The sequence below is a fragment of the Hydra vulgaris genome, chromosome 15, assembly GCF_038396675.1.
Source record: "Hydra vulgaris chromosome 15, alternate assembly HydraT2T_AEP".
Classification (NCBI taxonomy): Eukaryota; Metazoa; Cnidaria; class Hydrozoa; order Anthoathecata; family Hydridae; genus Hydra; species Hydra vulgaris.
Genome location: NC_088934.1, coordinates 51,216,421 through 51,288,509, shown reverse-complemented (window position 1 = coordinate 51,288,509; position 72,089 = coordinate 51,216,421). Strand labels below are relative to the sequence as shown.

Genomic DNA, 72,089 nt, shown 5'->3' with positions numbered 1-72,089 from the left:
CATTCAGATTTTAATGGAGAACATGCATTAGCTGTAACAAATACACAGATGAATAAAATTTCAAAAGCATATGAAGATGGTAAAGGAGTAGTGCTAAAATTAAGCAAAAAACAACTCGTGTACAATCCTAAAATAAAGAAGGGAGGATTTCTAGGAGCACTTTTACCTTTCTTAGGATCAGCTGGAAGTTTTTTAGCATCAAAAGTAATACCGTCTCTAGCAACAGGACTTCTTACAGGTGTAGGAGCTGCAACTGGGAACAATCTGATTAATAAAATTGCTGGAAATGGTATTGGTAAAAAAAGATTTTATAAAGTTAGAAATGGAGAAGGAATTAAGTTCACTAAAATGGGAGGTGGATTATTTATGAGTCCATGGAAAAGTGGAGGATCATTAGGAGATGGACTATACATAAGTGCTGGAAATGGTTATGTGAGAACTGGAGCAGGTCTATTATTAGGGCCTAATTCACCATTTGCTAATATACCTTTTTGAATTTGATTTTGTAAAAAAAAGAATTTAAAAAATCAAAGACTTTTCATGAATCTAAAAAAAATCTTGATATATAAAAATGGTATATCATCCTCCGATGCATAAATTTATAAATAAAAGACAAAGAGCTTTTTGGTATGAGAGGCCACTTCCAAGTTGTATTATTAATACACCTAATTATGGATTAGTAGAAACTAGTTCGCCTTGTACTATAAAAGACCCAAAATCTTGCTTTATTAATGACACTTTTGATAATAAGCAGGAATTAATAGTCGATGGGTCTAAATATAAAATATTTGCACAGGAAGATATTAAACTAGCATTTATGTCACATAAAGTTATATCTTTGCAAATAGGTGTAAAAATTGATGATCCTAGTTTTGTATTAATTTCTTTAGAAAATAGTCTAAAATTAAAAATGCTAAGTTTAGATAACAATATTGTATCAGAATCAGTTGATGATACTGTTGTGATTATTAAAAGCAATAATTCAATTGAAGATATAACAATTAAAAAAGGTAATGTATTATGCTATGTTAATTTAGTACAAAATAAATAATTTTATTTTGCTTTATAAAATGGAGTATTTAAATAATTCAAATATGAATAAATTATATCCGACTTTACCAAATGAATATACTGAAATACAGCAGATAGATCCTATTGCTTACCGTCTGAATAAGATTAGTGAAATTCAAAAAGAAATAGAAATTGAGAGAAATAAGATTAACATTAAGTAAAAAGTATCATCAGGCAATAAAAGTAATTTCTGCAGTTGATCTAGCGTTAATTGGAAGTACAATGGCACTAGGAACTGTTGGAATTGGTTTTTTAGCCACAATAGTAGCAACTCCAATAGCTATTATTGAATACTTACGCTATCCTGTTTATTATAATAGTGAAAGAGTTCAATTTGGAAATACTTCATATTGCGGCCACTTGTGTCTTTACTTTTTAAATGTCTCAAGCTAATAACACATTTATTAGAAGAGATGGACTAAATAATATGACTGATAAACTTGATATGAGTGGTAATATAATAGAAAATGTGCCAGCTCCTATACATCTAAATGATGTTGCTACAAAAGATTATGTTGACCATATAGTACCTACTTCTCACATTTTAAAAATAGTACCAGATTCAAGTTTAACATATCTTCGATGAAAAATCAATCTCTTCCACCAAGTACAGGTGATAAGGGAACTGATGCATATATTATATCATTTAATAACAACAACAGTGGTATCCTAAGAAAACTATGGCTAGCATTATATAAATCTTTTACTACTGGACCACCTGTAGCAGGTAACGTATTTCTTAAAATATATGCAGATGGCAACTTCACATAGGAAATTTAGCTTATACTACAACTAATACTGGAACAAATGGTCTAGCCTGTGATTTTTTGTGTTCTCCACTTGGTGGCCCATTTTATGCTAACTCTTTGCAAGGATGTAATATGCATACTCCTACTCAATTTGGAGGATACTTTACATTTGATATGCCATTTAAAAATACTTTAAAAATTGAACTTTATAACGCTACTGTAGTTTTTCTTAACTATTGGATACAACCTTTTGTTGCTAGAAATCCATCATTACCACCTTACATCGCAGATCTTATTTTACGATCTGATGTATTTCTAGATATACTAACACATCTTATTGTAATGAATATATATTGATAGATACTGCAGGAAAGGGTATTGGGGTTTATTTAAAATATATTAAATGTATATTATTGGTATATCTGGAAATTGGTGGGAATCAAGAGTACGAATGTACGATGGTAGCGCTCCTCCTAAACATGCTAACAATTCTATAACACCTTGGCTCCATACAACTATGCTAATTATTCATTATCTAGTGGATATGTAGATGCAAATAATCAGTCTAGTAATAGTACATGTATTTTCATGTCATCTGGATTAGAAGATTTTTATCTTACATCGTGGAATAGTACTAATCTTACTTCATTTAATAATGAAGAATCAGGATTATTAGCTCAAATAAACTCTAATGGTAATACAGCACCATCAATTGATTCAGCAGCTACTATCTCATTTTACAGAAATTTTAAAGATTCTATGCCTAGTGTTGGTCCAGGAAGAAGGTTTGTAGTAACATTAAACTCTGGTGATGAACAAGTTGGACAATCTGGAAGTTTTTATGTCATTGGTGTAGCTTACTATTACAGTTAAAATCGATCATAAAAGTTGTGGTCAATTGGACATCTTAAAATATATATAAAAATGTGGCTGGGATAAATGGTCAAAAATAAAAATGAGCCAGAATCGGCCTTTTCCTACTACTAATCAGTTTCCATTTTATTCTTGAGTACAATTTATATTTATGTAAGCACGATATATTAATTCTACTTTGCTTGTAAAATGCTTCTGATGATGTAATCATTGTGTTCTTAAAATATGTCAGCAGATGTTTCCCAAGCACCTTTACTAGCGTTAAACAGCATCGCAGATGTTCTAATAGTACTAAACCTCACCAATTATGATATTAGTCTCCTAACACGAAAATATTGTTAAATAGCCAGATTATTGTGGTAGAATTTTAAAATGTTGCCAAAAAGTTAGCTCATAAACTCTCTGTACATAAAACATTCAAAAAACACACATCCATTCATTAAGTCCTGATTTGTCTTCAGCTGAAAGACACGTGACGCTTGTAATTAGTGGTTACTAGGGTATCCGCAATGGAGAATTTAGTCAGGATCCGCAGTGCTCTCATTTCTTATTTCCATTCAAAAAAGTAGTGCATTCATTTCTCATTTCCACGCCAACTAGTTAGCTCAACCGCAAACACCTAACTGCCTACCAACAATCTGTAACACTTTGAGGCTTGTTCTATGCAACAAAATCGAGATCTTTTATCAAGTTCTTTAAAAACACTAGCACTGACATTTCTTGTATAACTGAATGATGGCTGAACCCAATTAATAAGCAATGTATAATTTCTCAAACCACTAGTAATTAAACTTACATAAACACTGAACGTCAGGATCACATAGGTATTTGTACTAATGCAGCTATAATAATAATTAAACATCTAAATATATACATAAACGAAAAACATTCAAATAAAACTTAACAAATAAAACTCACAATCAACTCCTTGCCAAAATAAGTACCCTAACAAGTGATCAAATAAATGTTGCTCTTGTATACCCAAAATACCTACGCTAAAGATACTCCTTCTGTTTAATAACATGCGTTTACACCGCGGTTTGGTTGAAAAAAAGAATTGCGACGCATCATATCGACTTGCACAGTTCATTAATCTAATAATTACTAGCTTTGCGATGTACCAATGAAACAAAGAAACATTAGTTGACTGACCGTATGAAATGCAAGCCACCTACAACAACCTTTTATTATTCCACAACTTCTGCTCAAAACACTAATGCCAACAACTTCTGCTCAAAACACTAATGCCAACGCTAAGGAAAAGGAAAACAAAGCTTTTCAACCCCAAACTTTTGATAAAGCCATATCTTCAAATCTTTAATTAAGAACGTCAGCAACTAATTTTATTTGGCCTTTGTATTGAGTAGAAAGTACTTGTAAATTGTAAACTAATCACCAAAGAATAGGTATTGGTAACAAATACTTCCACTCTGGAAAAACAAATTTTCAGCCAGAAATCTAATAAAAGACAAGTTACTGCTTCTATCTTTTAGAAACCAATCAATTAAACAATTATTTGCAAAATATCTGTTGCGATAAGAACCAAACTAAACTTTCATTTTTCATTGATCGTCAAGCAGACGTGCCTACTACATCCTATGTTAAATAGCAACTAAGTTGCATCTTCTACCAACTCAGCAAACTTCGTAAAAAAAAACACAATTTGTCTATTATAAATAAATTTTGGTTTATAGATAACATATACATAAAATAATATTTCATTAACAAATAAAACCTAAAAAAAACATGTTTAAACATATATTTTAAAGTAATATATTCATTATTTTCTTTTTTGCATAGGAATGGAAGTTTCCATTTTTTTAATTCTTCAAAAAGACTCTTTAAAAGAAATAATTTGTTTAAAACAGTTTAAAACAACAACTCATTTTATGACTCTTTTTTTATAATTATCACAGAGATTTTTTAAGTGAAACTTAGACAAGTTTTAGCTTTATATTCAGGCTTTTTACGAATAATTAAGGCATTATTCGATTCATTTTTATGCATTAACGGAACTGAGAGAGCCCATTTGATCAAACTTTCCTGCAAATTTTATTTGCCGTCTAACGGAGAATCAGGTCAAATGAATCCTAAATCATTATGGATTTTTTTGGCCTTATTTACGGTAAACAAAACAAAACAACTCTAAAAACGTTTGATTAAAAGAGTTCTCTCAATTTTGTTTGTTTCAAAAAATGAATCCTGAAGTTCATTTCAAAGTGGTTTTTGTTCATTCAAAGTGGTTCAAAGTTCATTTCAAAGTGGTTATAGCGGAGAAAAGCTTTTTTATTTACTTATTTTGCTTAAATTCCTCATAAAACCTAATCCTTAAACATTTTTCTGATACATATCTATAAATATATTTCGTATGGTGGGGCATAAGACATTAAAGTCAATAAAAAAATATACTATAATATTTTGTTGTGGTTTCTTTTGGTATATCGGGACCAACCTTAGGTACTCCTATGGTTGGTCCCAGCCATAGGAGTACATATTTCATAGGAGTAAATATTTCAAAAATACCATAAGGGTTGTTTTTGTAGCCTGATATATCCGATTTTAGATTCGGTTATGTTTTTTATATAAAGACTACGGTAGTAGTTAGTCCTACCCACACGAATACATGCTGTGTATATTTAGGAGGTAAGTGGGCACAATATTTATTTCCAACGTATTTAAGTTAAAAAAACAATTTTTACAATTGAATTTTATTTTTTTTTTAAAGAAAGGGTACATTAAAGTTTGTAGCCAAGACTTTTTATCTCTTGTCTGAAATTTTAGACAATAATCAACAACAGCCAGTTATTTAGCTTGGGTATGTTTTTCGTTTCTGAAAGTTTCAATGAGGTATTGACCAAGTTTATTAGCACGTTCTGCACAGTCATTTACGACGAGAAAACCAGTGATGTAATTTTTAATCCTAGTATAACCAGGAAATAAGTCCCAGTTTGATGAACTGATTTCCAGCCATTCTGACTCATGTAATGTCATTTTTATTAAATCAAAGAAAAATCAGCTTTCAAGACCAGTATAATCTTTAAATATTTTATTATTTTATTTTCATTGTCAATAAAAATTTCAGCACTGAGTTTTTCAATGTAAAAACTGGCAGGCTTAGCTATTTGAGATAATTTAATAGCTATTTATATAACTGATCTACAGAAAAACATTTATCAGCAAGACACATTACCAAAATTTTCTTGTTTAAACACCAACTGTGTTTTTTAAGTGACTTCAAAACAGCTTCTGCTGGTTAAAGACAGAATTTAGAATATGGTATCATTTCATTAATAGTTTTAAGATCATAGAAGGATATAAATAAATATATATATATATATATATATATATATATATATATATATATATATATATATATATATATATATATATATATATATTTATTTATTTATTTATTTATATATTTATGTAAATATATATATATATATATATATTTATATATATTGTAACAGCTAAATAATTATTCAGATATATTTCAATTATATAACAGAAGTTTAACGCTTCCTGGGGGATGATTACCGATGATTACTTAAAATATCTAAACATTGATTACATTAAATTAATTAAATATATATGAATATATATATATATATAAATATATATATATATATATATATATATATATATATATATTTATATATATATATATATATATATATATATATATATAAATATATATATATATATATGTAGATATACATATATATATACATATATATATATATACATATATATACATATATATATATATATATATATATATATACATATATATATATATATATATATATATATATATATATATATATATATATATATGTAGATATACATATATATATACATATATATATATATATATATATATATATATATATATATATATATACATACTATATATATATATATATATATATATATATATATATATATATATATATATATATATATGTAGATATACATAAATAAATACATATATATATATATATATATATATATATATATATATATATATATATATATATATACATATATATATATATATATATATAAATATATATATATATATATATATATATATATATATATATATATATATATATATATATATATATATATTAAGTCTTCAAAAGTTATTGATGCAACAAATATCAGTTTTTCCTTTAAGCATGACTATACTGGATTTGGACAAGAAAACACCAACTTTACTAAGCTAGACAAAGCAGTATTTGCAGCATTCCAATATATGCAATTGGCAAAAAAATTATTATATGAGAAAGTAATTGATCAAGAAATTACAATAAATGAACTGAAGATTCAAGTAGAAAAAAACCAGAACAAATTGGAATCTAAAACGTTCAGTGATGCACTCATCGATAAGTCTACTTAAAGCAAGCAACAACGTCAGTAGATATGTTCACTAATTTTAACTGTAAATAAACACGCCCAATCAAGAGAATTAAATGACATTGTTATTGGAATCTTAGAAAATAACACAGTTGAGGATAGTAAACAAGTGATGGATTTTTTTGGCGCTGTTGGATTAGAAAATGTTAAAATTAAGCATATTCGCAGACTAAAATCAAGCAAGCTAAAAGCAACATCAAATAATTCTAACTCTAACATTATCCAAGTATCTCTCTCAAATAAAATAGAGAAAGAGTTAGTTCTAAACACCTGCAGACATCATACCATTAAGCAATATGAGAAAGCTTTTTTTCACAAAGATAGAACTCCTGCTGAGCAGGGTTATTTTAATGCCAAGCGATCACAAATAGTCAAACGAAATGAAGAACTTAAAGATGCAGGGCTGCTAGATCAGCCATTTCGGAATGTCATCCATCGTCGCACCGGTAAAATTGTCTGCATCGACGTAATTGAATCAACCAGAAATAAACAGTATGTTTTTAAATCAACAACACTCGCGATCAATAGTAAACGAAGTAACATCAATAGTAGCGATAATGAAGGAGACAGAACATCAGCTACCAGCTCAATTTCATCTATCACACCTAAAAATTTCGAAACCTGAGATACACCAGAAAAGTAATAATAAACGAATTCGCCCATCAAGATTGAAATTAAAGTCAAAACCCAACCTCTCACAGTTATCTTCACAATCATCAACTTCATCTTCATTAATATCAGAACAATTATGTTTCTGGGCAAACAATCCATGTTCATTAAACAATTCAAAAAAAGGAGAGCTTATAGCTAGAATTACATCTAAGCCAATCAGAGAGAGCAAAGGAGGAGGCGTTGCAATATACACAAGAAGTGATATAATTACAACAGAAGTTAGAAATAAGCAACTCAATTCTAAAGCTATTGAGAAAGTATGGTGTATAATCAAATTTGATGGCGAATCATTGTTACTAGGTTGTATATATAGACCTCATGACATTAATGACATTGTCCTTACTCAAACAATTGAATCAATTACAGCGGCCAAACAGGCCATGTTAACTTATAACTGCTTCTCAATGTTATTATATGGTGATTTTAATTTAGGCCACACATGGTATGAGTCTATTGAAATAAATGGTAAAGTCGCAACCGTCGGACATGTGATCGATTAATGCCCCAGAGATTTGAGATTCCAATCTTGTTTAGAAGATAATAACTTAACAGAGCTAATAAAATTTCCAACTTACCGTCGTTCGAATCTTGTTGAACCGTCATCAACACTTGACCTAATTATTAGTGATGATCCAGATAGCTTCATAAAAGTCTTAGAAGATGACCCACTTGGATTTACAAAAACATGTCAATCACACTGTGTTACTGTTGGTATATTGGCTGTTCATTTAAAAGAAACAGCACCAAAACTCTCACGTCCTCATCTTATCTAGAGTCGAGCAGACTATGATGCAATATCAACCAAATTAGCTTCAAACAACTGGCATACCATGTTCAAAGGTCATACAGCTAACGATAATTTTACCTTGCTTGTTAATATCTACAAGAAATACATTAAAGAACACATACCATCAACTTTAGTTCCACCTAAAATAAAAAATGCACTGTGGGTTACACCAGAGGTAAAAGCAGCAGTAAAAGGAAAACATACGTTATGGCTCAAGAAGACTTAGTTTATGCATCTAAGTCTAATCCAAAATGCCTACACTTACATATTCGCAGCAAACAACGAGTTCCTGAACAAAATCGCAGGCTACAAACAACGAACAACTCAAACACTACAAAAAAAGACGAAGTTTGCACATTACTAAACAATTATTTCAAGTGTTTGCAGTTGAACAAGATAGTTCTATGCCCCATTTTGATCTACGCACACAAATCATATGTCAGTTTGATGAAAACAGTATTCATTAGCATGAAGTAGATAAAAGGATTATCTGAAAATAAAGCCATGGGTTACGACGAAATTCATCCACGCGTTCTTAAAAGTGTGCAACATCTTTTGCAATCCCAATCACAATGATCTATAAGAAATCTATATCCATAGGTGAAGTTCCAGATTTGTGGAAAAAATCTAATGTTACACCTGATTTTAAAAAAGGAAGGAAACTTCAGCGATCAAATTACAGACCAATATCAGTAACATTCATAGTCTGCAAAGTCATGGAAAGTCTCATACATGATTGTGTAATGAAGTTTTGCACAAAACATAATCTTTAATCCAAAGCTCAACATGGTTTTGTTCCTAAGCGAGGGTGTGTCACAAATCCTCTTGAATCACATGATATACTTACACAAAGCATGCACCTATGGTTTCCTGCCGATGTAATTTATACAGACTTTGCTAAAGCATTTGACAAAGTTCCACACAGGCATCTGTTACACCTGTTATGGCATTAGTAACACCCTGGTTAAATGGGTTAAGAACTGGTTAACTGGTAGGCAACAGATAGTAGTATTAGACGGAATAACATCTGAGTGGGTCCCTATGACTAACGGTGTGCCACAGGGCTCAGTCCTTGGTCCACTATTATTTGTTTTATTCATTAATGATTTGCCGGATACTATTGTTCACCACACAAAACTTTATGCCGATGATGGTAAAATTATCGGAATCATCAAATCTCTGCAAGATGCCAACCTTCTTCAAGCTGACATAGATAAAATGGTCGCACAAGTGGTTAATGCCTTTTAACATCGATAAACGCAGAGTTGTGCATGTTGGACGCAATAACAAGTCAACATGCTCCTACACAATGGCGCAGGTAGATGGAACTCGTTGTACACTGGAAGAAATAATAGTTGAACGAGACCTTGGGATTATCGTTTGACTTAAAGGTCAAAACTCAAGTTGAAACAGCCGTCTCAATTGCGAATCAAATGTTCAATCGTCTCCGAAAAGCTTTTCGTAGCTGCTGACTAGTTTTATGGAAAACACTGTACCTTGCATATATTCGTCCACATCTAGATTTTGCAGTACAGGTCTGGTCTTCTCACCTAAAAAATGATATTGTGATGATGGAGAAAGTGCAAAGGCGTGTAACAAAAATATTATCTGAGATAAAACATTAACCATATGAGGAAAGACTACAAAAGCTGAAACTAACATCGCTTGAGGATCGGAGGGAACGAGGCGACTTAACCCAGCAGTTTAAACTTACTCAACAGATTGACGAAGTTAACTTTCATTTCCCTCAAATTCTACTAAATTTAAAAACAAATTATAATCTTCGTGGACACAATCAGCAATTAATACCTCAACTAGTCAAAGGTTGCATTGAACGAGAAAACTTTTTTACAAATAGAGTAACAAAACACTGAAACGCTCTTTCACAGCAAGTAGTTGATTCACCATCTGTACATTTATTTAAAGAATTTTTATTGTAACTTTCTTGACCAGCTGCTTTCTGCAGCTTAACTGGGTCAACATAGAGGAGCCTGATGTAGCTCCTCTTCATTGGTTTAAATTACATTTACACTACATAGAATTGTTTTTGTATTCTTCAATATAAACTTGATAGGGCATGGGTTACTTTAATGCACACTTGTATTTACACGGACTTACACTAATTTTATAATAAATAAATAAATATATTGTAAGTACTAAATAATTATTCAGATATATTTTAATTATATAACTAGGAGTTTAACGCTTCCTGGGGGATGATTACCGATGATAACTTGAAATATCTATATAATGATTACATTAAAATAACTAAATACATATATATATATATATATATATAAATATTTTATGATTCATATAAATATTTTATGATATATATATATATATATATATATATATATATATATATATATATATATATATATATATATATCATGATATAGGCTGTCATCTAAATTGAAATCTTTAAGATCACGAGGACATGTTATATAACATAAATATGCTAAAGCTTCCTTAACTTTTTATAAGATTTTTTATCTTATATTGTTCTTGGTAAAATACCTTTAAAAGTCCAAAGAAACAAAGCAATACAGTAGTTATTCAAAGTAAAACTGTTCAAAAGTTTGAAAAAATTACAAATTTAAATATTAGATCCGGTAGACTGATCCGTTCAGATTCAACACCACTAATCGTTCTACTTATAGCTATTTTCGTTTTGAAAAAATGACAGGAGATTTTGACAAACTTTGTTGTCTGAAGTTAAACTTTTTCAATTTAACAAAATTAAAAGCGTGTTTCTCGATGTGCGCTATACCTGAACACCGTTTGCTCTTTTAGTTTGAACTCAAAACGTAGAAATTAAGTTAGAAAAATAGAATTGTAAACATTCTATATATTGTTTTTGTAAAATTAGTTATATGTCAAATAAATATCTTTAACATGCATTGTTTAGTTAAGTTAGTAAATATAATTTATTTTCAAAACCTTAATTAAATCGGCTTTCTGAAACTTGCTTTAGCTTTGTTTAAAGCGGTCTTATTTTGAAACGTTTGATACTTCTTTTATTGTGGACTTATTTACGTTTAAAACGTCACTTATAATGGACTTACTTAAATTGTTTGAAACGTCAGTTAAAGTGAACTTATTTAAAACATTTAAAACTTCGCTCAAAGTGACTTATTTACGACTTATTCAAAGTGACTTATTTACGACATATTTCGCCTAAAGTGACTTATTAACGACTTATTTAAGACTTATTTACGTAAGAAACTTTGGAACGTTTGTAACTTCTCTTGAAGTGGATTTATATATTGCATGTTTGAAAGTTTGCTTAACGTGGATTTATTTAAAATTTGTTTGAAATTTCGCGTAAAGTGGATTTATACAAAACATGTTGAAAAATTTGCTTAAGATGGACTTTAAAATAAGTGTGAAAAAAAATCGTGTAAGGGTTGCTTGAAAATTAAGTATACAAATTATATTATTATTTTCTTACAGAAAAACAACTTTAGCTTTAACTTGGTAAATAATTTCTTTTGATTTAAAACTTATAATAATTTTTTTTTTTTCAATAAAAGTCTATGCATTAGCGACCTCATTAATTGCATTTTTTATGTTATATCATTAGAAAGAAAGATTTAACATTTGATTGAAGTTTTATTAGTATCAGATGTATAATGTCTTATGAAACAAAAAAACTCGATTTAATTTTGTAAAGATTTATACACAAAATCTAGTCTCAAAATGTAGATCCACTTTAAGTGTAGTTTTGTACGGTGATGAAATATACATGATCAAAATAACAAATACTTAAACTCAAAATTATTCTTTTAAACCAAAACTCACTTTCAACCAACCTTTACAGAAGCAACAGTCTGATTAGAAAAACTGGCTATTAACTTCTTAACAGCTATTGCTTAGTCTAAAAACTAATCGAAAACGTCAAGTGGACTCAAAAAAGTCCACTTTAAAGTAAAAGTCCACTTTAAGCCAAGTTTTTACCTATGAAAAAGCCACTTTAAGTTGATCTAACAAAATATACATATGTATATATATATATATATATATATATATATATATATATATATATATATATATATATATATATATATATATATATATATATATATATATATATATATATATATATATATATATATATATATATATATATATATATATATGTATGTATATATATATATATATATATATATATATATATATATATATATATATATATATATATATATATATATATATATATATATATATATATATATATATATATATACACACATTTGTATACTATAAGTCTACTTTATTTTTTCAAGTTAACAATAGAATTGGTTATATTATTAAAATATCAAGGGTGAATCCTTGACATGGCTGGATACCTCCTAGATGCACCTTTAATTTTTCAACTTTTCGGAGAATGTTTGTTACTTTGAAACCACTCTTAACCTTTGTTTAATTGTTCATTAACGCGTTTAAAATGTATTTTAATATCTTTGTGTGAATAAATAAGATTGGAATCATCTGTAAATAGATATTAAATTTATGAGATTTGATGATAAATATATATTATTTCTTTACAGTAGAAAGAATAATGTCACTAAACTAGACCCCTGAGAAACCTTACAAGCTATGGAATCTTTTCCTCTTACTTTCGAATCATAGCATATGTATTGTTTTTTTTTTGTTAAGCAGTCTTTAAACTAAAGTAAATTTTTGTTTCTAACTCCATAGTTTTTAAGTTAAATTAGAAGTATATTATGGTTAACGTTATTAAAGGTTTTGGACAGATCAATGTAAGCTCTTGATGAAAAATAATTGTCGTTTAGAGCGTCAGATATTTCGTTGACTAGCTAGACTAAGGCGTGATCAGTTTTGTAGGGATTTTTTTTGAAACTGAACTGTTTTCTATACAGCATGTCTTTATTTGTTAGATCATTGTAGACTCTACGACGTAGATTCCGTTGTACATTATATGCTTATGTACTTTTGAGAAAGTAGGCAAAAAAAAAATTGGTCTATAGTTTGAAATAGTGGTGTTATCTCCTCCTTCAAAAATGGGTATAATTTCGGCAATTTTTAAATTATTGGGAACAATACCTGATTTTAAAGAAAATTCAAATATATGAAATAACGATGGTTTAATGATATCAAACACAGATTTTACAAAATTGAGGCAAATTTTATCAAAACCTGCCCTTTTTTTTTTTTATCTGTTATAAGCATCTTACAATTCGCAAAGTTTCAGATTAGTTTCGTCCATTTTAATATTCAACATTGTTAAATTAGAATTAAAACCTGATGAGCTCAGTGGATTTGTTTTAGCTCAGTTTGCCCCAATATTAACAAAGAATGCTGAAAAGTTTCTCAGCAATAGTAGATTTTTCATAGACCAATTTTCTATTTATCAGAAGTTTTTTTGATGGAATATTTTTTATATTTTTGTTTTTTTCAATTTTTTAATTAATAAAATGCTTTTTTTTTTAAACTTTTTTTTTTTTTTTTTTTTTTTTTTTCTTCTAATAATTTTGCGTTACAAATTTTTTTGGAGTATTTTTTTTGTTTTTTCAAAAAGATTTTTGTGATTTTTGTATATTTTCTTATTTTTATAAGTTTTCTTTTTTAGAAAAAATTTAATACAACTTTTATTTTGTTTTCGAGTATTTAATTAGATCTACGGACATCCACGGAGTTAGAAGAGACTTGGTTTTGATGACAAACTTTTTGTTCAGGAAATGCTCTTTCGTCTAATTTGAAGAACTGTTTAAGAAATAAATCGTATGCATTATTAACCTATTGCGACTCTAGAATAAGATCCCAATTGATTTTAATTTTGAAAATATTTTTAAATTTTTGTATGGATTTGTATTGATCAACCTATAAATTGTCGTTTTAGACGGATATCCGTAAAGTGTTATGCTATTAGAAATTAAGAAAAGAGGAAAATGATCAGAGAGGTTACTCTTGATTATACCAGTACAAAGTTGGTCATCACAATAACTGTTCGCTATTATTTTAACAAGAAGTTGAACAGCCGTGGCGCAATGGTAGCGCACTTGCCTCAGAAACAAATGAATCCGTGGTTCAAACCCCACCTCTGGGCAAGTTTTGCGACATCGGTTAGGAAGGAGGCGTGAACTTCCTACTAAATGCTCATCGGCGGTGATCTGTAATAAAACTTCTATATTTTTTTCTACTGAAAATTCGTTTTGTTTAAATCTCCTTAATAAATTGTTCTCAATGGCATAACAAACTGTTCTGAATTGCATACAATTAGGACTTTTTTGTATTTACTTGGACTTGACAGGACCAGTCTTTGCACAGCCTATTGTAAACTTTTTAGTAATTACTGAATTGCGTTCACTTTTTTTTTCGAACTTTTTTCTTCAGCAGTAATTGCTTTATACTCTAAAGCTTGTTCGATATTAAACAAAAAAATATTAAATATCGAACAATTCAATTGTCAAAAAATGACACTAAGGCATCTGTTTATTAGGGGCCCCCATGTTTAAAATCCGGCTGAGGTCAGCTGGATTTTAAACAAAGGGGCCCTCGATGCAAGTCAGTTTGAAAGTGTATATTGGGTTCTTTATTTTGCTAATCTAAATAAACAAACTAGAATCTGGAAGTTTATTAATTTTAATTTAAAAAAATTTTAAAAATAATTTATAGCATAAACAATTGTTATATATATAAAATTGGTTTATATTTATGACTTAGATTTACTTTAACGAAATTTAATGAAAGATTTCTTTCTGTTATTCTTTTAAGCAAACACACAACTATGATTTAAAAGATACGCAGCCATACATTCTATTTTTTTTTTGAGAAGACAGTCTTTTTAGACGATATATGATAAAAATATTATAATTTTTTCATTAACATAGTTAAGTATGCCTATAAGTTTGCGTGTAACATTAGCCATTACATTATCATGTATAACATAAGCAAGAATAAGAGTCTGGTAAATATGCGGTAGTCCCTTGCAAAATTGATTACCTGGGACTGGAACACTAAAATAAGCAACTCAAAAAAACTACATCCTAAATATAATTTATAATTATAATTTCAGGTTATTTTCTTTTTTTTCTTGACTATTAATTTTTTTATTTTATCATATTTAAACAAAATGGAGGGGAATTTCGTCCAAGTAAATAGAAGGAAGTCTTATTTGTATGCCATTCAGAACAGTTTATTTGGGAGATTTGAACAGAATGAATTATCAGCTGAAAAAAAGTATAGAAGTTTTAATTTAATCAGTAAGCAAGCAAGACTCCATAAGGTTTTTTTTTTAAGCATTTTTAAATGATGTTGACATCTTGAAACAGAAAAATAAGTTGAAAGGCCAACTAACAATTTTTAAACTGTACAATACAATTGTACCAATTAAAATAGAGAGAGTTTCCATAGTAACAACAAGTGTAAATATTTTCAATGTCATTCCAGTTTCCAAAGTTGTCAATAATAATGGACCTCTACTCCACCATGTTTCTATTGACATCATCGTGTGAAAGAAGTTTTGTGTATTGAAAGTAAAAACATTTGTTAGGTCCAAAAACTAGAGGCAATCACCTGAACATGTTTGCCTAATAACACAAAAAGCAAGTGGACAAAACTAACACTAAAAAAACTGCCAAACAGTTCGTTGAAACGATTGACAATAGACTGAACAAAAACACTTGAAATTTTTCTAGTACCTTGTAATGCTAAGGATTGGTATAGGATGAAATGTACTATTGCCATCTCAAATATAGCTTAGAAACAGTTAATTTATTTGGTACAGACTATTTAATAGCATGTTATAAACTTTAGTAACAATAGTAATATTATTAATATAATTATATTAATAATTTTATTATTATTATTTTTATTATTATAATTATTATTATTAATATTGTCTAATATAAATAAACCCTTTAATTAACCCTACAGTTCTCTAAGAAATACAACTTCAATTAATCTACTACTTTTTTCAAATCACGTGAAAAGTGCGATTAATACTAAAGTTTATAACAAGAAAGGATTTATTAGAAGGTCATGAAAATCTTTAATGATAGTATACAAAATTTAGAATGCGAACTGATTATTACAAAAGATGAAAACAAATAATTAAAACGTGAACTTAATGAGACAAATAAAACTATCTTAGTTTGTTAGTAAGCAATACGAAACAATAAAAAAAAACATTAAACAATACTAAGAAAAACACAGAGTCAACTAAATCAAAAATATTTAAACGAAGAAAATGAAGCACTAAAGAAAAAAATTGCTGAGTTAGAAGACCGATGTAGGAAAAATAACTTGCGATTTGATATTGTATTATATGAGGGTATTGAGAAAAGCGAAGGCGAAACATGGGAGAAAAGCGAAGAATTGTTTAAGAACCTACTGAGAGAAAAACTGGATATTAAAGAAGGTATACAAATTGAAAGAGCGCATCGTGCTGGAAGAAGAAAACACGAAGAAGGTAAGCGTGGAAAGCAAGCTATTGTTGTCAAGTTTCTCAATTTTAAAGATTGTGAAAACATTCTCGAAAAATTCGGAAGGAAAACATGTATATAAACGGAGATTTCAGCGAGCGAACAACTAGTACTCGCAAACAACTTTTTCGACAAGCAAAAGATCAACGCGTATCAGGTAAATTCGCTTAATTCTTAAAGTAATTCCTATTTTTAAGACAGGAGACCCGACCAATATAACAAATTACAGACCTGTTTCTGTTCTTTCAATTTTTTCAAAAATATTAGAAAGAATAATGTATAACAGAGCGTGCACATACTTAATTACCAATAAACTCCTTTATGAAAATCAGTTCGGTTTTTAAAAAAACAACTCATAGTAGGTAAAACTCTAAGTTGGTTCAAAAGTTGTCTCACCAACCGAAAGCAATTTGTTTTTAGCAAAGATTCCCAACCTCAAACATTAACGAACACAACACATGGTGTCCCACAAGAATCCATACTTGGACCACTTCTTTTTATTATATATAAAAATAATCAAAATAAAGCATCCAGTTTAAAGACTATAGTTTTCGCAGACGACACAAACTTATTTTAGTCACATGAAAATATAAAAATACTTTTTAATAATATATAACAAAGAACTTAAATAAAAGTTTCATTTTTGTTAAAAAAAAAAAAGACTATTTTTAAGTATTAAAAAAATAAAATGGATACATTTCCATCCAAACTATAAAAAATCGATACAGCCTGTAAATATGCCTGATCTTTCTATAGACAATGTCATCCTAAAAAGAGAAAAAGTGACAAAATTTTTAGGAGTTTTTATTGAAGAAAATCTGTCTTGGAAATCACACATTAATAATATTTCTAATATTGTTGCAAAAAACATTGGAATTCTATACAAATCAAGAGGTATTTTAAACAAAAAGCAATTAACACAATTATATTACTCTTTTATTTACTATCATATCAGTTAAGCAAATATTATATGGGGAAGTGCACATAAAACTAAACTTAAACCTCGGCATCAGAAACACGCAGCTCGCAAAATAAATTTTAAAAATCGTTTTTCAATCTCTGAACCGCTTTTTAAAGCAATCGACGCCTTTATGTTTATCAACTAAATGTATTTAATGTTTTGTATTTTATGTGCAAATGTAAAGAACTTATGTCCCCCGATGTTTTTGTAAACCTTTATAAAATTAAACCCCAAAACAAATATAACCTACTCAATAATAGCATTATAAAAAATTTTTTTGCAATAGTAAATAAGCTCAATTTTGTATATCTAATCGTGGACCTTTTTTCTGGAATGAAATAACACGGCCTAATTTTGTTTTTTCATTTAATTTGACCTATTCCTTATTCAAACAATCTATTAAAAGAATTATTTTTTCAACAAAAATATTCTTGATTTTTTTTGATTTTTTAAAAGATATTTTCAGTTGCTTTACTGCACATTGATTTGTTGTGTTTTATTTTGAGTTTTATTTCTGAAGTATGTAGAGTATTAAATTTATTATATATTTAGTGATTACATATTCTCGATATATATTTATTTTTTATAAAATTATTATATAGGCATTTTTATTGTAGAAGAAAATAGAGTTTTGTTAAGGGCTTCGTGAGATTCACGATCTTCTTGAAGTCCTGCCCGTATAATATTATAAATCTTAGTGTAAATAATATTTTTATACGGTAAATAAAAAAAGAAAATAAAATAAAAAATTTAATGACGAAATATGATTTTTGTAAAATTATTAATTTATTTTATCTAAATATGTTACTAATCATTATAACTGACAAAAAGAATAACTATAAAACATTAGTAAATATTTGCTTTTCAATTTAATACATTTAATGGTATCATTAAGCTTTCAAATAAATAGCTTGGCGGTTCGGAAAAGAGTAAATAAGCTTTCTTAAATATAGAGGAAACATAAATCGAATCTATAACTAGATTTAACTTCAATTAATTATCTCTCATAGATCATTAGAAAAAAAAAAAAAAGGTTTGAGGTTAGGTGAATTACCAGGCTTGGGAAAAATGAGCTCAATCCTATTTTTACGTAACCAACTGCTTCAAGCTTGGTCCGGTGACATTATACTCCATCATGCTGAAATTTGAGGGTAACTGTGATATTTAAGAATATTTCAGTTTTTTATTGAAGTATTCCAAGGTAAACGCGGCAATTTGTAGTGTTAGAATGCAAATTCCATAAGCCAGCATTCTAATTGGCGGTAATGGAGTCTCATATCTTGATTTTGGAGCAATATTTAACAGTCAAAATCAAATATTGGGGGCTCTAATGTTGTCAAGGCGGATGTCTAATGCTTGTAGAAAGACAACCAATAAGTTCAATATTTAATTCGTCGCTAAATATTTCAGTCTCCCAATCTTCTGTTGACCAGTCCTTGTATTTCTGACAAAAGGCCATACAGTCTCTAGTATTTTTTTAAAGAAAGGCGAGGTTTTTTTTGCTGGAACACGTCTCTTTAAATGAAATTGTTTGCAGAAACCTCTTCTAATTGTCACAACACTTAGTGAAAGCCAGCGGTTGTACTTAGAGATAAAATTTTAAAAGCACTAGGAAACGGTACGTTTTTGTATTAAAATGGATGCGGTTATATGCCCTTTGAGTGGTTTTAAATTATTTTATTTATTATTTATATATATTATTAATTTTTAATAATCTTTGTTCGTCCAGTTTTGTTTTTGCTTTTTAAATCACCAGTTTCATACTATTGCTTCAATGTTATTAGGATGCAGCTATGTAACATTTAATATGCAGCAATAGCAGTCAGTGTCAATATTTTTTTCATGCGAAATACCAATCTGGGGGTTGTTAATTCAATAGTTTTTCCTATAAATGATAACTTAATTTTTCGCTGAAATAACGACAAATTATGACTAAAACTAATTAAGTGGTTTAAAAAATAAATTATCTACCCATATAATTTTAATAATCAATATTTTGAATGTAAAAATTAAATTTTTAAACAAATCTTTAAAACTTTTCGCAAATTTTTGATATGTTGCAAACGTTTGATACAGGTAGATGGGCTCCAAAAACCACATGATTTTTTCTTATGCTGTATCTTTTGTAGAAAACAAATATTCTAACTTTATTTTGCTTTTTTATATGCTTTTATAAGGTAAAAGTTCTTCCCAGGGGTTAAGAAGTATTTTGGTATTTTTATTTTACTTTTTTTTTCAGTAAAGTTTCGCTATATTTTAGTAGGGGACCTCAAAAATCGCATGGCTTAAATTGTTTATAACTTTTTTGAAATTAGTTCCAACTTTCCAATTTTTTGGAATAGCTTGTTATATTAAAATCCCCTTCATATAGTAGTTTGATTGCAAATTTATATTTTAGGGAAGTCCCTAAAGCGCTACAAAAACCACATGCCTGGGACCCCAAAAACCACTTAGTTATTTTATTTGTAACAAAAATATAAGTGACATTACAAAAATTCATGAATTAAAGTAGATTTGTAGTAGTTGTAACTATCTTTTTGATGATAATGAATTTATATAGAGATTTTGTTTTACGCTCCTGCTTAGAGGATAGTTTTAGTTCAGTTTGCAGTATGTGAATTTGCGATATTATTTTATTTGTAAGCAAATAAATAAACATGATTAACAGCAACAAAAAATTCAAAACTCGCTTGCAAATGAAGTCACTAAATCCAAGTTCTAATGCTGAAGCACTTATTAAAAGAAAAGCTATATTAGAAAAAAACAAACAACTTGAAGCTGCTGTTCAATGATGCAAAGAAAATAATGTAAAAGGACATTCTGCAATTAAAACAAGACAATTTCCACTTTATAAAGATCGTGAAACAATAAACCGTAGACTTGATGGGAAAATAGCCAATGGTCTTAAAAGACGGTACTGTGCAATTTTGGAGTTGATGGTACTCCTGTCCGTCTTGTTTTTGCTGCAAAACATGTTGTAAAATGATCAGAGAGAACCGTGAATGCGTCACCATACATTCTCTAGTATCATTTTCAGGTGGTTATTGCCTTATCTTTTTTTTGATAAATATTTATAATATAGATTGAATAGATGATATGTATCATCTTTCTTTGTAGTTGTAGGAGACCTTTGTGTCTGTCAAGTACACTTTGGTACCGTTGGAATAGCTAATCAAATGGCTTCAAAGGAAGCTGTGGTAAATATTCCGCATCTCCTGATAACAACTTCCTATCATGGTGTATCTGATCACAATTCGTTAGTAGATATGTACAAAGAGTTTGATGAATATCTTACTGAAAAAAAAGTGGCACGACCAGTAGTTTTGCTTTCTGATTGTTCACGCTTTAATTTTGATGTCTTAAAGTTTTTACATTCAAAAAACATACGTATGTTCTTAACTCCACCAGATACTACTGGTGTGACACAGCTTTTAGACCAACTCAACAAAAACCTTCATCATGAGTATTGTTGTACGAAAGAGAACATTTTAACTGATTTCAATTCACTAAATAAAGAAGCTTTTATGATGATTTTAGGACGTATTTGGAACAACTGGGCCCCAATACAATCTATAATCAAAGCTGCGAGACGTGTAGGAGTAACTTCCACATCATTAAACGTCAATGACATGCAACATGACAAGTTTGCACGAGCTGCTTTATGGATTGATTTTCCAAAAAGTGTAACACCCAGTAAAATAACTCCTGAAAGATATACTATTAAATCTCCTGATATAAAAAAAGTTCAGCTCAGTATTGGAAAAAAAATTTTGAGCGTTCCCAAGAGCTTATTCAAGAGCTGAGTGAAAAAAGCATTCAACTTGAAGAAATTCCTGGCTTACTGACAGTACAGAATGTTAAGCCGAAATTTTCCAAACTTACTACGAGGGTTACGCAGGTTCACAGATCAATGAAAGGAAAAAATGTGTTGGACTTAGTGAAGGTAATTCAAGATAATAAAAATCAAAAAATAAAAGATAAGCAAGAAAAAGTTTGAACAAAGAAAAACAAAGAGAAGCGTTTTTAAAAATGAATGCAACTGTGGAGAAGGTGTGTGACATGCCATAAAGCTACAGCAATGCTCTTCTTGCCACAATGCACAAAAATCTGTCAGTGGAAATTTATCTTGTAAAGTGGATGGAAAAAAAACCAATAATGTTTTTAGCTGCTGCAGTAACCAACAACTCACTCAAACATAAGGTTATTGAGCATGAAAGTGATGAAGTTACTAGCAGTTAGAAGGATACGCCAAGAAAGTGACCTTACAGTGATAAGGAGATAATTCCATTACTCTTAGTCAATTAGTTGATCAACTTATTAAAGAGTCAATAGTTTCAAAGATATATAAAAACACTTTTAATTTTTCTTAAAAACTAATAGAGCAACATTTCAATTTTTCAGCATTTCAATTTTTCAACATTTCAATTTTTCAACATTTCAATTTTTCAACATTTCAATTTTTTTTATACAAATAACTAGTAAAAAAGTAATTTTATTTGATTGTTAATAGAAAAATAATTGTTAATAGAAAAAAGCAAAACTCCATTTTAATATTGAGTTTTTGATCCATGTATATATATTTTTTAGTAAGGGACCCCGAAGACCACACAGAAACACTACTTTGGTTTAGATAAAATATTTTAGCAACTGTCTTTTTTATTTATTTTCTTTTGATTTTTTTGTAGAAGTATGACTTAAATCTTTACAAAAAACACTACTTTGCAAACTTAAATGAAAATTTTAAGTATTTATGGACTATAATGTCAAAATGTTATAAAATTGACAAAAAAAAAATTCTATTGTTTTTATTATATTTTTCAAAATTTTATGCTAATTTGGTTATTTTTAACAGTTTCTTTTCAAAAAACTATCTTGTCAAATAAAAAAATCTATTTTGCTGCTTGATAAGGCTTTATCTATGAGTTACAGGTACTAATGTGAGCGTGTGGCTTTTGGGGTCCATAAGTTTTTGGGGCCCGTCTACCTGTAGTGACTATATTTTCGCAATTATATTAAATTTATTTTACTTAATGAACTTTGCGTAAATAAAGCAGATTGTGAGTCGTTGTGCGTTGAATTGATTGGCAAAACAAAAAAATAGCATATTTATTACTAACAAATATATAAAGCGACTGATAATTTGTAAAAATTAAAAAATCATTTTGAAACATTTTAAACCAAAATGAATAAAATACGAAACCATGTTTACATTGCGATAGACCAAAACATTAATTTATTAAATCATACATAAAACAATGTTAGGGTAAACTGACCTATTTCTGGCCACGTCTTAATTCTAGGCAAATTTCAAGAGCTCTTTTATAAAATAAAATTTTAATATTGAGCTTAGTAATTTTTAAAATGTTAAATTTAAAATAAACAAAGATATCCAACGCTTTGAAAATATATTTGAATTATTTGATAATTTTTTGCCTTCGTAAACTCAATGTTTTGCATTTTCAAAGTTTTTATGACTACATTCAAATTCTAAAACGTTTATAAATCGCTCGAAATGCAAGTAATATTGGATAATTATATTGTTAAAACTGTATATGCATTTATATGTATTTTGTAAGTTGATTAATAATTCTTTCAGTTTATAATTTCTTTATACAATCAGAATTAAGTTCAAACGGCAAGAAATAGTTCCTTTAGCTAGCATCTAAAAAGTTGATCCTTAAATACATATTAACATTAATTTTGTTAAAAACTTTGTACAATTAAATTCATCGTTAAAAACCTTAAACCAAATTTTAAACGCATTTGCCTTGCGTTATATAAACAAGAAAATTTTTAAGTTATAAATGCAAAGTGGTCAGAAATAGGTAAGTTTACCCTAGACATTTCTAGGTTAAACTTACCTATTTCGGAGTATAGACTTGTCTATACTCCAAAATAACTAAAAGGTAATTTTGGAGTATAGACAAGTCTATACTCCAAAATAACCATTTTCTAACAGTAAACATGCCAACAAAAGTAACTAAAAACTCCAATACGCTTCTTTTTGTTTATATAATTTTTATTTAGGTGCCCCAAAAAGTCCTTACGGTCTTTATTAAAGATCAACGCCGATTAGCATTTAGCATCGGTTAGGAAGGTGGACTTCCTTTGTAAGAAGTTCACGCCTCCTTCCTAACCGATGTCGCAAAACTTGCCCAGAGGTGGGGTTTGAACCACGGATTCATTTGTTTCTGAGGCAAGTGCGCTTCCATTGCGCCACGGCTGTTCAACTTCTTGTTAAAATAATAGCGAACAGTTATTGTGATGACCAACTTTGTACTGGTATAATCAAGAGTAACCTCTCTGATCATTTTCCTCTTTTCTTAATTTCTAATAGCATAACACTTTACGGATATCCGTCTAAAACGACAATTTATAGGTTGATCAATACAAATCCATACAAAAATTTAAAAATATTTTCAAAATTAAAATCAATTGGGATCTTATTCTAGAGTCGCAATAGGTTAATAATGCATACGATTTATTTCTTAAACAGTTCTTCAAATTAGACGAAAGAGCATTTCCTGAACAAAAAGTTTGTCATCAAAACCAAGTCTCTTCTAACTCCGTGGATGTCCGTAGATCTAATTAAATACTCGAAAACAAAATAAAAGTTGTATTAAATTTTTTCTAAAAAAGAAAACTTATAAAAATAAGAAAATATACAAAAATCACAAAAATCTTTTTGAAAAAACAAAAAAAATACTCCAAAAAAATTTTTAACGAAAAATTATTATAATAAAAAAAAAAAAAAAAAAAAAAAAAACGTTTAAAAAACATCGCATGTTATTAATTAAATAATTGAAAAAAACAATAATATAAAAAATATTCCATCAAAAAAACTTCTGATAAATAGAAAATTGGTCTATGAAAAATCTACTATTGCTGAGAAACTTTTCAGCATTCTTTGTTAATATTGGGGCAAACTGAGCTAAAACAAATCCACTGAGCTCATCAGGTTTTAATTCTAATTTAACAATGTTGAATATTAAAATGGACGAAACTAATCTGAAACTTTGCGAATTGTAAGATGCTTATAACAGATAAAAAAAAAAAAGGGCAGGTTTTGATAAAATTTGCCTCAATTTTGTAAAATCTGTGTTTGATATCATTAAACCATCGTTATTTCATATATTTGAATTTTCTTTAAAATCAGGTATTGTTCCCAATAATTTAAAAATTGCCGAAATTATACCCATTTTTGAAGGAGGAGATAACACCACTATTTCAAACTATAGACCAATTTTTTTTTTGCCTACTTTCTCAAAAGTACATAAGCATATAATGTACAACGGAATCTACGTCGTAGAGTCTACAATGATCTAACAAATAAAGACATGCTGTATAGAAAACAGTTCAGTTTCAAAAAAAATCCCTACAAAACTGATCACGCCTTAGTCTAGCTAGTCAACGAAATATCTGACGCTCTAAACGACAATTATTTTTCATCAAGAGCTTACATTGATCTGTCCAAAACCTTTAATAACGTTAACCATAATATACTTCTAATTTAACTTAAAAACTATGGAGTTAGAAACAAAAATTTACTTTAGTTTAAAGACTGCTTAACAAAAAAAAAACAATACATATGCTATGATTCGAAAGTAAGAGGAAAAGATTCCATAGCTTGTAAGGTTTCTCAGGGGTCTAGTTTAGTGACATTATTCTTTCTACTGTAAAGAAATAATATATATTTATCATCAAATCTCATAAATTTAATATCTATTTACAGATGATTCCAATCTTATTTATTCACACAAAGATATTAAAATACATTTTAAACGCGTTAATGAACAATTAAACAAAGGTTAAGAGTGGTTTCAAAGTAACAAACATTCTCCGAAAAGTTGAAAAATTAAAGGTGCATCTAGGAGGTATCCAGCCATGTCAAGGATTCACCCTTGATATTTTAATAATATAACCAATTCTATTGTTAACTTGAAAAAATAAAGTAGACTTATAGTATACAAATGTGTGTATATATATATATATATATATATATATATATATATATATATATATATATATATATATATATATATATATATATATATATATATATATATATATATATATATACATACATATATATATATATATATATATATATATATATATATATATATATATATATATATATATATATATATATATATATATATATATATATATATATATATATATATATATATATATATATATATATATATATATATATATACATATGTATATTTTGTTAGATCAACTTAAAGTGGCTTTTTCATAGGTAAAAACTTGGCTTAAAGTGGACTTTTACTTTAAAGTGGACTTTTTTGAGTCCACTTGACGTTTTCGATTAGTTTTTAGACTAAGCAATAGCTGTTAAGAAGTTAATAGCCAGTTTTTCTAATCAGACTGTTGCTTCTGTAAAGGTTGGTTGAAAGTGAGTTTTGGTTTAAAAGAATAATTTTGAGTTTAAGTATTTGTTATTTTGATCATGTATATTTCATCACCGTACAAAACTACACTTAAAGTGGATCTACATTTTGAGACTAGATTTTGTGTATAAATCTTTACAAAATTAAATCGAGTTTTTTTGTTTCATAAGACATTATACATCTGATACTAATAAAACTTCAATCAAATGTTAAATCTTTCTTTCTAATGATATAACATAAAAAATGCAATTAATGAGGTCGCTAATGCATAGACTTTTATTGAAAAAAAAAAAATTATTATAAGTTTTAAATCAAAAGAAATTATTTACCAAGTTAAAGCTAAAGTTGTTTTTCTGTAAGAAAATAATAATATAATTTGTATACTTAATTTTCAAGCAACCCTTACACGATTTTTTTTCACACTTATTTTAAAGTCCATCTTAAGCAAATTTTTCAACATGTTTTGTATAAATCCACTTTACGCGAAATTTCAAACAAATTTTAAATAAATCCACGTTAAGCAAACTTTCAAACATGCAATATATAAATCCACTTCAAGAGAAGTTACAAACGTTCCAAAGTTTCTTACGTAAATAAGTCTTAAATAAGTCGTTAATAAGTCACTTTAGGCGAAATATGTCGTAAATAAGTCACTTTGAATAAGTCGTAAATAAGTCACTTTGAGCGAAGTTTTAAATGTTTTAAATAAGTTCACTTTAACTGACGTTTCAAACAATTTAAGTAAGTCCATTATAAGTGACGTTTTAAACGTAAATAAGTCCACAATAAAAGAAGTATCAAACGTTTCAAAATAAGACCGCTTTAAACAAAGCTAAAGCAAGTTTCAGAAAGCCGATTTAATTAAGGTTTTGAAAATAAATTATATTTACTAACTTAACTAAACAATGCATGTTAAAGATATTTATTTGACATATAACTAATTTTACAAAAACAATATATAGAATGTTTACAATTCTATTTTTCTAACTTAATTTCTACGTTTTGAGTTCAAACTAAAAGAGCAAACGGTGTTCAGGTATAGCGCACATCGAGAAACACGCTTTTAATTTTGTTAAATTGAAAAAGTTTAACTTCAGACAACAAAGTTTGTCAAAATCTCCTGTCATTTTTTCAAAACGAAAATAGCTATAAGTAGAACGATTAGTGGTGTTGAATCTGAACGGATCAGTCTACCGGATCTAATATTTAAATTTGTAATTTTTTCAAACTTTTGAACAGTTTTACTTTGAATAACTACTGTATTGCTTTGTTTCTTTGGACTTTTAAAGGTATTTTACCAAGAACAATATAAGATAAAAAATCTTATAAAAAGTTAAGGAAGCTTTAGCATATTTATGTTATATAACATGTCCTCGTGATCTTAAAGATTTCAATTTAGATGACAGCCTATATCATGATATATATATATATATATATATATATATATATATATATATATATATATATATATATATATATATATATATCATAAAATATTTATATGAATCATAAAATATTTATATATATATATATATATATATGTATTTAGTTATTTTAATGTAATCATTATATAGATATTTCAAGTTATCATCGGTAATCATCCCCCAGGAAGCGTTAAACTCCTAGTTATATAATTAAAATATATCTGAATAATTATTTAGTACTTACAATATATTTATTTATTTATTATAAAATTAGTGTAAGTCCGTGTAAATACAAGTGTGCATTAAAGTAACCCATGCCCTATCAAGTTTATATTGAAGAATACAAAAACAATTCTATGTAGTGTAAATGTAATTTAAACCAATGAAGAGGAGCTACATCAGGCTCCTCTATGTTGACCCAGTTAAGCTGCAGAAAGCAGCTGGTCAAGAAAGTTACAATAAAAATTCTTTAAATAAATGTACAGATGGTGAATCAACTACTTGCTGTGAAAGAGCGTTTCAGTGTTTTGTTACTCTATTTGTAAAAAAGTTTTCTCGTTCAATGCAACCTTTGACTAGTTGAGGTATTAATTGCTGATTGTGTCCACGAAGATTATAATTTGTTTTTAAATTTAGTAGAATTTGAGGGAAATGAAAGTTAACTTCGTCAATCTGTTGAGTAAGTTTAAACTGCTGGGTTAAGTCGCCTCGTTCCCTCCGATCCTCAAGCGATGTTAGTTTCAGCTTTTGTAGTCTTTCCTCATATGGTTAATGTTTTATCTCAGATAATATTTTTGTTACACGCCTTTGCACTTTCTCCATCATCACAATATCATTTTTTAGGTGAGAAGACCAGACCTGTACTGCAAAATCTAGATGTGGACGAATATATGCAAGGTACAGTGTTTTCCATAAAACTAGTCAGCAGCTACGAAAAGCTTTTCGGAGACGATTGAACATTTGATTCGCAATTGAGACGGCTGTTTCAACTTGAGTTTTGACCTTTAAGTCAAACGATAATCCCAAGGTCTCGTTCAACTATTATTTCTTCCAGTGTACAACGAGTTCCATCTACCTGCGCCATTGTGTAGGAGCATGTTGACTTGTTATTGCGTCCAACATGCACAACTCTGCGTTTATCGATGTTAAAAGGCATTAACCACTTGTGCGACCATTTTATCTATGTCAGCTTGAAGAAGGTTGGCATCTTGCAGAGATTTGATGATTCCGATAATTTTACCATCATCGGCATAAAGTTTTGTGTGGTGAACAATAGTATCCGGCAAATCATTAATGAATAAAACAAATAATAGTGGACCAAGGACTGAGCCCTGTGGCACACCGTTAGTCATAGGGACCCACTCAGATGTTATTCCGTCTAATACTACTATCTGTTGCCTACCAGTTAACCAGTTCTTAACCCATTTAACCAGGGTGTTACTAATGCCATAACAGGTGTAACAGATGCCTGTGTGGAACTTTGTCAAATGCTTTAGCAAAGTCTGTATAAATTACATCGGCAGGAAACCATAGGTGCATGCTTTGTGTAAGTATATCATGTGATTCAAGAGGATTTGTGACACACCCTCGCTTAGGAACAAAACCATGTTGAGCTTTGGATTAAAGATTATGTTTTGTGCAAAACTTCATTACACAATCATGTATGAGACTTTCCATGACTTTGCAGACTATGAATGTTACTGATATTGGTCTGTAATTTGATCGCTGAAGTTTCCTTCCTTTTTTAAAATCAGGTGTAACATTAGATTTTTTCCACAAATCTGGAACTTCACCTATGGATATAGATTTCTTATAGATCATTGTGATTGGGATTGCAAAAGATGTTGCACACTTTTAAGAACGCGTGGATGAATTTCGTCGTAACCCATGGCTTTATTTTCAGATAATCCTTTTATCTACTTCATGCTAATGAATACTGTTTTCATCAAACTGACATATGATTTGTGTGCGTAGATCAAAATGGGGCATAGAACTATCTTGTTCAACTGCAAACACTTGAAATAATTGTTTAGTAATGTGCAAACTTCGTCTTTTTTTGTAGTGTTTGAGTTGTTCGTTGTTTGTAGCCTGCGATTTTGTTCAGGAACTCGTTGTTTGCTGCGAATATGTAAGTGTAGGCATTTTGGATTAGACTTAGATGCATAAACTAAGTCTTCTTGAGCCATAACGTATGTTTTCCTTTTACTGCTGCTTTTACCTCTGGTGTAACCCACAGTGCATTTTTTATTTTAGGTGGAACTAAAGTTGATGGTATGTGTTCTTTAATGTATTTCTTGTAGATATTAACAAGCAAGGTAAAATTATCGTTAGCTGTATGACCTTTGAACATGGTATGCCAGTTGTTTGAAGCTAATTTGGTTGATATTGCATCATAGTCTGCTCGACTCTAGATAAGATGAGGACGTGAGAGTTTTGGTGCTGTTTCTTTTAAATGAACAGCCAATATACCAACAGTAACACAGTGTGATTGACATGTTTTTGTAAATCCAAGTGGGTCATCTTCTAAGACTTTTATGAAGCTATCTGGATCATCACTAATAATTAGGTCAAGTGTTGATGACGGTTCAACAAGATTCGAACGACGGTAAGTTGGAAATTTTATTAGCTCTGTTAAGTTATTATCTTCTAAACAAGATTGGAATCTCAAATCTCTGGGGCATTAATCGATCACATGTCCGACGGTTGCGACTTTACCATTTATTTCAATAGACTCATACCATGTGTGGCCTAAATTAAAATCACCATATAATAACATTGAGAAGCAGTTATAAGTTAACATGGCCTGTTTGGCCGCTGTAATTGATTCAATTGTTTGAGTAAGGACAATGTCATTAATGTCATGAGGTCTATATATACAACCTAGTAACAATGATTCGCCATCAAATTTGATTATACACCATACTTTCTCAATAGCTTTAGAATTGAGTTGCTTATTTCTAACTTCTGTTGTAATTATATCACTTCTTGTGTATATTGCAACGCCTCCTCCTTTGCTCTCTCTGATTGGCTTAGATGTAATTCTAGCTATAAGCTCTCCTTTTTTTGAATTGTTTAATGAACATGGATTGTTTGCCCAGAAACATAATTGTTCTGATATTAATGAAGATGAAGTTGATGATTGTGAAGATAACTGTGAGAGGTTGGGTTTTGACTTTAATTTCAATCTTGATGGGCGAATTCGTTTATTATTACTTTTCTGGTGTATCTCAGGTTTCGAAATTTTTAGGTGTGATAGATGAAATTGAGCTGGTAGCTGATGTTCTGTCTCCTTCATTATCGCTACTATTGATGTTACTTCGTTTACTATTGATCGCGAGTGTTGTTGATTTAAAAACATACTGTTTATTTCTGGTTGATTCAATTACGTCGATGCAGACAATTTTACCGGTGCGACGATGGATGACATTCCGAAATGGCTGATCTAGCAGCCCTGCATCTTTAAGTTCTTCATTTCGTTTGACTATTTGTGATCGCTTGGCATTAAAATAACCCTGCTCAGCAGGAGTTCTATCTTTGTGAAAAAAAGCTTTCTCATATTGCTTAATGGTATGATGTCTGCAGGTGTTTAGAACTAACTCTTTCTCTATTTTATTTGAGAGAGATACTTGGATAATGTTAGAGTTAGAATTATTTGATGTTGCTTTTAGCTTGCTTGATTTTAGTCTGCGAATATGCTTAATTTTAACATTTTCTAATCCAACAGCGCCAAAAAAATCCATCACTTGTTTACTATCCTCAACTGTGTTATTTTCTAAGATTCCAATAACAATGTCATTTAATTCTCTTGATTGGGCGTGTTTATTTACAGTTAAAATTAGTGAACATATCTACTGACGTTGTTGCTTGCTTTAAGTAGACTTATCGATGAGTGCATCACTGAACGTTTTAGATTCCAATTTGTTCTGGTTTTTTTCTACTTGAATCTTCAGTTCATTTATTGTAATTTCTTGATCAATTACTTTCTCATATAATAATTTTTTTGCCAATTGCATATATTGGAATGCTGCAAATACTGCTTTGTCTAGCTTAGTAAAGTTGGTGTTTTCTTGTCCAAATCCAGTATAGTCATGCTTAAAGGAAAAACTGATATTTGTTGCATCAATAACTTTTGAAGACTTAATATATATATATATATATATATATATATATATATATATATATATATATATATATATATATATATATTTATATATATATATATATATATATGTATATATATATATATATATATATATATATATATATATATATATATATATATATATATGTATTTATTTATGTATATCTACATATATATATATATATATATATATATATATATATATATATATATATATATATATATATATGTATATATATATATATATATATATATATATATATATATATATATATATATGTATATATATATGTATATCTACATATATATATATATATATATATATATATATATATATATATATATATGTATATATATATATATATATATATATATATATGTATATATATGTATATATATATATATGTATATATATATGTATATCTACATATATATATATATATATTTATATATATATATATATATATATATATATATATATAAATATATATATATATATATATATATATATATATATATATTTATATATATATATATATTCATATATATTTAATTAATTTAATGTAATCAATGTTTAGATATTTTAAGTAATCATCGGTAATCATCCCCCAGGAAGCGTTAAACTTCTGTTATATAATTGAAATATATCTGAATAATTATTTAGCTGTTACAATATATATAAATATATATATATATATATATATTTACATAAATATATAAATAAATAAATAAATAAATATATATATATATATATATATATATATATATATATATATATATATATATATATATATATATATATATATATATATTTATTTATATCCTTCTATGATCTTAAAACTATTAATGAAATGATACCATATTCTAAATTCTGTCTTTAACCAGCAGAAGCTGTTTTGAAGTCACTTAAAAAACACAGTTGGTGTTTAAACAAGAAAATTTTGGTAATGTGTCTTGCTGATAAATGTTTTTCTGTAGATCAGTTATATAAATAGCTATTAAATTATCTCAAATAGCTAAGCCTGCCAGTTTTTACATTGAAAAACTCAGTGCTGAAATTTTTATTGACAATGAAAATAAAATAATAAAATATTTAAAGATTATACTGGTCTTGAAAGCTGATTTTTCTTTGATTTAATAAAAATGACATTACATGAGTCAGAATGGCTGGAAATCAGTTCATCAAACTGGGACTTATTTCCTGGTTATACTAGGATTAAAAATTACATCACTGGTTTTCTCGTCGTAAATGACTGTGCAGAACGTGCTAATAAACTTGGTCAATACCTCATTGAAACTTTCAGAAACGAAAAACATACCCAAGCTAAATTACTGGCTGTTGTTGATTATTGTCTAAAATTTCAGACAATAGATAAAAAGTCTTGGCTAAAAACTTTAATGTAACCTTTCTTTAAAAAAAAAATAAAATTCAATTGTAAAAATTGTTTTTTTAACTTAAATACGTTGGAAATAAATATTGTGCCCACTTACCTCCTAAATATACACAGCATGTATTCGTGTGGGTAGGACTAACTACTACCGTAGTCTTTATATAAAAAACATAACCGAATCTAAAATCGGATATATCAGGCTACAAAAACAACCCTTATGGTATTTTTGAAATATTTACTCCTATGAAATATGTACTCCTATGGCTGGGACCAACCATAGGAGTACCTAAGGTTGGTCCCGATATACCAAAAGAAACCACAACAAAATATTATAGTATATTTTTTTATTGACTTTAATGTCTTATGCCCCACCATACGAAATATATTTATAGATATGTATCAGAAAAATGTTTAAGGATTAGGTTTTATGAGGAATTTAAGCAAAATAAGTAAATAAAAAAGCTTTTCTCCGCTATAACCACTTTGAAATGAACTTTGAACCACTTTGAATGAACAAAAACCACTTTGAAATGAACTTCAGGATTCATTTTTTGAAACAAACAAAATTGAGAGAACTCTTTTAATCAAACGTTTTTAGAGTTGTTTTGTTTTGTTTACCGTAAATAAGGCCAAAAAAATCCATAATGATTTAGGATTCATTTGACCTGATTCTCCGTTAGACGGCAAATAAAATTTGCAGGAAAGTTTGATCAAATGGGCTCTCTCAGTTCCGTTAATGCATAAAAATGAATCGAATAATGCCTTAATTATTCGTAAAAAGCCTGAATATAAAGCTAAAACTTGTCTAAGTTTCACTTAAAAAATCTCTGTGATAATTATAAAAAAAGAGTCATAAAATGAGTTGTTGTTTTAAACTGTTTTAAACAAATTATTTCTTTTAAAGAGTCTTTTTGAAGAATTAAAAAAATGGAAACTTCCATTCCTATGCAAAAAAGAAAATAATGAATATATTACTTTAAAATATATGTTTAAACATGTTTTTTTTAGGTTTTATTTGTTAATGAAATATTATTTTATGTATATGTTATCTATAAACCAAAATTTATTTATAATAGACAAATTGTGTTTTTTTTTACGAAGTTTGCTGAGTTGGTAGAAGATGCAACTTAGTTGCTATTTAACATAGGATGTAGTAGGCACGTCTGCTTGACGATCAATGAAAAATGAAAGTTTAGTTTGGTTCTTATCGCAACAGATATTTTGCAAATAATTGTTTAATTGATTGGTTTCTAAAAGATAGAAGCAGTAACTTGTCTTTTATTAGATTTCTGGCTGAAAATTTGTTTTTCCAGAGTGGAAGTATTTGTTACCAATACCTATTCTTTGGTGATTAGTTTACAATTTACAAGTACTTTCTACTCAATACAAAGGCCAAATAAAATTAGTTGCTGACGTTCTTAATTAAAGATTTGAAGATATGGCTTTATCAAAAGTTTGGGGTTGAAAAGCTTTGTTTTCCTTTTCCTTAGCGTTGGCATTAGTGTTTTGAGCAGAAGTTGTTGGCATTAGTGTTTTGAGCAGAAGTTGTGGAATAATAAAAGGTTGTTGTAGGTGGCTTGCATTTCATACGGTCAGTCAACTAATGTTTCTTTGTTTCATTGGTACATCGCAAAGCTAGTAATTATTAGATTAATGAACTGTGCAAGTCGATATGATGCGTCGCAATTCTTTTTTTCAACCAAACCGCGGTGTAAACGCATGTTATTAAACAGAAGGAGTATCTTTAGCGTAGGTATTTTGGGTATACAAGAGCAACATTTATTTGATCACTTGTTAGGGTACTTATTTTGGCAAGGAGTTGATTGTGAGTTTTATTTGTTAAGTTTTATTTGAATGTTTTTCGTTTATGTATATATTTAGATGTTTAATTATTATTATAGCTGCATTAGTACAAATACCTATGTGATCCTGACGTTCAGTGTTTATGTAAGTTTAATTACTAGTGGTTTGAGAAATTATACATTGCTTATTAATTGGGTTCAGCCATCATTCAGTTATACAAGAAATGTCAGTGCTAGTGTTTTTAAAGAACTTGATAAAAGATCTCGATTTTGTTGCATAGAACAAGCCTCAAAGTGTTACAGATTGTTGGTAGGCAGTTAGGTGTTTGCGGTTGAGCTAACTAGTTGGCGTGGAAATGAGAAATGAATGCACTACTTTTTTGAATGGAAATAAGAAATGAGAGCACTGCGGATCCTGACTAAATTCTCCATTGCGGATACCCTAGTAACCACTAATTACAAGCGTCACGTGTCTTTCAGCTGAAGACAAATCAGGACTTAATGAATGGATGTGTGTTTTTTGAATGTTTTATGTACAGAGAGTTTATGAGCTAACTTTTTGGCAACATTTTAAAATTCTACCACAATAATCTGGCTATTTAACAATATTTTCGTGTTAGGAGACTAATATCATAATTGGTGAGGTTTAGTACTATTAGAACATCTGCGATGCTGTTTAACGCTAGTAAAGGTGCTTGGGAAACATCTGCTGACATATTTTGCTTACATTTGACATAATATACGTATTACATGTTTATAAAATACAAACAAGGCTTCTAAAAGAAGAACACAATGATTACATCATCAGAAGCATTTTACAAGCAAAGTAGAATTAATATATCGTGCTTACATAAATATAAATTGTACTCAAGTATAAAATGGAAACTGATTAGTAGTAGGAAAAGGCCGATTCTGGCTCATTTTTATTTTCGACCATTTATCCAGCCACATTTTTATATATATTTTAAGATGTCCAATTGACCACAACTTTTATGATCGATTTTAACTGTAATAGTAAGCTACACCAATGACATAAAAACTTCCAGATTGTCCAACTTGTTCATCACCAGAGTTTAATGTTACTACAAACCTTCTTCCTGGACCAACACTAGGCATAGAATCTTTAAAATTTCTGTAAAATGAGATAGTAGCTGCTGAATCAATTGATGGTGCTGTATTACCATTAGAGTTTATTTGAGCTAATAATCCTGATTCTTCATTATTAAATGAAGTAAGATTAGTACTATTCCACGATGTAAGATAAAAATCTTCTAATCCAGATGACATGAAAATACATGTACTATTACTAGACTGATTATTTGCATCTACATATCCACTAGATAATGAATAATTAGCATAGTTGTATGGAGTCCAAGGTGTTATAGAATTGTTAGCATGTTTAGGAGGAGCGCTACCATCGTACATTCGTACTCTTGATTCCCACCAATTTCCAGATATACCAATAATATACATTCTAATATATTTTAAATAAACCCCAATACCCTTTCCTGCAGTATCTATCAATATATATTCATTACAATAAGATGTGTTAGTATATCTAAATACATCAGATCGTAAAGTAAGATCTGCGATGTAAGGTGGTAATGATGGATTTCTAGCAACAAAAGGTTGTATCCAATGACAGGTTCAATTATTTTATTGTTAAATAAATCATAACTATTATAACTATAAAAATATTATTCGCAACTAGTTATAAATTATTACCGGTTAGTCTTCTTAATATGAATTTAATGAGCTGAATATTAAATTTTTGCGAAATATTTCAAATTCTTCAGCTTAAATTTAATTTGGCACGAAATTTTTGAAATTATGTGATCCGTTTTTTTCATAAAATCTTTTAATTCAATTTTTCAAAATAAAATCTTTTTCAAGATCAACTATTAATTAAAAATAACTGAAACAGTGTTTTTTTTTATTATTATTTTATTCAAAAAAATAATTTTAAGTTTATTCATACTAATAAAAACCACTTTCAGTAATAACAACTCAGCTTAAGATGGCTTTTACATTCTTATAATGGAAATTGGCAATATTATTCAATACTAATCCATAGGGATGGCACTTTTACTTCCATTTTTTTTACTTACTCGAGTACGTTAATTTTAATCAAAAAGTAAATTACATAAGTAATTTAAAACGTTTTATGTAAGTTTACATTTCCGTAAAAGTAATTTATATTTTTGAAACGACTTTACTTTTTAAAGTAAGTTTTTTTACTTTCAAAAAAAAGTTATGTTAAAGAAAATTACATCAAAAAGTAATTTACTTTTACATGTAAAAGTAAGTCACGTAAAAAAGCTATTTTACTTTTACATTTAAAAGTTAATTACTTTTGAAAATTACATTACATAATATGTTCCTCAAAATTACATTACATAATATGTTCCTCAAATTTACCTATAAGGGTAACTAATTAAAAAAAAACTATATTATAAAGTAACTTGCATATGAAAGTAAATTACATAAAAGTAATATGCTACCAAATGTAAATTAAATTTACAAATAAAATAATATTTTTTAAGTATGAATTTTTTATTTTAAAAGTAATAACAAATCTTTATTAAAAATAAATTACATCAGAACCAGCTTTTTTTGGTCTTTGAGATAGCTAACTTCCAGACATGGAGCAAAATCCAAACATTTATATGTTTATAGTTATGTCAAATAAGGATGCTATGCAAAAATTGCGATGATTGGAGGCTGGGAACAAAAAAGCCCAAGATTTTGTCCCCCCCCTCCTGCCCCAAACGTGAGAGCAACAAAAAAATATTTTTTGTACTGTTCTCAACTAGACTAATATTCAACGATAAATTTTAAATTTCATAGTAAAATATTTTAGCTTTCAAAAATTATGACCATATAAAGTTTAAACCCCCCTCAATTTAAGGAGGTTATAAATTTTATATGGTCATTATTTTTGAACGCTGAAAGATAATACTATTAAACTAAAATTTTTTCGCTGAATATAAGTCTATTTTAGAACAGTACAAAAAATATTTAATCAACTTGTTGCTCTCACGTTTGGGGCAGGAGAGGGGCACAAAATTAAAGATCCAGTTGAATTAAAATTAAAGATCCTGTTGAAGTAACTTTAATAGATTTGGTAATAAAAGAATACGCCGCATTTTCAAATTATGAAACTTTTTTACATCGTTTTTAATGTGGCATAATACCACGCAATACTTGTATATATATATATATATATATATATATATATATATATATATATATATATATATATATATATATATATATATATATATATATATATATATATATATATATATATATATTATATATATATATATATATATATATATATATATATATATATATATATATATATATATATATATATATATATATATATATATATATATATATATATATATATATATATATATATATATATATATATATATATATATATATATATATATATTTAAATATATATAAAATATATAAATATAAACATGTATATATATATATATATATATATATATATATATATATATATATATATATATATATATATATATATACATGTTTATATTTATATATTTTATATATATTTAAATATATATATATATATATATATATATATATATATATATATATATATATATATATATATTTATATATTGCTACTATCAATATATTATATAATAATAGTAGAAATATAATTTTTATCCATATCAATAACTAATTAACAGATTTAAAAACAACAAATTTGGAAAACATCAAGCTAAAGCACTTTTTTTGTAATTCGTATAAGTTGTTCCAAGGGAGTTAAAATATTACGGGGAGTTAATTTGTTTCGCCGATAGGGGTTAATTTATTTTAAGGGGAGTTAATCTATTTCGAAATAGATTAACTCCCCGGGTATCTTTTTACGCAACGGGAGTTAATTTAATTTGGGGGTTAATTTATTTCATGACACCGCACAGTGGGCCAGTAGGTGGACAAAATGGGAAAAATTTTAGTGGTCTAATCTTGAAAACCTATTTAATTTTAGTATCTACATATATTAGGAGAAATCTATTGATAATTTATTTATATTAAATCCCTCAGTTACCAGGACTCTAAGCATTTGAATATTGAGATAAAATAAATAAAATAAAAATTATAAATAAATAATTAACGGTGACATCAACGTTGTGTTATATTTCAATTACATCTACGTTTTTGAAACAAAAAATTAGTACATGTTATTCTAGAGTATTTAGAGATAGGAAAAACCAATGTGTGAAATAAATTTGTCATAGCATGTTATCTCAGTTATACTTTGAAAATCACAGATTAAAAAAAAAAATTTCTTAAGAAACTTATTTTTTGCCGCACAATAACTAATAATTACCACAATTTGCCATGTGTTGTCTTATATCTATTTGAGCTATATGATGCTTCAATCGAGTTTCAATTGATTGCTCGTCCCCTTAAATCCCCGTTCAGATTTTATGTATGTTTTAACTTGGTTGCTATGGTACTAAATTTTGCATAGCAACAGCTCATTTTTACATTAACGTTGTTTTAACAGTATTTTACTTGCGCTAAATACACAATATTGAGGGTATGTATTAAAATGAGATTCAGAATTCTTATGAGGTTAACTTTTTTTGGTTACTATGGATACCTTACTTTGCATAACATAGCAACAACATATTTTCGGTTGTTGTTAGTAATTTAATTACTAGCACTGACAGTAATTTAATTACTTTTAATTTTAATTACTAACACTTGTAGTAACTTAATTACTAACAAGTATTAGTAGTCCAGGCGGCATATATATTATAACATTTTACTTTTAAATACAAAATACTTGTTACAATAATTATTTAGATATGGTTTTGTTAAACTTAGACATTCATAATTTTCTCCAAAAAAACAATCTTAGTATTTCAAAACAAAATATTACTGAAGATATATTAAAATTTATTTAGCCAAAATTTGCTGATTTTAAAGACGTTGATTTTAGACATGCTGTTCAACGATTTGTTTACTTGTATAAAAAAAAGTGGAAATCTGCAAACTATACTGTGAAAAATTTTGAAAAGAAGTTTGTGAACTGGTATAATGAATATTTAATTGTCAGAAAAAAAGACAATGAACCAACTGCAAGTAGACGTGGTCGAAAACCAGTTGCATTTGATAATAGTTCTAATAAAACTAAAAAACGGCGTGTATCTTGTTTAATTGAATCTTATTCATCCAATGAATTATTTTTTGCTGCTAATAAAAAATTTAGAGATGAATCCGTTGTTATTGCTGCCAAGAATGTTTTAAATATATTAAATACAGATAAAGCAACTAAATATTCAGCAGACGAAGCACTGGCTGTAATAATTGATGCAAGTCTGACAAAAGCTTCCTATCAATTGATTAGAAGCGGAGCCTTGGAGAAAGAATATAACATCTACCCCGCTTACAATGATGTCAGAGATGCAAAATTGAAATGTTATCCTGCAAACATAACAGTGGAGGACTATTCAGCTTCAGTTCCTTTAAAAGATTTAATGACTCATACTTTGCAAAGAATCTGTGCAGTTCAGGAACCTGTGCTGAGGCACTTGATATTGAACGACAAAGCAATAAAAACAATGACACTAACGTGTAAGGCTGGTTTTGATGGTGCTACTGGCCAAAGCATTTATAAACAAGTTTTATCAGAACCCGACGTTAACAGAGATTTAAAGCGTGAAGAATCATTATTTATTACTTTTCTTGTCCCATTGGATTTGACTGGATTTAACAACAGCAACGAAAAGGTGCCTATTTGGAGAAATCAAAAGTTGTCCTCCACAGCCTATTGTAGACCCATAAGGTTTGCATACAAAATGGAATCCAACGAATCTGTGATTGAAGAAGATCAGTACATTAAATGTGAGATAGAAAGCTTGGGTATGATTTTATTTGAGGTTTGCGGATCTTTTATTGAAGTGAATTGTATTATTGAACTTACAATGATTGATGGGAAGGTTCAAACAATATTATCTGAAAAAAATAACTCATACCAATGCTGTTCAGTGTGTGGCGTCTCTCCAAAAAATATGAATAGTCTTGATATCCTTAATATAGATTATACTAACAGAGAGTTCAAATATGGTCTTTCCAGTCTTCATGCATGGATTCGATTTTTTGAGATGTTATTGCACATTGCATATAAAAAAGAAACAAGAAAGTGGCTAGCAAGATCTAAAGAACACAAAGAAAAGGCATCTGTAGCTAAAAAAAAGATTCAGACTGATTTTATGAACAAAATGGGACTTGTTGTTGATTTCCCTAAAAGTGGTGGTTCTGGAACAAGTAATGATGGCAATACCTCAAGGCGTGCTTTTGCAGCATATGAACAAACAGCTGAAATTCTGGGTATTGACCAAAACCTTATATTCAGATTTTACATTATCTTGGTAACGCTCTCTTCAGGATATGAAGTAGATTGCCTAAAGTTCTAAATGGAACTTTACTATCTCGATGGCACATAATACACGATCGAGGTTATCAATAGAAAATAAAACAGAAAAGCGGTTTTTGTTTACTTGCTAACCCAAACTTAATGGGAAATAAAAATGTTAAACTTTTTTTAATAAATTTTTTTTCTTGTAGCGCTTAATTAAAACAACTAGATATGTATTTATTTGTAAAAATACGTTAGTAAAATAATATCTTTAACTTACTATATAGTCAGATTCCTTTTAAAATAGATGGGTAACATTAGTAAAGTCTTATATATATATATATATATATATATATATATATATATATATATATATATATATATATATATATATATATATATATATATATAAATATATATAAATTTATACATAAATATATATAAATATAAATTTATATATATATAAATATATATATATATATATATATATATATATATATATATATATATATATATATATATATATATATATATATATATATATATATATATATATGTATAATGATGTACTATAATAAAAATTTAATTTCAAATAATGAAAATATATTATTTAAAATCTTTAATATACAATTTCTCTATAATCAGGAATAAAAAGTCATTCAATAGTCTCAACAATGTCTTTTTTGATACCTAAAGAAAAATCTTATTGGAAAAGGCGTCGCGATGTTAAGAAAATTGTCGATATGTATCTCCAAGAAAGCCTTGATAGTAGTCATAATGTTATTGTAGATACTGTAGATAGTGATAATATACCTTTTGATCCAGTTTATACGGAAGAGTTGGTGAAATCGGACAACTTGATGGTTGACGCAACAAGTATATGCAGTTCAGAAGATCATATTTTTTCTTCCGAATCAAAATCTTCCGATGATGATGTATCAGATGAACAATTAATACCACTTTTGAGAGAATGGGCAATAAGTTGTAGCATACCAGTGACTCATTTTTCACAATTGTTGCAACTTCTTTATCCTTTTCACAAATTCTTGCCATGAAAACGAAAAATAAAAATAAATCATTTAGAAGATGGTAGTCAATATTACCACGTTGAGGTCAAAGAGAACTTAGTGAAATTGTTCCATGCAAAAGAATTGAATTGTTTGTCAAATAGCTCTATACCTCTTTTGATTAACATTAATGGTTTACCTATTTACAAAAGCTCTACTTGTCAATTCTGGCCTATACCTGGAATTGTGAAAGGTTCTACTAGTGAGAGACCATTTACTATTGGTATCTATGGTGGTAATAAAAAGCCTGCAAGTGTTACAGAATTTTTAAATAACTTTATTTCTGAAATTAAAGTTCTTGAAAGAGAAGGTATTTTAATTGAAAATCGTTTGTTCCAAGTTACAATTTCAAATTTTGTTTGTGACGCGCCAGCTCGGTGAATGGGTTGACGGAAAAGTTATTTTACCAGAAGTTAATGCACTGTTGCGTACAGATTTATCTTTTGGAAAAATGTTTGATCCTGCTCATCATCATGCTGCCAGTCCACTAAAAGAGCTGAATTTTGGAATGGTTAGCAGATTTAATCTTGACTACATGCATCTTGTGTGTCTTTGAGTGATGCGCCGGCTTTTAACTATGTGGAAAAAAGGACCTTTGAAAAGTAGATTTTCTGCAAAGCTGACCACTCAACTATCTGAGCGTTTGTGTTATTTTCGGTTGATGATACCAAAAGAATTTAGTCGCAAGCCACGATCTTTACATGAGTTGGATTGTTGGAAGGCCACTGAATTTCGTCAGTTTTTGCTATATACTGGACCAGTTGTGCTTAAAGGCATTTTAAACAATCCTATGTTTCAACATTTCTTATTGTTTTCTACAGTAGGGTGACTAATAATATTTTCTACGGTAGGGTGAAAAATAAATTTGAAGTTTAAACTTATTTATCACAATTATCATGAAAAATTCACTTATTTCATTTTTTGCTAAAAAACAAGATTTTTACGTAGTAAAACCTAAAATAACTATATTATTTCAAAATGAATGTTATTTTTGAAATTTTTATATAATTTCGCTTCATTTGAGTACCAGGTTGACCTATTTTTGAGAAACTTTTTTTTTGAAAATATTAGGGAATCGTTGAATATTAAAGGGTCTTGGGGGACCTCTATAAATATGTTTTTTTCAAAAAAAATTTAAACCTAGTGTTTTCGTATTATATAGAACACATTTAAGGGGTGGAAGCAGATTTTTTTCAAAAAAGTTGTTTTTAGGGCCACCCTATTCTACAGCCATGTATTGCTGCTTGAGTACAAACCTTTGTTATCACTATTCTGAGTATTCTCGTAAACTTCTCATGCAAATTGTAGAATTTGCTCCTTCATTGTATGGGAAAGGCATTTTGTTTGTAATGTTCATAATTTAATCCACATTGTTGATGATGTTTTAATATTTGGAGCATTAGGTTCAGTGAGCACATTTCCTTTTGAAAACTACCTTGGAAAATTAAAAAAACTAGTCCATCATTCAAATTTGCCCTTACAGCAAATCATATGTCGTCTGTCTGAACATGAGCATTTAATACCTACTATGGCTACTAAAAATAAAATTGAGCTAAAATATATCCATGAAGAGGGGCCCATTCCTCGTGAGTTTATCAATGCTAATTGTATTCAATATAAAAAGTTGCAGTTTGATAACATTTTTATATGCGTGTCTAAAAGTGATTCATTTTTTTTGCACAAAAATGGTAGCATTATTTGGATAAAAAACATTTTGAAGATTGACAATGACATTACTATTGTTTTTCAACAGTTTTTAACAAAGTCTTCATTGTACGAACTGCCACCCTTTACATCTAGCGATTTGGGAATATATTCTTTATCTAGACCAGATCCAAATTTAAAGTGCACTCATTACACCCAAATTGCTAAAAATTGTGTTGGATTGTGGTATAATGAAGGTCAGTTGGCTTGCATTCCATTTGCTCATAGGTTTTAAATGTTTAATCCTCGCATAATACTTTGTAACAGAGCACATAAAATATAAATGTAAAAGTTTTGATAAATGTGAAAATAACCAAATAAATTTTAAAGTTCATTTAGTTTTTATTTATAATTTTCTAATAAAAAATTTAGTTTACAACCTAAAATAAATTATTTAAAAGTAAATACAACAGCAGTGCACTGTTGTAATCCGTGGTATTTATAATTATGACTACCACTGCTACCCACACCTTTTTCATTACTTTTCTAGGAAGAATGATTACATCTGTTGGTCCAACTGCAAATATAGTAATTATTTAGTTATATATGGTTAGTGCAACTGTATTAACGCAGTTGAACTAACTATAGTAATAAAGAGTTGTCCCAACAGCAAATACAAAGCAGTTTGTCAAAGCCAACTAACGCTTTTTGCGATAAGTCCAATAGCGAATCTAACACAGTTGCGCACATTGCGTTAGATGCCAACTAAGGCAACTTATTGTTAGCCCAACAGCAAACTGAATGATGTTGTGCCAACTAACGCAAAACAACGTTGGCCCAACAGCAAATCCAATGTAGTTGCGCTAACTGACGCAAAACAATGTTGGCCCAACAACAAATCCAATGTAGTTGCGCCAACTAACGCAAAACAACGTTGGCCTAACAGCAAATCCAATGTAGTTGCGCCAACTAACGCAAAACAACATTGGCCCAACGATACAGGCTGTTCGGGACCCAAGGATCAAAAACGACTTGATTTTATAAATATTTATATTTTTACTAAAATGAGTAAAATTAGTACACAATATAAAATTATGTTATACAATCTTACGTATAAAAGTGGTGTTTCTATTACGAAGGGGCGTATGCCTACCACCTGCCTACCCCACCCTCCCCCACCTCTCCACTCAACCAAAAAAAAAGAGTTATTATTTTCAAAATTTGAAGAATAAATTAAAAAAATAAATTAAAAAATTGGAAAAAAATTGGAAATAAATTAAAAAATAAATTCATACCAGACAACCACCAAATATGGGAGGTGAATGTAAAATTCACAGTAGATATGTTGATGATGTTTTAGTACTATAATATCAAAAAATGTTTCAATTCTTGAAATATCTGATTGAATATTTGAAGTACAACAACAAAGAAGTAAAAAAAATATTCCACTAGATTAAAAGATACATTAGTGGTGCATCCATGGTCATAAGAGAGTGGAGTATAAGGGAGGGCGAGTCCAAATATGTCATAAGAAAGAGGCATTCTAATGCCCCTTCCACTTTTTACCAAAAATTATTATTTAATTGGATATATATTACAAAAAAAATTATACAACTACTAATGTGGGGCTATAAGTCAAATGGCTGTTAAAAACATGTCATCTTTCTAACCAAGTATAGCAAAAACCTACAATAAAGTCTTTCATGTGATTATTACATTAACAGATGTAAGGAGCATACAGTATAGTTAAAGAGCTAGCCATTTTGTTTGGTTAACAAACAAATTTCCTGTTTCAAAATAAATAATAAATAAAATATTAAAAAATAATAATAATATATAACTATTTTAAAGATAATACAATATATTTTTGTCTTGGCTTTTAGTGAATGATTAAAATAATTAATTCCAAAAATGAAAAATGTTTTAATCATTTTTAACGATAGACACCACGTGAAGGTAAGCCAGAGCCGTCTATCAAAAAATTTAAGAAGTCACAACAATTACTGTATTATTAAGGCAAGTCACAACACTTGCTATTTAATTTATGCAAGTCACAACACTTGCTGTATTAATTATGCAAATCACAACATTTGCAATACATTTTTGGCAAGTCACACTTGCTGTATTATTTAGACAAGTCACAACACTTGGTGTATTATTTAGGCAAGTCACAACACTTGCTGTATTATTTATGCAAGTCACAACACTTGCTGTATTATTTATGCAAGTCACAACATTTGCAATACATTTTTGGCAAGTCACAACACTTTCAGTGTTATTAAGTTAATTAAATTGTAACTCACCGGAAACAACATCAGCAGCAAGCTGGATCTTTTTCATGCAATAGTCAACAGCTTCATTATCAGTTTCATCATCATTCCAGTAAGAAATGGTCTAAATGAAGTCATTTTTTCTTTTATTAACTTTTTTTACTCTGCCACGATATAAAACACTTTTGCATGTCTTTGGATCGTACCATTCATGTTTTAGTTTCTTCCCAAAAGTTCTATCTGACATGACATCTTCTAAATCTTCTAAATATTTTTCAACTTTAAAATACACTTGTTTCGAGTTTTAATATCTATATAATAATGTATTAACAAAGTATACACTTTAAAATATTGAAACCTACAAAACTTACATATTTGTTTGCCATATTCACCTAAATACCAATTTTAAATTAAAACATTTACTTGAAGTTTATATTTGTAATGATGTATCAATTAGTTATATGTTGAAAAATATAGAAATCTATGAAACTTACGTATCTGCTGGCCGTACTCACCTAAATACCAATTTTAAATCAAAACGTTTATTCAAAGCTAACAAGGAATACTAACACAGCATACAAATACTTTTAAATGATATAGTAACTAAAACAATTTAAACTAAACTTACTGATTGTTTGTTCTAATTTGTCTACAGAAAAAAAAGTGACTTAATAAAATGTAAGAATTAGGTATACATAAATACAACTAACAACAATCTACATAGGCATAATAAAGAACTGTATTTGAAAACTAATAGTATATGACTAAATACTAAATTAATTCATATAATAGGGATATAACTGACTGATCCTCTGTAAAGCAAGTTCATCTAAACAAATTATCTTTATTTTTACAAAGAAATATAAAAATTTGCATATAGTAAGTCATTTGTATATATATATATATATATATATATATATATATATATATATATATATATATATATATATATATATATATATATATATATATATATATATATATATATATATATATATATATATATATATATATATATATATATATACATATATATATATATATATATATATATACATACATACATACATATATATATATATATATATATATATATATATATATATATATATATATATATATATATATATATATATATATATATATATATATATATATATAATAAAAATAACTACTGAGCTATTGAAAAAAGAAAGTAACTAACTGATGTTGTTGGCTGACGCCATTTCACAACTTAGAGCATCTAAAACAGCGAAAGAAATTTTTAAGTTATACATAAAGGTTTAGATAGTGGCCAAATAATAATTTAAAAATAGTTTAATAAATTTATATAAAAATAACTTATTTATTAGTTTTAATTATAATCTAAAGGCTTTCCTTGTTAAATAAAGACAACGTTCAAACTTCAAATTAGATATGATTCATAACTAATTTGATTCATATATAAATTATATTATGAATATGATACGAAATACTATGTGAAACCTTTATTTTCTTTATTATTTTTATTATTTACTAAAAATCCTTTTATTATTTACTAAAAATCCTTTTAATAAAACAATTTCGTTTAAATTTACATATTTTTAAATCATATTTTCACTATAAAGTATCTAGGTTTATAATATCAATTTATGAAATAAGTTAAATATTGCTAATAATGTTATTAATATGAATGTTATATATATAAAAAAAAATATATATATACAAATAATCAATGGACCCCTCTGTCTCCCGCGCTAACAACAGGGAAAATGTAAATTAGGTAACAAAAGTGCAGCAAGAAATAGGGTGACTGATACATAATATTTTTCAACGAAATTTTGCAGGTGCATAGATAAATGAATAACTTAAAAATAAAAATTGAATAGATAAAATATAGACTTTATCCTGGACATTAATTTCACCACAGAAGTACAACTAAAACTTTGACATCAATAAACTCGGTAATATATCAATTGAGTATAATTAAAACCAAATTAATAATAAGCTTCAACTATTCTTCTTTCTAAAAATACTCTATGTTGATAACGAATACTAAAAAGTTATTTCAGAAAGCCTTCCTCAAGCACGCTAACTTTGAAGAGACTGCGAAAATCGTGGCACAAAATTTTAGCACAAAATTCGGTTCCGTAAAACGCAATTGTCACGTACCTAATATGCATATATATATATATATATATATATATATATATATATATATATATATATATATATATATATATATATATATATATATATATATATATATATATATATATATATATATATATATATATATTCTATATATATATATATATATATATATATATTCATGCATTTGTATGTTGCATACATACACACACATATGATATGTGTGTGTTTTTTTTAGCAATTGCAAGTTTGCAAATACATGCAATTTAAAGTATGTGAAAAAAACATTACTTTTCAATTAGCAAATTTAATGTTAATAAATAATTTTATTTTTAAATTTATTTTTATAACATGATCGTTTAAAATGAATCAGAACAAAGATATAAGAAAAAATCTTAGCACTTAACTACTCAAACGATAAAAATACATTTTTCTACTAAAATTAAATTTAAGCAAGAACCAAAAAGTAAACAACTATAAAGTAAAAAACATTAAAGAAGTTGAAGAAAAAATTTTCAAATTCGTACAATTAAAAATTCTGAAAATTTGTTTCAAAAAAAATAAACAAGTCGCTCTCCTACAGCAAAATAGCATTTACAGAAATACAACTTAATGCATCTTAACTTGTTTTTAGACTTATTTTATTTGCCTAATATTAAAAAGATGACGGTTGTTCATTGATTTAAAAAAAAAAAAAGTTTATAACACGGAACAGCACACCAAAAAATGCAACTAAATCGTTGTTATCTAAAATTCACTTCGCAGTTATGAACCGCAGTCATTTTAAAAGCTCTAAATTTTTAATCAAAAACTGGCGCAAATGCGTACCTTAACATAACGCATTTTCCTAATATCTAAACGACCGTGAATGGCAGAAATATTTTTGCAACATTACACAAAAAAAACATTATTACAAAAAAAATTTGTAACACAACTATTTAAGACAAAAAAATTTAAAATATAGGGTAGGGTGGGGCAAGATGACCCGTGGGGCAAGAAGTCTTTTTGCTTATGTGAGAGTATCATAGGACGGTAATGTTTTATCCCTCTATAATACTATTCATAAAGTTAAAATAAAATCGTGGAATAAAAAATGTTTTTAATATTGCTGGTAGGTGAGGTTTAAATCGGTTTATTACTTTTTGGAGTATTTTGTTAGTAAGTTGCTTCTAATTTTGAATGTTTATTGGATTGGCAATACTTATGCGATTAAGGTAAGAAATGTGTTGTTTTATAGAGAATTTATCCCACAATAATATATAGTCAAGAAATTTTATAACTTAGCAATAAAATTAATTTTATTTGTATTAAACTTGCACTCACTACAGATGAGGCAAGATGTCTTCGGTTACGTGGGGTAAGATGCCCTCAAAGGGCTTCTTGCGTCGTGGTTTTACGGAATTTCTACCATTTTTAAAGTGTGTTTAGAACATATAAACGTTTACTAATTTAGTTATTGACAATGTTTATATGTTGGTTTATATGTTGATAACTATTATACATATTTATAAATAGCTTTTTAAAATAATTTTATATATTAAGTAAATGTATAATGTATATGCTAAGTAAAATGAAGCTGTTTCACATGCTATTGCTGCAATTCAATACATATTTGTAAAACTTTTACAAATATGCATTCAGCTGAATGAAGTTGTATTAATACAACTTCATATATTATTACATGCGCATAATACAATTTCTACTAAAAGGAGCTGTGTTTAGCATGCAACATCATATTAATAATTGCAACATCGTGTTATTGTTAATAATCTTGAGTAATTTTGTATGTACAATTTTGTATATAACTTTGGTAAGTTCTTATTTAACTCAAAGAGAGTTAATTTATAAATGTTATGTAATGTATAAAATAATAATGTATCGAATAATTATATAATACTGTGTATGTGTTGGTATGTTTATACAATTAAAATTTTAAGGTTTTAATATTTCTTTAGATACATATTTAAATATTACAAATAATGGTGAGAAATTATGTGCGAAAAACACAGAGAGGTGCAACAAATGATAGAATAAAGTCAGCATTAGATGTAATAAAGATGGGCTGCAGTCTAAAGAATGTTGCATCAGAATTTAGTATTAATAAAAAAACATTACAACGTCATCGAGATGGAAAAGTAAAAGTAGCTGGTGGTTTGTCTCTGGGTGGAAAATTTCCTGTGTTTAGTAAAGAATTTGAATTAAAGATTGTTACACAAGTTCAGATTATGGAAACAGCATTATTTGGCTTGACAACAATAGATGTGCGTCGCCTAGCATATGATTTTGCTAAGCAAATGGGAATCGATAATCCTTTTAATAAAGAATCAAAAATGGCAGGAGTGGATTGGCTGCGAGGATTCATGTCTCGCAATCCACAACTTTCTATTCGAACTCCACAAGCCACCAGTATAAGCAGAGCCATTGGCTTCAATAAACCAAAAGTAAATCAGTTTTTTTCAGTATACAAGTCATTATTTGAGGAACATAAGTTTTCAGCCAAACAACTCTGGAATATGGATGAAACTGGAATCATAAATGCCCATAAGCCAGGAAAAATAATTGCAACGAAAGGCAAACGACAAGTTACGAAAATAACTAGTGGAGAAAGAGGTGCTACTGTGACAGTTGTTTGTGCAATGAGTGCAAGTGGCACTTATGTCCAACCCTTATTTATATTTCCCCGTAAGCAAATGACTGATAGGCTGGCTGTTGGTGCACCTTCAGGCTCAATTATTAGAGTTAGCTCCAGTGGATGGACTGATTCATCTTTATTCATTGAATGGTTAACACATTTTGTTGCTGTGACTCATGCATCTAAAACTAATGAGCAATTAATTGTACTTGATGGTCATCACAGTCACAAAAAACTTGAGGCCATTAACTTTTGTCGTGACAATGGGACCCATCTCATAACTCTTCCACCTCATTGTGCACACAAGATGCAACCTTTAGATCGTACATTTTTTAAACCAATAAAAGTTGGCTACAATACAGCAGCAAGCAACTGGATGTTATCACATCAGGGGCGTAGAATTTCATTTTTTGACATGGCAGGTATTTTTGCAACCGCCTACAACTTTACTGCAAACATTGACAAAGTAATCAATGGTTTTAGATGCTCTGGTTTGTACCCAATAAATAAATGTAAAAAAAAAGCAACAAGCAGTCATATTGCGTAAAGAAAAAGCTGCACTTAATAAGGTGATCAAGCAAAAAATGAATCAATAAATTTGAAGACAAAAAAGGTGAAAAAGCCTGAAATGCAGAAAGCAGAAAGACCTAATGGCATAAAGAAACAAATGAAAAAGAAGAAAGATATGGTTTCTGCCTCTGAAAATTTTATCACTGATACAACTCTATGCACCATATGCTCTGGTCCATACAATGTGCCACCATTTGATGGTTGGACACAATGTAGTAAATGTACATCTTGGTACCACTTTTCATGTGGCCCAGATGATTCAGACTTATGCTACTACTGTGAATCATAATCATGTATATGTTATTTGAACATTTATGTTAGTGATATAAATTAAAAAAAGTTATTTATCTTCAAGACAATTGCATAGAATAATTGCAGTGTTTATATTTCAGTTATTTTAATAAAATGTAAAGAGTTTTAATAAAGAACTATTAATAGCTTTTATTTTAACTGATAGTTATTTTTAAAAACTGTTTTAAAGATTTGGGGCAAGATGCACTCTTTGGAGCATCTTGCCCCACGGCTGGGGCAAGATGTCTCCTTGCACAATTATTAGTTTTTTTAATTTCAAAATTTATCACCAGTAATAAAGTAGTTATTTTATCTTACCAATGTCTTCTCTTACAAGTAGACTTTGATATTAAAAAGAAAAATTACAAGAAAATGTGAAAGTATATGTTATACACGCTAAAGTTTGTTAAGGGGGGCATCTTGCCCCACTCTACCCAATATGAAAAATATAATCGGATGTTTTTGTTTAATAAATCTGAATTAAACGCTATTTGTTGTTGTTCTCAAAAGAATTTCCTAAAACAAACAATAAAATGATTTCTTATCGACAGCTTTGACGAATAATTTTTTCCAGAAAAAAAAAAAAAAAAAATAAGACAATTTTTGAACTTCTTCTAATAGATAAAAATGCAGATTCTAGCTCACGGCGATCTTTCTCTTGATTTGCTAAGTAAATTTTTTGAGATGTGTTTTATCATTCGGTCTAACTTTTGTAACATTTTTCATTCCGTAATTTCAACTTAAAATAAGAAGAAAAAAAGATGGCTGACGGCATCGATAGCAAAATTTATCCATCGCTTGATCAATTGCAAACAATGTATAAAAGTGCTTGTATAAGCTTGCAAAAAACTGTTAAGCGTAAGTTAAGAGATGCGAGCATAATAAGATCGAGCTCTACGAACCCCCACCAGGGGAAAATATTTATTACGAATGTTCAAAAGCTTTTTTCCTGTTCAAAAGCTTTTTCGCTTTTTCTGGGTTTTATGGAAATCTCATCACAGCAGCAGAAAATAAAAAAGTACAGCACTCACAAAACTCCGACTATTTAAAGTTTTTGGTATTGAACGTAGAGCGGCTTTATTTGGAAAAGAGTCTTTGTTACGATGTCATGACGGTAATAATACAACTATTATCACGCCATGGTATATTACAAATAAAATGACAGGTACACTTACAATAGAAGCTAAAACAAATATTTTTTTAAATAAAGGCCAGCTAATTATCCCTTTATATGTTAATACTGACTTTGTTCATGTTTTTGTTCCATGTGGTGGCCCTGACCCGGAAACTGACAGTATACCAGATTATGTAAAGGACATTTATCTTGACCGAATCACGGATGTTGATGTCACTTCTCTAAAGTTTGTTCGCGCATTAGAAAAATGATCTTTTTTAAGAAATGCATACTGGATTGTAATCCCTAAAGACCAAGTGGAAGAAAAAGATATCATCTGTTCGCGTGGAGTTTTTTTACAAAGTAAAAACATTGAAGGATGATTTTAATCCCTCAACTCATAATATAGTAAAACTTTCAACTAATGCAACTAGAAATGTAAATAATCAACCATTTAAAATTGCTAAAATTCCAAAGTTGCAAGGATGTATTTGTGATATTCTGCTAGAGTTTCTCAGCCTATACAAACCGATATCTATTGTTTTGGAAAAAATAGATACAGAAGATATTGGAACTGTAGCAAATCCAGAATGGTTGTTTCAATAGCTAAGGATTTATAATTCACAATACTGCAATATTTTTAGACGCCCAATAGTTATATATATATATATATATATATATATATATATATATATATATATATATATATATATATATATATATATATATATATATATATATATATATATATATATATATATATAGATCATTAAGGATCATCATCAATGATCAAAAAAAATAAAGCTAGATAAGTGTTTTTTACAATATATATATATATATATATATATATATATATATATATATATATATATATATATATATATATATATATATATATATATATATATATATATATATATATATATATATATATACATATACATATATATATATATACATCATTGAGGGTGACATTAAATTTTATGTAATATTTAATATAAACTTTATTAAATCAAAAAGTAGGTTGTCACCCTCGATGATGTAGTATATATATATATATATATATATATATATATATATATATATATATATATATATATATATATATATTTATTTATTTATGTATGTGTGTATGTATGTATAAATATTAGAGCCCTGCAAATCAATTCGATTCGCGAATCAAGTGTTGCTTAAATTCGAGAATCCAAAAAAATTGTTCAAGTTTTTCGAATCATTACTTACTTTGTTTTTGTTGTGCTTTTTTTAGATATTCAACGCTTTGGTGCAATAAAAATAATTTTATTTATCTGTAAATAACTTCATAATAAAATACTAAGGTTAACTAAGGCATGAATCACCAAAAAGAGTTTATTCAAATAAAATATATATTTTTTTCAAATTGATTTCATAATAAAATACTTAAACTAAGATTTCCTTAAATTTTCGATTCTATTTGCCAATCATAATATGCTTATATTCGAGATTCGATTCGAAACTGAAAATATCGATTCGCAGGGCCCATAAAAATATATATATATATATATATATATATATATATATATATATATATATACATATATATATATATATATCTATATATATATATATATATATATTTTTATATATATATATATATATATATATATATATATATATATATATATATATATATATTTATATATATATATGACTATTTGAAGTTTTTAGTATTGAACGTGGAGCGGCTTTATTTGGAAAAGAGTGTTTGTTACGATGTCATGACGGTAATGATACAACTATTATCACGCCATGGTATATTACAAATAAAATGACAGGTACACTTACAATAGAAGCTAAAACAAATATTTTTTTAAATAAAGGCCAGCTAATTATCCCTTTATATGTTAATACTGACTTTGTTCATTTTTTTGTTCCATGTGGTGGCCCTGAACCGGAAACTGACAGTATACCAGTTTATGTAAGGGACATTTATCTTGTCCGAGGCATGGATGTTGATGTCACTTCTCTAAAGTTTGTTCGCGCTTTAGAAAAATTATCTTTTTCAAGAAATGCATACTGGATTGTAATCTCTAAAGACCAAGTGGAAGAAAAAGATATCATATGTTCTCATGGAGTTTTTTTACAAAGTAAAAACATTGAAGGATGATTTTAATCCCTCAACTCATAATATAGTAAAACTTTCAACTAATGCAACTAGAAATGTAAATAATCAACCATTTAAAATTGCTAAAATTCCAAAGTTGCAAGGATGTATTTGTGATATTCTGCTAGAGTTTGTCAGCCTATACAAACCGATATCTATTGTTTTGGAAAAAATAGATACAGAAGATATTGGAACTGTAGCAAATCCAGAATGGTTGTTTCAATAGCTAAGGATTTATAATTCACAATACTGCAATATTTTTAGACGCACAATAGTTATATATATATATATATATATATATATATATATATATATATATATATATATATATATATATATATATATATATATGTATATATATATATATATATATATATATATATATATATATATATATATATATATATATATATATATATATATATATATATATATATATATATATATATATATATATATATATAGATCATTAAGGATCATCATCAATTATCAAAAAAAATAAAGCTAGATAAGTGTTTTTTACAATATATATATATATATATACATATATATATATATATATATATATATATATATATATATATATATATATATATATATATATATATATATATATATATATATATATATATATATATATATATATATATATATATACATCATTGAGGGTGACATTAAATTTTATGTAATATTTGATATAAACTTTATTAAATCAAAAATTAGGATGTCACCCTCGATAATATATTTATTTATATATATATATATAAATATATAAATATATATATATATATATATATATATATATATATATATATATATATATATGTATATATATATATATATATATATATATATATATATATATATATATATATATATATATATATTTATTTATGTATCTGTGTATGTATGTATAAATATTAGAGCCCTGCGAATCAATTCGATTCGCGAATCAAGTGTTGCTTAAATTCGAGAATCCAAAAAAATGGTTCAAGTTTTTCGAATCATTACTTACTTTGTTTTTGTTGTGCTTTTTTTAGATATTCAACGCTTTGGTGCAATAAAAATAATTTTATTTATCTGTAAATAACTTCATAATGAAATACTAAGGTTAACTAAGGCATGAATCACCAAAAAGAGTTTATTCAAATAAAATATATATTTTTTTCAAATTGATTTCATAATAAAATACTTAAACTAAGATTTCCTTAAATTTTCGATTCTATTTGCCAATCATAATATGCTTATATTCGAGATTCGATTCGAAACTGAAAATATCGATTCGCAGGGCCCATAAAAATATATATATATATATATATATATATATATATATATATATATATATACATATATATATATATATATCTATATATATATATATATATATATTTTATATATATATATATATATATATATATATATATATATATATATATATATATATATATATATATATATTTATATATATATATGACTATTTGAAGTTTTTAGTATTGAACGTGGAGCGGCTTTATTTGGAAAAGAGTGTTTGTTACGATGTCATGACGGTAATGATACAACTATTATCACGCCATGGTATATTACAAATAAAATGACAGGTACACTTACAATAGAAGCTAAAACAAATATTTTTTTAAATAAAGGCCAGCTAATTATCCCTTTATATGTTAATACTGACTTTGTTCATTTTTTTGTTCCATGTGGTGGCCCTGACCCGGAAACTGACAGTGTACCAGTTTATGTAAGGGACATTTATCTTGTCCGAGGCATGGATGTTGATGTCACTTCTCTAAACTTTGTTCGCGCTTTAGAAAAATTATCTTTTTAAAGAAATGCATACTGGATTGTAATCTCTAAAGACCAAGTGGAAGAAAAAGATATCATATGTTCTCATGGAGTTTTTTTACAAAGTAAAAACATTGAAGGATGATTTTAATCCCTCAACTCATAATATAGTAAAACTTTCAACTAATGCAACTAGAAATGTAAATAATCAACCATTTAAAATTGCTAAAATTCCAAAGTTGCAAGGATGTATTTGTGATATTCTGCTAGAGTTTGTCAGCCTATACAAACCGATATCTATTGTTTTGGAAAAAATAGATACAGAAGATATTGGAACTGTAGCAAATCCAGAATGGTTGTTTCAATAGCTAAGGATTTATAATTCACAATACTGCAATATTTTTAGACGCACAATAGTTATATATATATATATATATATATATATATATATATATTATATATATATATATATATATATATATATATATATATATATATGTATATATATATATATATATATATATATATATATATATATATATATATATATATATATATATATATATATATATATATATATATATATATATATATATATATTATATAGATCATTAAGGATCATCATCAATTATCAAAAAAAATAAAGCTAGATAAGTGTTTTTTACAATATATATATATATATATATACATATATATATATATATATATATATATATATATATATATATATATATATATATATATATATATATATATATATATATATATATATATATATTTATATATATACATCATTGAGGGTGACATTAAATTTTATGTAATATTTGATATAAACTTTAATAAATCAAAAATTAGGATGTCACCCTCGATAATATATTTATTTATATATATATATATAAATATATAAATATATTATATATATATATATATATATATATATATATATATATATATATATATATATATATGTATATATATATATATATATATATATATATATATATATATATATATATATATATATTTATTTATGTATCTGTGTATGTATGTATAAATATTAGAGCCCTGCGAATCAATTCGATTCGCGAATCAAGTGTTGCTTAAATTCGAGAATCCAAAAAAATGGTTCAAGTTTTTCGAATCATTACTTACTTTGTTTTTGTTGTGCTTTTTTTAGATATTCAACGCTTTGGTGCAATAAAAATAATTTTATTTATCTGTAAATAACTTCATAATGAAATACTAAGGTTAACTAAGGCATGAATCACCAAAAAGTGTTTTTTCAAATAATATATATTTTTTTCAAATTGATTTCAGAATAAAATACTTAAACTAAGATTTCCTCAAATTTTTGATTCTATTTGCCTATCATAATGTGCTTATATTCGAGATTCGATTCAAAACTGAAAATATCGATTCGCAGGGCCCATATAAATATATATATATATATATATATATATATATATATATATATATATATATATATGTATATTTATTTATTTTTTTATTTATTCAACGCGTTAAAAAAAGGTTTTTGCTACCAATTGCCTTCTGCTTTGCATAAATTTTGATCTAAAAATAAGCAATATTTTTATTTGCTACTATAACATTCTCTATGTCTCTTTTTCGAAAATGACACCCCTAAAAAATTTCACGGTTCGGGCCTGCAACTTATGTTTGTTATGTTACAGCCATAGGTCAAACTGGTAATATTTAATAATTATTTATGAAAATAAAACAAAATGAAGAAAATAAGTGTTGTACTTTGTCTTATTTTTTTTTTTTTTACGTTTTTTTTTATTATTTAGTGCACTAATTTAAGTGCTTTTACAATAAGTTGCAATCGAATTACTGAATAGTTTTGAGTTCTTGGGTACTCAGGCGCCTAGAGTCCTCATGCCGCATTTTATGAGGATAAATTTTGCTGTAGAGGAACTTTTTTTTGGCTCGTTATTTTTTCTGGCGCCTCTTGAGCACTTAGAACTTGAGAACTGTCCCGATCGCTCCTGTTGATACTGAGTAAAATATTTTCAAATATTCGGTGCTTAGGTTAGTTTGTCCATTGTCATGCAATATGATATCCTCAAAGTTAACAAATAAGTAGATAAAATTAGACTTTTTAATTCTCCTTATAAAAGTTTTATAAAAACACTGATCATACAAAATTAAAGATACGTTCGGATCAGATTTTAATAGTATTTTAAAACTTTTTTTTGGATTTGTAATGCTTATTAAAAATATAGTTTTTGTGAAATTGAATTTTTAAAAGTTCAATTTTTTTCTAACATTGTGTTAAACCATAAACTTTGAAAATGGCTGGTGATATTAGTAAGACCAGATGGACCAATAACCTCTGAGGATATTCGTAATTTATTAAATCAATTTTTGCAAGTTATATAAAAAACTTTTTATTGATTTTTTCACATGTAAAGTTTTGGAAAGCGAGAAAAATATGTTTATGTGCTAATGAGCATTTTGTTTCCTACCGTAACAAATATGTTCCTGCTCAACGACGTTAATGCAAGTTCTCGAACTTTTTTGTCTTGTTTGTTCTCGGTGATAACAAACATACTTTTTTTCCGGTCTGCAACATTTGTTAAGATATTGTTTAAAACTTAACATATCTTTTGCGATGTTGCAAAAAATATGTAGTAAAGAAACGCAATATTTTGTTGAATATATATATATTTTTTGTTTAACTTTACTTAATTATTAGAAGTAATATATTTTTTTATATCATGAATAAAAATTCATTTTTGATAACAATAATAAATCCTTATATAATATAATAATCCTAATATAATATAAAATTAATAATGTTATTAAATAATGCTATATATCATATATACATATCATATGTATATATGATATATAGCATTATTTAATAACATTATTAATTTTATATTGTATTAGGATTATTATATTATATAAGGATTTATTATTGTACATATACATATGTCATATGTATATACTATATATCATCACATATACATAATAATACTATATATATTTATATATATATATATATATATATATATATATATATATATATATATATATTTTATATATATATATATATATATATATATTTATACATATATATATATATATTTTATATATATATATATATATATATATATATATATATATATATACAAATATTATATGTGTAGTTATAACTAGTACATATAACTACTAGTTATAACTATAATAACGTTATTATATATTATATAATAACGTTATTATGCATAATATGGTATGCATACTGCTAAAATTATGGCACAATGATTGTGTACTTGACTGTACATACACTGGCTATGTACTACATAATGGTAATGTTGTAAACACATTATAAACATATTTTTTATAGTATTTAAGTTCTTTTATAATAAAATAATAATAACATTAGATGTTGTCATTAAGAATAATAGTATTATTTATATAACTGTTTTTAATACTAATTTGAAAAACTTTGATATTATTAAATCAAAATTATATCTAGTGGTATAATACTATTTCTAGATATATTTCCAGTGTTAAAAATATGAAAATATTGAAGTGTGTCTAAATAAAAAACATTTGCATTAACTGTGATTTTATAAGCAGGAATTTTGTGTTTGTTTTCCAAACAATGTTTTCAGCATTTTTCTAAGTACTCTGACTGTTGTTGCATTGAGGAGGAACGAAAATGGGAAAATGTTTTTTTCGAATTATTGGGGTAGTTTATATCAAAGAATACTACTCCATCTTCAACTTCTTTCCACCATACATTAATGCCTTCAACTAAATAGTCAGCTGATTTTTCTAAAAGTTTTTGATAATCATTGCTATTCTTTTCAATCCAAGTAAATGATATTTTTGTGTCATTAAATGTCCTGGTTTGTAGAATTTGTGAAGTATTGAAACGCCATCACATAACTTTTTCCTTCCTTTAAATATTTTTTTGCTTGGTTGCGGATTATTGCATTAAAAATAACATTATCTGAATGATAATTAGAAGATGTTTTTGTAGACAGTTTCAAATTTTGAAACATTGCTTCTTCTTTTTCCACATTAGACGTACGACCTGCAAACAATCTATACTGTAGTGGAGCATGGGATGTGATTGAGTGATAGTATGCACCAAAGAATTTTCGCTTGCTATTTTTTAGATTTGCTTCTAAATGTTCTTTTATAATTATTGCATGCACAAATGTGGTATTTATTAAACGAAGAATACTGTGTGTTGATCTAGATTCTTCTGGCATATAAAGGATGTTTTGTATTTCAAGTTAGTAAAAATTTAAAAACAAAGTGACCAACCTTGTAATGTTCTAGGAACAGTTAGTAACTATTAATAAACTTTTTAAATAGTTGGCAGCATTTTTTGCTTCAATGCCATTGAAAGAGCTTTTAATTATATTTTCTACAATTTTTTTTAATCTTTTTTTTCTACTAAATATGGCAATTCATCAAATATATTTTTAATATGGTTTGAAATATCATGCATTGGTTCATTATTTTAAATTTTATAGTGTAAAAGATTTAGTTGTGTTAAAGAAAAACCTGGTTTTTAAAAAAGAAGGGCAGGCAATCCTTGCACTCCATGCATTTCATTTGCCAATAGCTCCTTTAATTTTTTGACAGATGTATTTAATGGAAATTAAATATTTCTTTCATAAAGCTCTTGTTCAATCTGACTTTTTTTAGACATGAATATAATTTTGTTTTTCCTTGATTTACTGCCAGCTGTGAGGTGTTACTTGCATTTATATGGTCTATACGATTTTTTAAGGAAGTGTATGGGAAGCTTAGTGATATAGATATATTATTAGAAAGATCTGCATGCATGTTGCATGCCCAACAAAAATAATTACCACCCTTCTGATGACCAGCTTCCAGTTGTGCTGCTGGATTGTCACCTTTGAATATTCGTGCAACATCTAAAATAGGTGTTCCCTTGAATTCTAAGGTATCGCTCAATTGCAAAATGTCATTAATCCTGTCATCGCTATACAAAAGTTGCTGGTCATTGAAAGGACATCTACCAAGTATGTATAAATAAGGCTTTTCAATCTCTGATTGAACATTTATATTCTCTCCATACTTTTGTTTATATTCAAAGCTACTTAAGAATATGGCTGTATCATACATTACGCTAACAGTAACAAGAAAGTGAGTGTGATTAGATATACTGGAGCAATCATACCAAAACATTAAATTCCTTGTTCTTTCATAAGTTTTAAGTATATTTATCAGGTCTTTTTTAGTTAGGGTGTCATATTCATCTTTATATTCCTGAATTCAAGAGCATCAACAATTTGCCTTTGAGAAAGTGTTTCTAGTTCATTATCGTTTTGAACTTTCATAAAAAATCTCATGGTCTTTGAACATATTTAGTCTTATATCTTTCAAGGAAATTTTTCTGCCTTCAATATGAACCTCTTTTTTTGTAATTGTTTGATTTTTAGATGATATAAATAATTTTTCATATCTTTGGGGTACAATCTTTTCCCCTGAATTATATGTTCCATCGTCTAATTTTTTTGAGTTGCTGCTTTATTTTTTTATTAGTTGGTTCGCATGGCAAAGATATATCTCTGATGTATGGCATGTTTAACCTATAAATGAGTTTAAACATGAATGATTAATAAAATTTGTAAAGTTTAACTTATTAATGATAAGTGAAGGAAAGGTAGTAAATACCTCCGTTTTTTTCTTCTATACTGTATATTATTAATATTAGTGCCATCAGGGTATGTATTGTCTGACATTTTTCTTTTTAGATTTAGTCTTTTTAGATCACAGTTCATAGATTCTAAAAGTCTTTTCAGTACTTGGCCTCTGTTTGCGGGTGTAATACCTAAAAATTATTTTGTTTAAAATTCTTGTTTTTTATTGGTACTTAATACTGTTAAAATGGTAAAACTAGTTTATTAGCATAATACATTTATTATTGGTTTATTATTTTTGTAAATATACTATATCGCAGACATTTAAAACTATTACCTTTTTTGTTTGTCACAGAAAATTTACGTGCTAGTTCAGAAAAGTTTATTATAACCATTAGGGTAGGATGAAATTACATCCAAACACTCAACTTGTTTCCAGGAATATTTCTCAACAGAACCGACAGGGTTTTTTGCTTTTTTCTCTCCCTAAATTAGTGGTAGAAAAAAAAAAACTTTGTATAAGCCTCACTATATGCACCTTTCAATCCTTAATCCTTCTCTGTAGTATGCTAGAAGGTATATAACATAACTACATAAGGAATGGCTAGTACTTCTCTGTACTTAGAACACATTTGTCATATGGATTGTTAAACGAGCTCTGTGAGTGTTTCCACATCTCGTAGGTTCCTTCTAGATGTGAATAGAGTTTTAAAGTATGTGTGTATGAATATGTGTATATATATATATATATATATATATATATATATATATATATATATATATATATTGAAATATACAACTTGAAATTATAATACCAAGGCCATCTGTTGCATTTAATTAATACACATTAATTAAATGTCCAAATTATAAAAAATTCATACATCATTTATAATTAATGATCATTTGAGCTGGTAAGAACTATAATGGTGTAAGTTAAATTTTCCTCTATTTGATATTTATTAGGTTTTATTAGATTCTTTATTTGGTTTATGTAGAAAAATCCCTACATACTACTTCACCCAGGGATCACTGGATGAACTAATGACTTATGCCAGTCCTAAATTTAAGATAATGACGCATTGTAATTATAAATATTGACTTAATTCAAATCTGTTTTGATGTTATACTATTCTTTTTTTAACCAACTCATTTGCTTGTACTTGACTTACATTTTTTATAGCTGATAGTTTTAATATTCTTCTTTTTTTCGCATTTTTTTGTGTTTCAAAACTATGGGTTAGGCGGAGCTTATCTCTATTGCTTAATGATACAGGAACACCAAATGCCGTAAAAAAGTTAATTTTTTATTATACTTTGTGTTATATACATATATTTTACATGTAAAACAAAGTGAGAGAGAGTACATTCTCTCTCTCTCTCTGGTGCAGCAAGCACATACACACTTGTGTAGTATATACAGTATGTAGAAACAATATTTATTATGTATAGATCTAAATACTCAGGTGTTTATGAATACTTATCTGCTGAGCTTTCGTATATAAATACCTATCTGTTGAGGTTTCTTTCCATTGATTTTCAATATCATTTTTTATTTTATTTGCATCATATCTGTGTTTTTTATTTTGTGGATTAGGTATATTGATTTTCATAGCCTTTGTGAATGTGGTGAAAAATGTTTTATTAAAATACTGCTCTAGTTTGTTCAGTGTTTTATGAGTTGCGATTGAAAGTTTTTTCTGCCTATACATTCCTCTTTTTTCTTCTTTATATTTGAACCTTTTACATTTGGCAGGAAATATTTCTAACACTAATTTTAATCTTTTGTTAGCTATTCATCCTTGACAGTTAAAAAGGCTTTAAAGCATTTTTAAGCATCCTAAATTATTAAATCTTACTTTGGAAAAGGTAAGCAAAATATCTTTCAAAGACAATTTTGACCTGGTCTTCCCTAAGTTTTTTAAATGCTTAACAATAACCCGGCCTTTTCTTTTTATTTGTTCATAGCTAAAGTGAAATGTAGGATTTTTTTCAATATAAATTTTGTGTTGATGATTTAGCACTCTTGATCTAAAAACTTTATAATTTTCATTTACTAAATGTTTGATTCTATGTTTTTCAGTTAAAGCTATATATACTGCAACTTTAGAGAAACCGCAAGTTAAAAGATCAGCAATTGACAGCTCTGACATAACAAAAAATTGAGTTAATTTTATTATAAATCTGTTGCTTACTTGTATTCTATATTTGGTTAAGTAAATTTATATTCTGCCCGCTATTTTACATGTTTACATTAATCTATGGTAATTTAAAGACCGGAATTTTAGTAAAATAGTTTTATGGCATTATAAAATAGGGGTGGCTCATATCACAGTAATGTTTAAATTTTGAGCTTAGACTTTTAAATAAACATTAAGAGGTTTAACTTTAAAAGTCTAACTGGTCGTATGTCAATTTGTGTGTTCTTCACACTCAAATTAATAAAAACTTTCATATAAAATGGAAAAAACAGATTTTAAACTTGAAATAACTAATTTTTTTCGACCTTTAATATGTTTGCAGACATATGACTGGTTAGAAATTAAACATATAACTTAAAACTTGTTTGAAAAAGTTGTTTTCTAAATTTAATGTTTTATCTTCATTGAGCGCAGCACCATTTTATACCAAAATATGGTTCATCAACCATAAAGAAAAATTTTATATCTAAACTTTAGTAATTTAAAAAAAAATAACTTTGTTTGATTTTAGACAAATTAAAGCGCTCGGGAAAAAAAAAATAATTAAAAAAAATAAATTATTTGGGCTAAAAAACTGTAGTCAAACATAACCTTTTTATAAAAACGCAAAATTCGTGTATTTTCCAGAACATGCATTAACGGCGTTGAGTGCGGGTTTTCTTTAACGTGTCTAGTTTTAGGGATTTTTTTTATTTTTTAGCCGTTCTAAAAAGTCTAGATTTAGTTTAAATTAAGTTTTTACAGTTGCATTATGATTAAAGATGGAGTAGAAATGAAGTTGAATTTATTTTTATTCGAGCATATTTATTTAATGTTCGTACATTTTTATTTAATAGAAAAGCAATTTAGTACCCCTTTCATTAAAAATGTTGAAGAAAAATTTTTCTGCATGATTTTCTAACCAAAGTTTTCTCATCTGACTTCCATAACTTTGCGCTAAACAGTCAGACAAAATATCGTCCAAAGTTCTGAATGTCGAAAAATAACTTAAACTTCAAGGTTTAAATGTTTTTTTTATTTTAAATCTTGTTTTATATCTTTTTAAATATTTTAAAATAAAAGTGCCTTCCAAAAACAAGTTAAACCAAGTTTATTAATGTACACTTCTTTTTTGCATATCACACTTTTAGTAAGTCTATGTATGCACCGTGCGTATCTAAATTTAGTTTAAGCGTATGTATCTAAACTCCACTGCGCCTATCCCTATTTAAGTCAGATTATGCCTATGCACTCCTCTGCGCCATAGGTGCTGCAGAGTGTACATAAAAAAACCGTAAATAAATTGATTTACATACATTTAAAACTCGATCTATAGATCGAGTGTACACAAGTAGTATATATTGAGAGTTCTGGGCCATGCCGTTTTTAACCATTAATTCATCCACAATTTTAACATCAATTTTAACCATTAATTCATCCACAATTTTAACAATAATTTTAACCTTTAATCTACCTGCAATTTAATTATTATTTTAACCATTAATCTAACCACAATTTTAACAACAATTTCAACGAATAATTCAACCACAATTGAATTTATTATTTCAACCATTAATCTAACCACAATTTAATTTATTATTTTAAGCATTAATCTAACCACAATTTAATTTATTATTTCAAGTATTAATCTAACCACAATTTCGATTCATAGTATATTTAATTTTTTATCTTAATTATATGCATAATGTTCTAACTTCATGTTTAATCTCATTTTTTATAAAATATAGAACTATTTTATAAAAAGAATTTCATTCTTCATTCTTCTTCTTTGTCAGAATCTTCATCATATTCACTTCCTAAATCTAAATCCGTCATAATGCTACCCGCTAAAAAATGAGGCGTTGATTTGATGTTGATTCAATGTTTCTCGTCAACATTGATTTCATATTGATTTTTTGTCCAAAATGTTAGCCACTTATCAACGTTGATTTGGTGTTTACAAAAAACGTTGATCGAATGTTGCTTTTGAACGTTTAATCAACAATCAATTTTTTTTTGGTGATTCAACACTGATTTTTATAATAGCCGACGGTATTTTGATATCGCTTTTTGATGCATATATCAAAAAAATATATATCAACAATTTACGAAATATATATATATATATATATATATATATATATATATATATATATTTAAACAACTTTAAAATGTATTCTACAAAATAGAGGGCTCAATGTTCTTAAAAGAACTGAGCAATTATAAATTAGTAGGTAATCACTTAAGAAATTCTTTTATCATTTAACACTGTATTTCATCAATAAAAAGTTTTTCATCAATAAAACTCATTTTCATCAATTAAACTCATCAGAAATGCTCTCATCAATAAAAAAACTCAGTATTTCTGATGAGTCTTTTTATTAATGAAACACAGTGTTAAATGAAAATAAACTTTGTTAAGTGATTTTCTACTGATTTATAATTTATATATATATATATATATATATATATTTATATATATATATATATATATATATATATATATATATATATATATATATATATATATATATATATATATATATATATTATGTATGTATATATATATAAAATATTTGTATATAAAATTTATTCATATTGCTCAAATCTTTATTTGTTTTGTAAAAAACAGGCTGTAAATAAAGGATTTAGCAAAAAATTTATTGATAGAGCAATTCAAAGCTAACTCAAAAGAATAATGAAAGAAAGTAGGCACTGCATTAAGTAAGAAAGTTTTTTATTGAATTTAACACAAAATTTACATTTTCAAACAATTTATTTAGCGTTTGCAGCATTGTTCATTTTCAAAACTTTTCGATTGAGTCGTGTTCCTGATTGCCTTAAAAATTTCGAAATGCCTGAATAACATTCGCAAATTTTTGTATCACGATGCTGTCGTGCAATTGCATCTAAATCAAAAATTCAAATCAAATTTGAAAAAAATCAAACTGCAGAAATTATAGCAAATAGTTACTTAAATGACTGACTAGGATAAACAAAACATTTTTCTTGTGAAATAAAAAATCTAAAAAAATGCATAAACCATTCTTACCCACTATCATATGATACAGGGTGTATGTTTTAAAATTTATCTTCAATGAACCACCCGAGAAATTAAAACAGGCCCCAGCGTCCTCGCTCATCAACAACTTTCCAAAAGCAAAAGCTGATTTATATTACCTCCACAACGACTAAGAGAACTCATCTATTATTAAAAAAATAAAAATTACTTAAGGGTCAGAATACATATTATGTTCATTCTATATGAATAAAATTATCTTAATTTCAATACATGGATTTTTAAAATTGACTCTTGAATCACTTTTCTCTTTTATCTATTTTTACCATCCAACTCAACGCAAATCTTTTTTGAAAATCTTTAAAAAAAATGTAGTAAAATAAACAATATTATTATTATTTATGTAAAATATTTTTTAAAAAATTAACCATGAAAAATTACCTAAATGGAAAAAATAAATAAAACTTTTATTTAATTTACCCTGACAAGACAAATGTCTTTTTTTGCTATCCTCTTTATCCAAAACACAATTTTTAGAGCCATTTTCTACCTAGGTATAGATAAATTATACATACAAAAATTAAATAAAATTTTTAAACATTATATAGTGATTTTTATTTAAACTTGTTAACAAACATATATTTATAAAATATTTGTCAACAAAATTATATTCTATAACATATAGTTCTGATTTCTATTAATTTTTTTACTGCACACGCACACAGATTTTAATTAGAACAAAAGCAACATTAGGACTTTTTTTTACCAATATATTTGAAGACAACATCATTTTCCCTTGAGATAGATTAGTTTCTTTCGAGAAGTCATTGTTATTTTCAGCAACTGAAAAGCTTGCTATTTCACTGTGTAAATGGGGAGTTGATATTGATTTAAAAACATCTATAATTCAGTAAAAAAATAAGCATTTTATTTTAACAAACCATTATTTTACTTTTACAAAAATAGTTAACCTGCTATATTTGGAATCACGTTAGATGTTCTTTAGCTATTTGAACTATCAAAATAGTATCTTCCGTATAGTTCTTCATCACCAACCACAATATCTTCATCACTTTCACAAAATGTCATTGCTGTCTTTCTCCTTTAATATAAATTTTACTTTATAAACAAAAAAAGTGCATGATTTGTGTAATTCTTTATTGCAAAACTTTTTATTTGTTAAAAACTAATTTTAGTAAAATTTACTTTTGCTTTGTCCCTTTTTTCTCTTCGGTGTCAGTTTCAATATTTGAAGTATCTGCTGCTTTCTCTAAGTGTGACTGAGCTTCTTCATAAACACAAATCTATGTAAGTAAAATCATTTATCAATATCTAATGAAGATGTAATTAAAATGTTTGCGGCAAAAGCAGGCCCTATGAGAATTGAGTGCAATTGGTGCACCGCATAAAAATTAATGAATTTTAATGAAAAACCCATGAAAACTAATGAATTTTTTAGTTTTTAAAAAACACTAAAAGTTTAAAAAAAAAACTAAAAACATTGTTAAAAAAACTTTTTTTAATCGTTGGAAATCTTCTTTAAACATTCTAAAGACATTCAGAACATATAATTTAAACAAATGCCCGTTGGAATATTGGATTTAAAATAAGTGATATTAAATGAGACAATAGTCATATAAAGGGGGCCTAAAATAAATTTGCTCCAGCACATGTTTATCCTCTCCAGTGCCCTGGTCAAAACATACAGTTCAGTATCTAATTCAATTTTTTTACATTTTTTTATAGTAATATACAAACCTGTAGTGTATAAAATCCTAGCAGGGTATATCTTCCAATCAGAGGTTGATGCCTGCAAGATTGTGACAGCTTTACGAATCACAGCGGAACTTTTAAATGGCAGCCAGAAGCATTTCCCATCATTTTTCATCCAACTTTTAGCAATCACTTCCACTTCTTTAATTTTTCCATTTAAAAATTCAACAATGGCAAATGAAATTTCAATATTCTGGTGCAATTTAATTCTAAACAATCTTATATAAGTTACAAAATAAAATTAAAAATACATTAGAGATTAAAAACAATGAACTTTGTAAAACGCTTTTTAGATTTATTAATGTAAAACACCAGTGTAAATATTTTATTATTTCTATAAACATACCAGGTATTTGTTTCACACAAAAAATTTATAAATTAAATTGCATTAAACTCACTTTAAATTTGTTCAATGAACTACATATTTGACAAATTTACAACAAAATTTGCAAAATGACACATGCACAGACATTCTTTAAAAATTGATGGTCTGCAAGTATAATCAAAGTTTGTGTTTTTAATTCAAGAAATCAGTGATCATAAGCAATATCACAATGTCTAAGCAGAAAAAAAGCATAACCACCTTTTTAAACAGGTATCATCAAGCCTTTCTTCAAAAGTTTTTTTTTTTTTGGAAAAATTGTTTTTAGGTTGGCTAATGAACTTACATAACAAACGTCTAAATAAGATGTTTCAAAACAATCAGGAAAAAACTTTCGAACTGAATGAGGATTTAGAGCCTTGCATTTTACAAGATCTACCAAAACCTCTTCTACTAAAATAAACCCTTTGCCTTGAATAAAATAAACTCTGTCTCATAGATTTGATGTGATCTTTTTATTTACCACTTGGGCAGAAAATTCTTTACTATTCCTTTCTGTAAGAAAAATATCCAACTTTTTTCTCTCATCTAACTGATTCACTATTTGGGCAACAGTCTGATGTGATTTTGGCACCATTTTTTTAATTCAACCCAAAAAGTTTTCAAAAGGAAAAGCTGATAGATGATCAAGATTCTCCCCAAAGTTAACACAATCATCAGCTAAATGAATCATGCTAGGTTATGTACATTTACTATAACATTGTATGTTACCAAGATCTCCCCATACAATTTTTGTACTTCTCTGACAAACCATATAAGCAGCTGTTTAGCAAATGCCACTAACAATTCATTTTTGGCCATTTTATTAGAAAGCAGTATGTGCATAGCAATTAAAAAAGAAATAAATAAGTCATAGTTTTATTTATTTTTCCTTTTTAAAACAACGGGTCCAGCATAAAGCATAAAAATCAAAACTCTGTTGCTTTCCACTTCTCAAGTTCATTTAAAAAGCGTGATCTACGTTGAAAATTGGATGGTGTATAACTTCGTAAATTTATGAGTTCATTTGAAATACTGTCTTTAACAGATTGACTTATTCTAATACATCGGAGATCTTTACACCAGTTTATTAGAAGTTTTTTAACTACTCCAAGACATATAAGGTGCATAGTCTAATGGGAATCCAGTTACCATTGGGAAATTTAACTGAACAAGTGGAGAAAGACTCTCAAGTTGGTGACCTTCTTTATAAAATTATTTTTAAAAGCCATGTCAGTACAAAGTAAAGTAGTCGTTTCCAATAATCTTAGGCCATGTTTTTGTGTGCCAACTGCCATACATCTTTCACAGCTATGATAGCCACTATGCCCTATAATGCATTTAACAAATGCTCTTGCAGACGCATCACAAACAAAAGCTTTAATAGTCACCAGCAGCTGTTTATACCCATTAGTTTGCAATTTTTTCATTTCAAGAATAAAATCTTCAAAGTACTCATCCAAATTGTTTGGTTTTCTCTGACCATGCCTAATTGCAACAGCATAGGATCCGTTTCTGTTAATTGTAACTAGTATAGGCCAAATGGAAGTCTTTTTACTATTGTACATAGGTGCACCATCAATACTTACAATTAAATCAAGCTTTTCCTTATTTCCAACTGTTGATATGTAATAATCAATTGCACTTTTAACTTCAAGATATATATAATCGCCTCCACTGACATATAAAACATTAACTTTTTGAAGAGATTTTTAAAATGTCTGCCAGCATTTCGGTATAGATGGAGTAAATTTATTTAAGTGAAATAAAAGTGCACTTAAAGCATCATCTTTTATACAGTATTTTAATGACCACTCATATAAAAAATATTTTGTTGAAGTTAGAGTATCAATACTACTGTATAAACTATTTTTAAATGCAATGTCG

General features: G+C 27.4%; 1 protein-coding gene and 2 long non-coding RNA genes across 5 annotated transcripts; 1 reads left to right on the top strand and 2 right to left on the bottom strand.

Moving 5' to 3' along the window:
* Positions 1-50,665: 50,665 nt before the first annotated feature.
* Positions 50,666-51,865, top strand: LOC136092035 (uncharacterized). Its single transcript, XM_065819756.1, has one exon. The coding sequence runs from the start codon at positions 50,666-50,668 to the stop codon at positions 51,863-51,865; it is 1,200 nt and encodes a 399-aa protein (XP_065675828.1).
* Positions 51,866-62,751: 10,886 nt separating this feature from the next.
* LOC136092332 (uncharacterized) lies at positions 62,752-63,541 on the bottom strand. Its single transcript, XR_010644351.1, has 3 exons — positions 63,210-63,541; positions 62,907-63,063; positions 62,752-62,821 (listed from the first exon to the last, which is right to left on the bottom strand). It is a non-coding gene; the product is annotated as an uncharacterized LOC136092332 (long non-coding RNA).
* Positions 63,542-68,079: 4,538 nt separating this feature from the next.
* LOC136092141 (uncharacterized) lies at positions 68,080-70,177 on the bottom strand. 3 transcript variants are annotated; one of them, XR_010644228.1, is made up of 7 exons: positions 69,827-70,167; positions 69,275-69,372; positions 69,040-69,170; positions 68,835-68,968; positions 68,549-68,618; positions 68,342-68,426; positions 68,083-68,254 (listed from the first exon to the last, which is right to left on the bottom strand). It is a non-coding gene; the product is annotated as an uncharacterized LOC136092141 (long non-coding RNA). The 3 variants fall into 3 exon arrangements; XR_010644227.1 differs by having other exon boundaries at positions 68,081-68,254; positions 68,342-68,618; positions 69,827-70,177; XR_010644226.1 differs by having other exon boundaries at positions 68,080-68,618; positions 69,827-70,154.
* Between the last annotated feature and the right edge of the window lie 1,912 nt (positions 70,178-72,089).

Bases quoted from the DNA above. Each gene is read 5' to 3' on its own strand.
- LOC136092035 (XM_065819756.1), top strand. From the start codon at position 50,666: ATGGTGAGAAATTATGTGCGAAAAACACAGAGAGGTGCAACAAATGAT.